We start from the raw sequence: 72,089 nt of genomic DNA on the forward strand, positions 1-72,089 counted from the left end.
AAGTAGTCGCAGAGTCATCTCGTCGTAATATATACGGGAGAACTTTGTTTGTGTAATTAATTTGTTTCCTGTGCGCCTCTCGGCAAGTTGCGTCTCTCGCACGACTCTCATGCCGTAACGCTACAGGAAACTCAATTTGTTTTTCATATTAACATTTTGTTAAAACACTAGTACGAATTCTATTCAGTTCATTTTTATATCATCGTATTGGTGTGTATTTCTTTACATACAGGATCTTTTCTAACAAGTAAGTTTACACAGGCATTAATTTAGTTGTTAGATAGGTATATAAAACATATTTATTTATTTATTTTATTTCACATACAAACAAAACATACTACTTACCTCTAAAACATTAGTAGTCAGGTAATAGTTGCCCGCGTTTAGCTGTAGCGCACGTAGCTCGTAACTACGGGCCAGATTTATTGAAAAGTTGATTCGATTAAAACTTTAATGCATAACGTAGCCCACAATGTTACCCACCAGTGATTCTCTTCAAACTTGGACCTCGGAGTTGTAGCCGCAATATATTTCTCGCTAACAGCCTCTCCAACAAGACTCAAATGAAAACTGTTTTTATTACATCAAACTTAAACAAAATCCGGTTCTGAAACATTTTTGGTTTTATCGTTGAACCACCACGTTAGCGGCAATCTCAACAACTGAGCAATAACATCTAATGTTGAATCAAAAAGTTACGATTAACTTGCGATGTGTTCAATCGGAAATACAGCTAACGAGTAGAGGCGCGTGTGGTAATTTACTTCGCGGAATAACGAACCAAGAGTAATTCCTTAATAATTGTTGGTGTGAAAGACCCGAGAAAGTTGCCGGCAGGACTTGAAAGAAATTAATGAGTGTTAGCAACTCCCGACGTGCCGGCAGGGGCGGCTGATCGGCGGACCAACTTGCCCGACGCTTAAGAAAATTTCCCGCTAATTGCAAATAGCCCAAATTACTATTTCAAATGCCTCATCACCGTGAGCGGCGGTTAACTTATGCAGATTTAGATGAGAACTTTTCCTTTACATTTAGAAATGTTACAGTTGTTACGTTTAGGTATATTAAATACTAATCAATATGACGAATTCTAGCATGAGATAAGTATATTATAGTAATATTGTAAACGTATTGAATAATTAGGCTCACGTTACAACGAAATGAAACACGTACGTCTCATTATTGATTAATCATAAATCATAAATCATTTATTTTTCGTGATAAACTAGTTAAACATGCAAAAGTAACATGATAAAGGTTAGATTGACACTTGACACTATTGTAATTTAATTTAATGGTCGGTAATGCAGGTTTTCATTTGTTTAAACTTTATTGCATAATACAAGAACAAAATATGATAATTGTAAATTTTGGTTCTCCATTTGTAGAACCGAAATTTACAATTGCCTTTAGGCCTTAATCGTAATTAATAGTATAATTTTTTTGAATGTTCATTTTTAATGTCATCCGATAGTTGCAAAATGTGTACATTTTTGGCTATGAAAAGTTCTAGGTCTAATGATATGTCTATAAATGCCTAGATAATTTTTCATATATAAATACCTCGGTACTCCTCCAAAAACAACAACTTTCAAGTGCAACCTACGTGGAGTGGAGAATCACGCCTATCGTAAGTAGTGCCATACGTTAGCTGTACCTACATACTATACCCGCAATCGTATTACCTTAATCACAATATTGCCCCGCAGAGGGCACTTTGTACACTGGCGTAATGGCCACCACTATGAAGCCCCGCCCGGCCATATACCACACCTGGCTAATACTAGAATAGGATAGAAAGTAATAAAAATGCTGCATTAGGATCCGACCGACAAGATAAGTGATCCTAATTAACAGTAATATTAGCGTCAAATGATAGAAATAAAATCAAATAGGGATGTTGACATGAAACGCGAATATATAACATGTTACGTTTTTACCATAGGGGACATTAGAATGATGAAAATCATATTTTGTAACTGTAAATATGCGTAATAAATTAATAAAATAAAAAAACCGGCCAAGTGCGAGTCGGACTCGCGTTCCAAGGGTTCCGTACATTAAGTCCGACTCACGCTTGACTGCACATTTCTAATAGGTTTTCCTGTCATCTGCACCCCAGTATTTTTGGCAGCATCGGTTTAATGAAATAATTGCTCTAAACTCCGTCTAGTCTATGTCCGTTCCTAGTCTATGGACCGCTATTTGTACTCAAAATTTAGTTGTATCAAAATAATTCATCTTAAATTGTAACCGTAAGAGTGTTTTTGTATGAAATCAGTTATTGTGATTAATTTTTGCAATGTGTTTATCATCGCTGAACGTAATTTATGTAGGTAGTGCAGAATTAACAATATCATTCATTCAAGGCAAAATTCGTAACTTTAATCATGTAACATATATTTATTTTATTGTGTTTTTTTTCGCAAATGTATTAAAAACGTCGTTCATGCTACGGCCTCGGCTCATAACACGCCATGAAATGTAGGTACTATTTTAATCAAAAGACGAATAGGTACGAATAACTTCCTACTCTAGTGTCTTGATTGTAGTTCTTTTGCAGATAGGCACTGCAGAAAACTTAAAACTTGTCATTCATTATTTTTGCTTATATAATGTACCTACTTGAAAAAGAGAAAACAATTAAATACTACATTATTGATCTACGCTGACTGTTTGACAGCAATTTGTTTATTTATCACAACGTTATGTCGTGACAGCTTAGAGCGTTTAGGTGTGAAATTTAAACACTAAACTAATTAAACTCGATTTCTTATTTAAAGTTAATGAAAAAATAATTTTAATATATTTTTGGCATGATTACGGATCTATCTATAAAATGAAAACAGTTCTTAAAAATTGTCAACATCCCTATTAGACTTATTAAGTTATCTACACACACAAAACCAGATTCGTACCAATGAGTTTTTTTGGAACTTATTACCTCTCAATTGCCACCAATATTTACCACTAGCTTTTGACGAAGGAAAATATCGTTATGAAACTATATTTATCCGCGAAGAAATTCAATGGTATTGGTGTATGGGGTACCCGCTTTGGGCGGGCGTGAGGAATACCAATTCCACTTGTGTACTTAAGAGATGCCTAATACGTACATATATTGGCCAATGTTAATCATATTATTATTTACTGGTAACATTTTGGACATATGATAAAAGTAATCAAAAGCGGGGAAAAGCCAGTCTAAGTTAGGTAAGTACGACTAAGCAACATTCAAGAAGTGCTCATTATAAATATTGATTCAAGTTCCCACAAACTTCGAGTTGGAAACTTATGAAGAAATCGTATGATGCTAACTCGCTCACGTCCAGTTTATTGATAAATAATTGCAAAGTTTTTTTTTTTTTTTTTTTTTTTTTTTTTTTTTTTTTTTTTTTTTTTTTAAGTTTAAATTAAACTTGCACATTTCCGAGGGTATTTGCGAAAAAGTTTAAATTTAACTTGCACATTTACGAGGGTATTTGCGAAAGATTCTAAGTATTTTCCAGAAAATACCTATCGTAGGTATTATTGATTTATTTGTTATAAAACTTATAAATATTTTAACACTTACCCATTATGAAATAAAGAACAGACCAACGAGGTCCAAGGGTTCCATACAACACACAATTGGCAATGTTTTTTCTTTCTTAAGTTCGACTCACGCTTGACTGTGGCTTTCTAATACGTTTTCCTGTCATCTATAGGTATTTTGTGTATTTGTTTCATTAGACGCAGTAGTTTCGGAGACTTATCTCCCTTAGGCAGAATGTTTCTTTTCCTATTTTCTTAAATAATTTCTAAACTATCTGCCTTAATACGAGTATTATAAAACATATATATTTAAAATAGGCGGTCACAGACGGACAAGCAGACAGACAGACCCACGAGGGATCCTATAAGTGTTCCGTTTTTTTCCTTTTGAATTACGGAACCTTAAAAATAATGCCGCCTATTAAACTAATCGCCAAAAATACTAGTTAATGGAATTTAAGCGATGTAACTATTGTTTCTGGTCGGGATCAATCTAGTCGTAATTACACCAATTTATTAGCGTTAATAATTATTACATTTATCAGTAATCCGTCGCATAAGATTAATTTGACTTATCTCTAAGCTCTATGCTTGACTTATCTCGATAAGATGCTCCTTAAAAGACCATTGACATATTATATCTAATTAGTTTTTACAGTACTTTTATGAAAGTAGCCTAATTCTTTTTACCTAAATTATATATTATTCATATATACTTATAATAAACATGGATATAAAGACTGTAATAAAGTATTTCATGGTGATCACTAGGTAAAAAAAATATTTAGATTTTAAGTCGTGTACCTACAACTAATTTTAATATTCAAATTTGTATATTTATATAATAACGTTAAATTATTTAATAAATACCTATACGTAAGACCACCGGTTGTCAATGTATAATGTCTGTTTAATTTTTTTATACCCCATACAATAAAGGGGGTAATGTTATGGGTATGTTTGTGTATGTAAGACTTTTATAGGCAGTCGTCTCGGATGTGAGAGTAGGTAACATACGGCGTAACACGTACTTACCTAATTTATCAATCAGTTTTTAATGTTTTGGAATGTTAGTTAGGTACTTGTTTATAGAAACTTTGCTTTTGTTTTTCAGTATCACGATGATTCTCCTGGCAACCCTCCTGTGTGTGCTCGTAGGACTGGTATTCTATTACGACTACAAGCGCAAGAACACGCGAGCTAAAAAACTACTCAGCAAGTTCAATGGATCGGACGGGCTGCCTATCATTGGAAACGCTCTGGAACTCGGATTTGACTCTGATGGTTAGTACTTGAACATATTGTTTGAATACCTACCTACATATTCATATTATATCCAGCAATGTATGACTTCATATTAGTAAAAACATTTCAAGCGTTAATTTACCTATTTACGATTTGGTATATTATATCAAGATAAGGGTACCGGTATAATTGCGTCAAATGGGGTAAAGCCGCTTACATTAGAATTGCAGGAGGTGATAAAAGTGTAAAAGCATAAAGTATTAGTAGTATGCGGAGTCGATGGTAAACACAGTTGGATAGAAGTGAAATATTTAATGTATATTATTATAAAATTACATGTGACATAATGTTTACAATGAGAAAATTGTTGCCGAGTGACAAGTAAAACAAACACAGGCCTAGACATATTAAAATTTAAACTAGATTCTAAAAATGGCCAGCGTTATACTTCAACACCCCCCCATAACGTGGGCATCATCATGGCTTCATGCCACACCAAGCTGACGAGTGAACACCTCGTGCTTGACACAGCCCAGGGGCTTAGTGAACACATCTGCTAACATTTCACCCGTAGGGATGTATACAATTTCAACGTTAAACCTATCTATCATATCTCTAACGTAATGAAATCTTATTTCTATATGCTTGCTCCGTCTGTGATGAGTGTGATTGGTAGCAAGCTGTATAGCAGATTGATTATCACAATACATTACTATTTTACAACTAGTCGTCATTAACAATTCCTTAATTAAAGCTTGTAGGAACACCGCTTCTCTACTCGCTTCGCTCAAGCTGCAATACTCCGCCTCGGTCGACGAAAGCGATATGCACGACTGTTTGTAGCTACCCCAAGATACCGAATTACCGGCGTATTTAAACACATACCCCGTGTACGACTTTCGATCAGGATCAGCCGCCCAATCTGCATCAGAATAACCCTCAAGAACGGGATCTACATTCGACTTCTTAAATATCAAAGCCTTTTGCTTAGTGCCTTTAAGATATCGCAGTATACGCTTGGCTTGATTCCAATGGAATTCCGTATAACAACTGTTAAATTTACTTAAAAATGACACGGCAAACGAAATGTCAGGTCGCGTAGTTACGCATAAATACATAAGACTACCAATCAACTCTTGATACGGAAACTTCGTTACAATGTTATTCCTAGCATTATTAGAACTCTCAACGACAGAACTAACATTAGTTATCATGGGAGACTTTACAGGCTTACAGTCTGTCATGCCAAAACGATCTAACATATTGTCAATCCGCTTTTCCTGACTTAGTTTGATGGAAGTTGCATCACGTTCTACCTTTATACCTAACATGTTTCGTACCGGGCCTAAGTCTTTGAGTTTAAAAACCTTTGACAAAGAACTTTTTAACGTCTCAGCCAGACGTTTGTCATTATAAAACACGAAAAAATCGTCAACATACAGAGCGATAAAAACAATCGACTCACCTGATCTCTTAGTGAAGATGCAGTCCTCTTGTTTACACTGTCTGTATCCCAAAGAAAGTAAGACATGTTTTACCTTTTGGTACCAGGATCGCGATGCTTGCTTCAACCCATAAACAGCCTTTCGTAATCTATATACTTTGTTCTCATTGCCAGGACATATGAAACCTTCCGGTTGTTGCATAAAGATCTCCTCCTGCAAATCTCCATTCAGGAATGCTGTCTGCACGTCTAAATGATCAATCTTAAGATTCATTTCCACAGCCAGAGATAACAACAATCTTATAGAACAGTGACGAACGACCGGCGAAAAAGTTTCTTGGAAATCTTCACCATATTTTTGAGTAAAGCCTTTAGCTACCAACCTTGCCTTATAACGTGTAATATTCCCATCTGAGTCTCGTTTAAGGGTAAAAATCCACTTATTTTTAACGACGTTCTTGTCAACCGGTTTATCAGTAAGTTCCCAAGCTCCGTGTAAGACAAAAGAATCGATTTCCTCTTTCATGGCCTTCTGCCATAACTCTTTATCTTCACAACTCAAAGCTTCTTTGACAGTACGCGGCTCTATGGGCTCTGTCACATTACACACGTTAGTTATGTTACAGGTTGTCTTAGGCATACGTGGGCGTAGGTTATATCGTTGACCAGTAGACTCTGGAGCCAATTCAGGCAATCTTACCGAATCTTCACTAGCCTCGCGTTCACACTCCAACTCAACAGGATGATGTGGTGATTCGGCAGGAACTTTATCTGGCTCCGCCTCAAGAGGATGATCTGATGACTCAGCCAACAGGTACTCTGGCTCCGCCTCAAGTGGATGATCTGACGACTCAGGCAACGGGTACTCTGGCTCCGCCTCAACCGACGTAGTCTCCAGCAATTCCCTCTCATTATCACCTCCTGTAAGATAAATAGGTTCAAACACACGTTTTGGCCCTATTTTAGAATGTCTCCCTGGAAACCCAGATTCGTTGAACACCACATCACGTGACACAACGATCTTATTGTCATCAGGATTGAACAAACGATATCCTTTCACGTTATCATAGTAACCTAAAAAGATTAGCCTTCTACTTTTGGGGTCTAACTTTTTACGTTTACAGTCATCTACATGAGCAAATGCCTCGCAACCAAAGACACGCAGATTTTTAAGGCGTACTTTCTTACCACTCCATACCTCTTCAGGTAACCTACCAGAAAGTCTCGAGCTTGGCGATCTGTTGATCAGAAACGCCGCTGTGTTTACAGCCTCTGCCCACATCTTGTCATCGAGATTTGCGTTATACAGTAGACATCTGACCTTGTCAAGTAAAGAACGATTCAGGCGCTCCGCGGATCCATTCTGCTGACTAGAATAGGGTACCGTCAGCTGATGTACAATGCCTTTCTTCTTAAAGAAGTCCGTCAACTCAGCATTTACGTACTCAGAGCCATTATCTGTTCTCAGTACCTTGACTTTAGCACTACACTGATTCTCTACCAGTCTAATAAAATCTTTAGTGTACTTACACACTTCACTCTTCTTTGCAATGGGATAGGCGAACACCTTCCTGGAGTAGTCGTCTAGGAACGTGAGGACGTAGCGCTTGCCTCCGAGAGAAGTAGTCGGCATCGGCCCCATGACGTCACTGTGAATGAGCGCCAGCCGCGTCTCGGCCACCTGTTTGTTATGATCGGTCACAAAGGGAGCGCGGGATTGCTTACCCTTAAGACACACATCACAAACTTTCTTCTGAGTAGTAACCTGAAAGTCAATGTCATTAGCAACCTTCCTAAGTGATGCCAAGCTGTCAAAATTTATATGAGCTAAACGTTGATGCCATAACATCATATCCTTAGACGTAGCTGACGTTGTCAGATTGACTTTACCCACAGAATTAAGCCTGTAAACTCTCCCAATTTTCCTAGCATGTAAAACTACTTTACCAGCTTTAAGTATGTCACATCCATTATTATCAAAAATAAATTTAAATCCCTTTTCAGCAAGAGTAGACACAGATATTAAATTAACAGTAAGGTCAGGTACAAGCATTACATCTTTCAAAGTTGTATCTATCGTTTGTCCACGAGAGTTAACCGTAAAATGTACGTCACCTTTCCCATTCACTTCTAACTTCTTACCGTTAGCAACACACACCTCCTTAGTCGACGACTCATCAAGAGCTTGAAACCATTCTTGGCGTCCTGACATATTATCTGTCGCTCCAGAATCAATAATCCACGAACTGTCCGTGTTAAGTGCAGACAGCACCATAGAAGTCGTCATCGCTCCATTACGGTCCGATTGAGGACAATCCTTCTTGGTATGTCCTTTAGAACGACACTTCCAACACCACAACTTGTTCGTACTTGACGAGGTACTAGCGTGTTTTGATGTACTTGAGGCATTTTTCTTCTGGCCTCGGGAGCTAGCTTTTTCATTACTACGATTCCTTGTAAATAAGCAGCCATCGCTATTGCTACCACCAGCGACGCTCCCTTTCCATCTCTTATCTTGAAGAAGTTTTGTTTTTACCATATCTGTAGTTATATCTATACTAGAATGCTCCAGAGCCATTATCATTGGCTCATAGTCTTGAGGTAACCCTTGAAGCATAATAGCAGCCAGAAATTCATCATCAAGAGGTTTCTTCATGCTACTCAGTTGTTCAGCAAGTGACAAGATCTCGTTGACATAAATCTCCATGTTATCGAACTGTTCCAACTTAATGGAGCATAAAGTTCGCAGACACGACAATCTCCTGTGCAACCCGGTGTCATCGTATGCCTTCTTCAAGGCATTCCACACATCTTTAGCAGTTTTCGCCTGCGTGATGTGAGGATAGCACGATTTTTCCACGCTCAAACAAAGCCTCGCTCGAGCCCTCTCCTCTTTACGAGCTAATTTGGTAGCGTCGTTCTCACCTGCGGTTTCTTGTTTTCCCGTAATGCATTGCCATAGATCCTCGAATACGAGTATATTCTCTATCTGGAATGCCCAATCGCGATAGTTAATGGTACCTTTCAGCTTTTCCAAAGTAACTTTCGAATTAGTATACTCATCCATATTTCGAGTTATATAATAATATTTTCACAAAATATTTTACACTTCAGATGTAGCACATAACCTATTGTTAGTATGCGGAGTCGATGGTAAACACAGTTGGATAGAAGTGAAATATTTAATGTATATTATTATAAAATTACATGTGACATAATGTTTACAATGAGAAAATTGTTGCCGAGTGACAAGTAAAACAAACACAGGCCTAGACATATTAAAATTTAAACTAGATTCTAAAAATGGCCAGCGTTATACTTCAACATAAAGTACCTACTCGTAACATACCTGGGTGCCTAGGCAAGGTGACAATCGCTTGCGCTTTGACAACGAAACGACAGTGACAGTTGCATTTTGTTGGATACGGATCGTAAGCGATTGGCATACACCCCCTGTACCTAAGACGAACTTTAGTTAGTAAGGTGATTTAATTGCATGTTGATGAGGCTGCATCTAACCCTTTCTTTATATTTACAAGTAAATATTGAGGTATTCTTTTGTAATTTTAGGGAAAGCACATTATTTTATTGATTGAAATTACACTACGACCTTATAAATGATAGACAAATCGTCGGGTGACAACCAAAAGTCACTAACTAACACCATTGAAATTATTGGACAATAAACCGTGTTACAAGTGTAATAAAGTGCATTGTTACTTTAATTTTTTGATAGTACTTAGTTACTTTTAGTACCCGACCCGAGTTTTAGTTTACCCGACGAAATACTCGTATTACATAAGTTCTGTCACTTTTACAGGTGTGTCTAAGATCTTATTAGACAAATGGCGAAAATACGGCATGACTAACTATCGCTTGACGGTTGGCTCCGAGGAGTGGGTTATGCTGTGTGAATCTGACGATGTCGGGGTAAGAAAACATATTTTACAAAAGTTTTCTTATTTAATAATGTGTTCTGTCTCACTACGTAAATAAAACAACCATACGGTCTCTAGCACGAGTTGCGTTCTCGCGCGCGACTCCATACTTGAAGTCGCGCAAGATGTATGGTCCCGCGCGCGAGAACGCAACTCATGCTAGACCTGACACTGGAAAATCAGATTGAATTTTGAATTTGCGCAAAATGTTGATTTTTGCTGTAGTTATGCGTGGTGGGGAATTATTTGACATTGTTTAAGTGTAACCGCAAATCATCATTAGATTTATGAGTGATAATTATTTTTTTCTACTTCACGATTTGATAAATTAATTTTTATACCAATTGGTTCCGGAAATTGATGTTTTCTATATACCTATTTAAGTGATTGTATGTAGTATAGCTGTACCTATCGTTGTCTTGTACCCACAACACAAGCCTTAAAAAGTCGGTGGGTCTATGTCCCATACCTAAATGTTTATTTATTTCACGTTAACTATATAAAGAATGCAAGCGTAAATAATTGTTTAAACTAACCTATTTTAAATATAATCATAAGAATCAATTATTCTTGACCGCGGTAAAAGTGGGTTTTTTTGCCGAGATCATGAACTCATTCCAAGTGTGCCGACTGCGTGGCCTTCCCAGTAAACAGGATAATCTAATCAAAAACCAGAGAAAGATAATTGAGGTGTATTGCAACTTTGATTACATATTTAATATGTAATATTGTTGCAAGGTAATTTGTATATGTATTACCGCGCCTTTAGAAAATTAAATTTATCATTATTCATTCATTCCTCATTCTCAGATATATTTTTTTCAGTTACTTAACTATATATTTCAGTAATTGTACAAACAACTTGTATTATGCATTTAAGTAAATAACGTACTAATTTATTTTATTGTTCTAATAATTACGGGTATTTTCAGATAAAATGTACTATACCTATTAACTTTTTTCTTTTCGAGAACATAGAAAGTGAAAAGTTATTTCTACTTAGAATTATTAGTACTATTCATTTAAAAACAGATAAATGGTCACCGAAGTTTTTGATAGTTATACGATTTCATATACGAGTATAAGTAATCTTTTTATGAATTAAATTATCATCGCCCATCTGACATTGAAATATTATATGATGACTAAGGGCCTCTTTTTTTTCGTTTTTGAATCAGTTGTGCTTGTCCTCATAATTGACTAGAAATGAACCAAAATTTTCAGTTTTTCTTAAAACATTACCTACATTCAAATATTCACGAGGATAAAGAATTTTCATAGCTCTTTTGATTGCGGGAAAGTCTAACTTAACTGTCCGTTATCAACTGCCCATTGTCTGGGATCTCTTTGTGCAAAATACCTTGCATTTGCATCAGAATCAGTATGCAGTGTTCCACACCAGACCTGCCATACACTAGGGACACATTAGGATGTATACAAAACTTTGTTGTTATCGTCATCTTCCTAGCGTTGTTTCGGGTTTTTTGCCACACCTTAAGCCCTTGCTACACGGTCGCCGACAAGCCTTCTAACCGTCTGACCTTGGTCTGTCCTTGATCAGTTTTGGTCAAATTTTGTTGGAAACAACTGTCTACACGGTCCGTCCAAACCAAGGCCACGCGGTCTGAGGGGCTTGTCGGCGACCGTGTAGCAAGGGCTTTACTGCTTCCAGCATTTACACAGACTAGATTAGATATATTTATTTCTAATTGGAAATTACATCGAAATTAAACTTTCGTAAGACATGTAATATTATAAACTGTTTAGACGACATGTCGCCAATAGCGACTAACAATTTAAGTCAGTGAAACCGTAACGTTGTCATCTTTTAAACAGTTTGGAAATTACATGGTATTTTCACATAAAAATAGCACAAATTCACAAAAAGATCGTCAATTGTATACCAAAACCATAATAATGATAAGCAACAAATAAAAAAAAGATAATCATAAAACCAGTAATGTCAATAAAAAGAAAAAGAACCAGATAACTTTTATGCAATAGGTGGCTATATGATAACTAATAAATTATTTCTTTTTAGTCGATCCTTGGACATCCGACAGAGTTGGCCAAGCCCACTGAAAGGAACGCTGCTATGATGCCTTTCTTCGGGAATTCTGTCTCAACATCAGAAGGTGATTTATTAACACTTAGAATATGATCTAAAGGCAACTTGTAGATTCAAAGCGTTAAACAGCCATAAATAAAAAACGAAGTTTTTGTTGGTTGATAAGACTTTAATAATAATTTATTATCTATCTTTTTAGGTGAACGATGGAAATCAACTCGTAAACTGATGACTCCTAGTTTCCACTTCAAGACGCTAGAAGCTCGCGTTGACGCGGTCAATTCGCGCACCGACGCCCTCTACCAAGTGCTCGACCAATACGTGGACAAGGCCCCTGTGGATATATACAGATACCTTCGACCTTTCATGTTTGACATCCTGTGCAACACATTGATGGGAGTCGATCACAATATGCTCGCCAATCCTGACCACCCTTATCTAGACGCTAGCGCTAGGTAAGTCAAATTTTTACATTACGGCTTGGTAACCTTATTAATAACCTTACCATGCGCAAGCGGGTGGCGTCGCGTCGCTGGTGCGGCGCGTACGCGGCAGCGCCAGCAGTCTCCACCAGCCACGGTCGCAGACAGGATATAAGGTGCTCTCTGGAAGTACTGGAGTAGCCTACATCTACATGCTTAGAATAGTTATACATAGATTACATAGTACATATATATACATGTACTAGACGGGCCCGCAGCTCCGCTCGCGTAAATGAAGTAAAGAGTTTGTCTTATGTTTAGTTAGATACCGATATTATGATGTATTGAACCCTGCCAGGGTTTATAACTGTGATAGGGACTTCTTATTTATAACCGTTATTTGGATAACTTTATTCGCAAATTGCTCAAAAAATTATGTGATTTGATAAAAGGCAAGATTGTATTTTTTCATCTACGTAGGTATTTATTTAAAACTTGTTTCAACAAAATTATTATTTATTTTTATAAGCCCAATTGCAAAAACCACCGCCCATAAATCGTATTTTCATACAAACGTAAGTAGTCCCCATTTCCTTGTCTGGATATTGACATTACTTACGACGGCTACGGTGACGCAAGACGCAACGACCCAAAGTGAGTCCTGGCCTCCGACACCAGATCACGCCATGTTTCCCGGTCTTGCGATAGCTCTCACCAGTCGCCATGGCCGAGGTTGAGCAGATCTTGAGCAACTACGTCGTTCCAGCGATACCTGTAGGACGTCCAATCGGGCGTCTCCCATTTCGTTGTCCCAAGTACGCTCTCTTCACGGCACGATCCTCTCCCATTCTCTCGTATCCGAGCCACTGAGCGCTTAGCCGCTTTGGTCTCTCCAATGCCCAAATACATCACCAATATAACGGAACACATCCTTATTTCTATGCAACAAAGTTATATTACGATATATTTGGCTACTTTAGCCTTCACTATTTATTTGATGCTGACTGTACATTTGCTTCATGAATTTGTAGTCTCCATTAGATATATACCGGAGCCACCAAGGTCGCTCAAAAATATCTGAACATGCACTTTAACTACATTATAATTTACATTGTTCAGATATTTGTGAATACCTCGGCCGCTCCGATATATCTGATGGTGACTGTTCAGCATGAAGAAAATCCTACCTGGTCTAGTCGTATCGTATTACGCGAGAAAACAGTTCCCGAATTGGTTATATCTGTAAAGTCATTAAAGTATAATTATCATACACACATTATTACGGGCACCATCCCTTGAACTGATGGGCTTCATATTAAATAACTTAATTGCTATCAACTTTGTATTTTTGGCCCATCTCGGCAGCCCGTTCCCCGGACGAATGGCAATGTTTGCCGAAGCCGTGAAAAGTCAATCTGAATAATATAACTCAAAAAGAAATGTATAACAATTAAATACAAATTATTAACACGATAATCATACGATAATACTAATTTGATTGATATTATTGATAAGTCATATATGGCATAAGTCACTCGTATGGGCATAGACCGCATAGACTAAGGTTGAGGTTGACATCACTTTTTATTTTACTTCGTGTAATAAAACGCCGCAATAACTGTATACCAACATGACAAACAAAATCATTTGGTATGTCTGTAGCACCACATCAAATAATGTTGTCTGTAGCACCACCGAAACGAAACCAACCGAGAGTTGCCGAAAATGGCCGATCATCGTAAAATGAAGATTGTTATGAAAATTTCTTTTGCTTATTGTAAATTAAATACGCATCGAAAGCGATAGTTTTTATGCTCTAGTTCTATTCTCATATTTAGATAATAGATTTAAACAGTTTTTTCTTATCATACGTGCGTGGTATTCGAGAAACGTGTCAAAAACTTTTTTAGAAATTTGTAAGGCGCCATCTCGCTTCTTCCCTCGTTTTTTATCCCATTCTGGTTTTTCAATTTTATATATATAGATAGATATTGTCACTAACATAGGTTAAGAGTTATAATAATATAGTTATTATGGAAAATTTTCTGAAATAAATAATTACTTTATTTTATTTAATAAATATTTATCTTTGACATGAAAAATTTTACCCAAATAGGGATGATGACACCTGTTGAATTTTATAACAAAATTTAGTAAAATAGATAGCAAACAAGCAATTTATCACAATAATGTGGATATTAAAATAAAATATTGAAATGTTACAAAAATACAGGACCTGAAAGTTTTAAATTTCAAGTTTTTTTTTAACTTCCAAAAACGATAAAAGTAAGGGTACCATTCGATTCCTTACATTTTATCCAAAAAAATATTGTATAGCAACTATATACATAAACACAATGTTTCACCGACAAAAACGCAATTTTCTTGTTTTGTCCATACGACATGATGGGCTCTCAGAGACCTTGACGTCACGTTCATTTATCGTTTTGTTAAGGGCGTTTCGCGAGTGAAGTGCGACTGTCGGTTTTGACTACAATTATTGACTTTTGTGTTACTTTAATGCAATGGGTCCCATATAGACATTTGATCCTAAAAACAAACCTGATCGATTGATACCATAAATGAAAATTAGTCATGTAGCCTATTGTATTTTTTTTACTAAATATCTGTAAATGAATGAAATCTTGACCAACTACTTTTTAAACACTTCGCATAATTTGATTTTCGTTTTATTTTCAGGGTTATCAAAATCGCCACCGAAAATTATTTCTCGTACTGGAGGAATATTAGCTTCATCTTTAAACGGACACCAATTTACCGGGAAATGATGGATACTATTAAAACAATTAGAGGCTACAGTGACAAGGTACGTTTTAACATTACAATTTTCTGTTACTATACATATATAGGGTCCAGTGGGATAAATATAAAACACGGGTAAAAATACTAAGTTTTTAACACTAAAAACTTATTCTATTTCATTTAAAAAAGCCTTGCTTGAAACCTTGTGTGTAGACTTTCTTAAATGGAATAGGAATGAAATAGAATAAGTTTTTGTTAGTTAAAAACTTAGTCTTATTTTTACCCGTGTTTTATATTTACCCCACTTTACCCTAATTAGTCGATGTAATAAAACATAACAAGAGTGTTCCTTGTATAATGATCGTTCTTTTTAACACAGCTGATTCGTGAGAGAAGAGTGAAGCTAAACGGATTCATCGATGAAATTAAGAGCAACAACAAGAACGCTACCATTGATATCAACGCTCTGGTTCACGAGAAAGTATCAGAAAAGGCTTGCCTTCTCGACTCCCTTCTTCTAAGTACCCTGCCCAATGGCGATCCTGCTCCGGATGAGACCATCAATGAAGAAATCACGCTGCTCTGTTTCACTGTAAGGCTTTCGTAAAGCATAATGTACAAATTATTACATACTGTTAATTGATATTTACGTCAATAGTTGCCAAAAAATGTTTAGGTAATAATTGAAGTATTAAAAATTAGAACTTAACATATAACATTGACTTGCGGTTTTTTCTCTGATACCATAGTATTCTTCTATAAAATATTTTTTTTTTACCACGTTAGAATCAAAATGTTAAAATAAAATGTATTCAGCACTAATGATATTTATTTTGCCACAGGGACACTACACCACAACAATGACGATGGCACACACTCTGTACTGCTTAGCCAAGTATCCAGAAATTCAGAAGCGAGTAGTTGAGGAACAGAATTCCATATTCAACAGTGACAAGCTAAGACAGCCTACCAACCGCGATCTCATTGAAATGAAATACCTCGAGGCTGTCATCAAGGAGAGCATCCGCGTCATCCCCACTGTGACGAAAATTGGAAGGCAGATACAAAATGATTTACCATTAAAAGGTACAATAATCTTATTTTTCATGACGATATTAAGCCGAAACTACAAGGGTTCGAAATACGACGAAATGTGCCGAGACAAGATAATGCACTGCCTTTTTCCCTTTGTCTCGTTTAAATAAAATTTTGAGCCATTTTAGTGTCCTGCTGCTGGGCAAATGCCTATTTTTTTCCATGCGGCCCTATTGTTTGTTATTTCCCTCCATTCAACGTAGAATGTGTCCAAGTCATCCCACCATCTCCTTTTTGGTCCGCTTTAACACCGTCGACCATCTATGGTGTCCGGTGGTGGGTCCCTTTCAGTCTACTGGACTAACAAGGAGGATGTCGTAGATTCAAATAAACACACGTACCTAGTCTTTTTTATATATTTTTTCAAACATATTCGCTACGTACAACACGTCTACTTAGAATAGCTGCTTCTTCTAGAATGTCCGCTTGCAGATGTTTTTCTGTCTGACAGCGTCCGCCAGTTCCAAATTCAAATTACATCCATTGTCAGTCACTGTCCAAAATCAAAGAAGGTTGTAAAGGTGGCAAACCTTTACAGTACCCACTTTGACGCATCTTTCCTGGTGCATGCGACAGACATGCCCAGTCTAGTCCCATTTAGGCTTAGCGGAGACCCACATCTTTAATTCGAAATCTGGAGTGCTGTTCCGCGTGTTTCTGATATTAATAATATCAGCAAGGTATTAACTTAGGTATTACATTTTATCATTTTACATCATATTACATCTTATTCTTCTTCCACAGATGGTAGAATCATCCCTCCCGGAACGCAAGTGGTCGTGTACTACGAGGCCCTGTACGCCGACCCGAAGATGTTCCCGGAGCCCGAAAAGTACAATCCGGAGAGGTTCTTCAACAGCCTGCACCCATACGCCTTCGTGCCATTCAGCGCGGGCCCGAGAAACTGCATAGGTAAACAACCTACAAGTTCAAAAAAGTACGCCCACGACCTCCAACGAAATAATTTACGGCAATGCGTATATTTTTCCTCTCTAAAAGTAGGTTAAACGGTACCCGTCTAATTTGGTCGGAAGTGACGTCTCTGATAATTGCCTTTGAAAGGGAGCTATAATTTAAGTAAAAATGTAGAGAAGGAAGTATTTATATTCTCAATAAATAAAATCTAAACCGTTATTGGGTATACCGATTTTATATTATAAATTCGCTAAATAACGTAATCAAACATTTAAACCTCGTAATTTAAGTTGCCTAATTGCTTTTCGATTTCCAGGTTTCCGTTACGCTTGGGTGGCGATGAAGGCGACACTATCAAACTTCCTTCGACGGTACGAGGTGCTTCCCGGCGCCCCCGAAGACGAGCCCAAGTTCGCTCACAGGATCATAACCGAATCCGTCAACGGCGTCAAACTAAGATTGAAAAAGAGAGAACTTTAGAATCTTTAGATTACTTGTCCAATTGTTGTTGGGGCTAGAAATGGCAAGTCTGGTCAGTCGTTGTTATTGCCAAAGTATTTAATAGTTTTTACTAGGTAGGCATTTTAAATTTTGTAATGATTTACTAAGTACTACTAGTGATATAATTCTCAGAATGTTGTTAAGTATTGCAAATGAAGTGATTGATTGATTGAATGAATGTGATTGTGATTTCCTCTTGTGAGGTGTGCATGTATTTTTCATGTGTCGTAGTAGGTACAAAGTATACTATTTATAATAGGTATTTGCCAGTAGGTAGGATTGATACTTTTTGCTAATGTAATATATTTTATTAAATAAATGATATTAAATAAAAGCAGAATATTATTAACGTTTCATATAAAACACGAAACTATCAAAATATGGAATTCCTGTTAAAGGGAATTATCTACTCTGATTCCTGGACCCCGAAATGCGAGATATCGGGATTCTGGGATTTCGTTATACCGTGAAGAACTTGTAAAAAACTATCAGAATTATCATATTTCAAATTAAAATAATTTACCTAAAAAAAATTGACCAGCTCTTTTTGTCAAATACCCTAATGTGAATCATAAAAAATAGGTAAACATTGTGTTATGAGGACATTTTTTTAGTTTATTGTATTAGTAGAGATATAATTGACCAAATCGAAACGCAACTGTCACTGTCACACTAATATGGTAGAGTGATAGAGAGAAACAAAACGATTTTAGCGATTCGATGTCGAAGCGCCAGCGATTGTCACCTTGGCTAGGGCACAGATTTGTATAATAGTTCTTGCTAGGGTCTCAAGCTCAACGTCTATTATGCGTAGGGCAGTCAATTCAACCGAATTGATTCAGCTAAAAGCGTATTAAATAAGCCGGTGCCGAAAACAAACTGTAAATTTCAAACGGTTGTAATTTTATTTCTAAGCATGATGACGACGGCTTTCTTATCGCATAAGTCCTATTATTAAAACCGGTGGTGGCCGAGTGGATATGACGCCCGACTTTCAATCCGGAGGTCGCGGGTTCAAATCCTGGCTCGTACCAATGATTTTTTCGGAACTTATGTACGAAATATCATTTGATATTTACCACTAGCTTTTCGGTGAAGGAAAACATCGTGAGGAAACCTGCATACATCTGCGAAGAAATTCAAAGGTGTATGTGAAGTCCCCAATCCGCATTGGGCTAGCGTGGGGACTATAGCCCGAGCCCTCTCGCGCATGAGAGGAGGCCTGTGCCCAGCAGTGGGACGTATATAGGCTCAAATTATTATTATTATTATATATTATTATTATTAAATTATATATTTTAGTGCAAATAATTCTGGTTTTACGCCATGCGACGTTACCCCGCTGAATAAAAGAGATCACTGAAATTTGAACTTTTCCAAATGACAAGAAAATTTTCAACATACTCCACTTAAAATAACCTCGTAGATTCGTGCACTTCATAATAACCAACTACTAATTTAGTAATTTGTCTCTTGAACAGAGGTCTCGAAGCTAGGACCTCAGACCTTCAGACCTCTAGGAACAAGTGACCCATCAGAAATATTGTTAATAGAATTTGCGCCCGCCCCCGCATGCCCGTCATATTTATCGTGAAAAATTGGGGTAAATATTCGGCTAAAGTGAAATGAACTATAATCAAAATACATATACAATTTCCTTCGTACAAAAAGTCATATTTTTTAATAGACGATGAGCAAAGTAAGAAGACCACCATACGTCCCGCAGTGCCGTTCTCTAGACTATTAATGGGTTCAAATCAAGAGTGTATTAAAAGAGAAGGATAAAACAGCCAAAAAACCTTGACATATCCAACATGTGTTGGGATGGTGCAGGCAAATATGAAAAACGGGTTCGTAAATAGCTGTCACTGAATGCGCTAGGAAAAAGCTGCCTATCACTCCTACAGAAAATAGAATAATAATAAAAACTGATGATTATTTAAATTAAAAGTCGCTTTATATTCTAGTAATCCTAAAATCCAAAAATCCTTATAAATTGCATCAATTTTTCATTTGAAGATTACAGTTTTTTTTCGTTACACCCCTTACTTACGTGCAGCCCCATTAACAGAACGCGTCTTGTCTGTTAATGAATAAAATATTAATGGCAGCGCATCAGTTTTACAGCATAACCTACTTAACTAAGTACTTGCAGATGGTAGTCAGGTAACGTGGAACAGTTAAAAGTAGAGATCGAGATTAAGTAAAATAAAGGTAACAGATTTTTGTTCAATTGGTATAGATATTTATCGGTTAAAAGAAATAAGAATTACATAAAAAGATATTGATAACAACGTTGAAGCTGTTCCGGATTATTACAATTAAAAGATTTAAATATTGTTTACAGTACATATAGTGCTACTTTCCCGCACTAGGGCGGCAATTAGCACTTTCCGTGTCGACCGTGTCTATGCCGATATTTTAAAGGGCCATATGTACTGTAAAACGTTGTACGACACACTTGCGAATAGGCAATTCGCAACTCGTGTCAATTTCAAACTTTCCCTTCGGTCGTGTTTTAATTTATCGCCACTCGTTACGAATTTCCTCTTTTCCGCACTTTTATCGTAAATAACTATTACCTACCTACCTTAACAATACATAAAACATAATTTAAAGTCTAGCCAATTTCGAAGAACTACCTACCTAACACGAACCCTATTTCAAATTCAGTCTCTATTTCAAATTTTCAACCTCCTTTTCTCGTTCAGAATTTACAGCTTAATATGATTATTTTTCATCAGAAAATAGACAGATTATATATATGTACCTATAATTTTTGCACAAGGCCAGTTACTCGAAAAACATTTTCCTATTAACATAAGAAAAATAAATTATAGGGTCTTAAAGTATTAATTTTCAGAACACTGAAATAATATAAACCTTATGATAAGTAGGGAATACGCATGAACCTAATAACATCTAATAACATCTGTCATAAGTGTAGTGTGTAGTTAACATAATTTCTCAGTTTTGGGGAAACTTTTAATGTGCCGTCAATGAATTTGAATTTTATCTTATCACAATTTATCCGAATCGTGGGATCTTCCGTGTCACGTCCCGATCGCTGACTAGGTGATTTGGATTTGATTGATCATTAAACACCTTCTCGAAGTGGAACTTTGTAATTTAATTATCTATTGTCGTTTTTCCTGTTCAAATAGAGTCCTAATATATTTATACATACATACATACATAATAATCACGCCTATTTCCCGGAGGGGTAGGCAGAGACCACGGATTTCCACTTGCTATACGATCCTGACATACCTCTTTCGCTTCCGTTACTTTCATAATATTCCTCATACACGCTCGCCGGTTTAGGGTGCTCTTGACCTGGCCTTTCTTCAGGATTTCCCCGATCTGATCGAAGAAAGTCCGCCGAGGTCTGCTGAGGTGTCTGGATATTTATAGTATATACTTATAAAAGTAAAATAAATGACAAAAAATAAAAAAAAAAATAAAAAAAATCTTGTCTGATTTTAGTAAGAGTAGGGGCATTAAATTGCTCGTTTTTTATGGAGTTAGAAAAACATATTACTGATCACGACTCAAATGGCACCCTGTATAGTAATGTCTCTATTTTGTATCCCTTTACATCTGTAATGTTTCATAATGTCCATTTGATAGTGTCTTGATAAAATTGTTTCTGTCAATGGTTCCAATTGAAACTAATTGTTCATTCGTAGCTACCCACAGAAAACGTAGCTACCTAAATACGTCAATGTATATATCTTAAGCAATAAATATGCGTTCCATTATGTAACTTCTGGACTAAAACTTTTTTAATTCAAGCGAAGACAATAAAACTACAAAGTTGACCTGGCCGAGACTAGAAGTGCAGTTGCATTCTGCTGGAAATATTACCCACAAAGTCAGAGTACCTACTCCTACTCCAGCTTAAAACAAAAAAGTAACTAACATAAACCGTTTTCAAATATTAGAATTACGTACGTAATCGGAAGTAGATTTTCCGATAATTCGACATGAAAAACAAAAAGATTAGGCTTGCTCTAATTTAGTGCTTAACTTTGATAATAGTTACGAACCAATGGGCAAAGTTTCGGTGCGATTTGATTGTTCGCGCCTGATATTACTTACAAAGGGAAGAAAGTCGCGATCTCTAAAAAAAGATTGAGTTTAGTTCAAGAAAATAAGAAACCCAAAACCTTGCATTATTTTATTTTTAACTAAATGTGTATGTCTATTGTTCTTTACAAAACTAGCGCAATAAAGGTGGTATAAAACAGTTAATTTACGGTTTCCGCCGCAACGGATCTAATAGCTGGTGGAGGCAATGTTTAAATGTTTTCTTTAGGTTCGTTTCTTTTGTGTAATTACCTTCGGCAGACTCATATAAGGGGGCTAACTGGTGGTAGTATCCGAGTATAAGACTACGGGTGCGGAATTTAAGTGATCCTATTTGGTGGCCGGCCGATTGAGGCGCTCCACGTACCCAGTTCGTGTTGCGAATCGACAATGTTTACCTGTTCGACCGTTTTGCCTAATTATTACTTGGAACCCGTATTGGGTATAGTATATAATTCACCTATTATTAGCTTCTGTACAAGAAATTTATGTTTCAGTAAAAAAATGTTCAAGGCGTTTTAAACGTACAAAGTTTTATACTAACAAGGATTTTCTTTTAGAATAATACCTATTACGCATGATTTTAGAACTCTTAGGTACTTACAGGAAACGTTTAATTTTATCCAGGTAAACATGTATGGTGGTGTAATATTCAACTAAGCCTAAGACTTTTCAGTTAACTTCTTTGTAATTAGTATTAGGTAAGTGAACCTAGTGTGAAAGAATGATGGTAAAATAAAGAGATTTATATGAAACAGTACTTTTACTTACCTTATCGGAAAAGGTTGTTCATGTAGATCGGTGATATTCTAACTTATGCGTCTCTCTGGTTTCGGTTATTTAAAATACATTAACAAGATAATTTTCTCTCCTCGGGTCGGAAAGGGGCAACTTTCGGCACCCTGCACTAAACGAAGATATGCTCCTACCACCTACTGATGCTCCTACTCCGTCGATCAGTAAAACAGAATAGAATACACACCTCGGCCAGTAAATAAGAAAGCCTCAGATCAAATGTTAGTCGGAGACATTTCTTACTCTACTACCTACCCTAAGTATGTAATATAGGTACTATTACAAATTTTGTCAATCGGATGAAGTTTGGCATCGTCAATGTTGTTGAAAACAAATGGCGGCCGCTGTTGGCTGTAGACAGCGTTTATAAAATAAAAAAAATAAAAATAAAAAAATAAAAATAAAGTTTTATTTTCAGGCATCACGTACAGTAGATAGTACACCCATATCAAACTAAATATTAAAACTTAAAACTAAAATAAAAGCAAAGTACAACAAGTTAAATAGTTAATTGTTACTATTTTTTGTTTCCGTTTTGATGTACTGAAAGCCAGTGCCTAAACATGTTACAAGTGATGTTGCGGCACACCGACATGAGGATGGTGTTATGCGAGCGGCGCATCCCCTCCCAGAAGGAAGCAATGCGTGCGCGTTTAGCCGCCGCGCCGCGTCAGTGCTTGATTTTATTTTGCCACGGCCACGGGGCAAGTTTGCGAGGAAACGTCGTTATCGAAGGAAGTTTAGCCATCGGACTTTTACATTATTAAAGTTTTATCCGACGGCCTGCGCGAGAAACCGATACTAATGCCAATTTTTTTAACGATTTTTGTTTTATTTGCCCGTCCATTTGCGTATTGATATTAGTGGAAGATGATTATTATTTTCTTAAATTATGAAAATGTACCATTTCTTATGATATAGCTAATTTTCCGAATAAACATTTGATGTTACTTGAAATTGTGCATTTTATTTGTATGAAACCTAACGGCGACCCCTTGTTCCACTCCTAAATATTCATTATATTCACAAAATTGCTTGCCCAATGGAAATCGCACATTTGTCACGTGCTACCCGTAACGCAGTTGAACTGATATTTTGTGCACACCCGGATTTAAACCGCATTTGCAAATCGGGATTTTACTCTGTCATATTGCTATATACAGTCTTGTTCACTGTGCAATGCTATAGATTTTAACTATACATATAATAATGGAAGCATCCAGCAATAAATGCGACGTGTTTGAAAACAAACATTACACTCTGTTTGTTCAATAATGTAGGTAATTTTAGCTCATTTTCATTTTAGGTCAATTTTAGCTAGTGAAATGTATCAATTTTGACCGATATCTTATGTTTTGAGGGTCGCCACCTCAGAATATACCTAAACATTTTTCATAGCAGATTATGTATTCTCTAGCCCCCACCATACAAGAAAAACTGTCAGTCAACTTTGAATTAATGGTATTAGAAAATATAATTAAATTTTAAACTGAAATAGATGTCATATATGTATAGAAAAAGTGACGAAGCCCTCCAGTGGGCTCAACGCCTTGAACCCCTTTATATGTTTTTCTACTCCCGTACTTTTACCTATTTGTCATTTAAAGGGTCGTGCACACACCTTTAAAACCCTACCTTATAGTTGTCAAGACAAGTCTTTAGTCTATTCCCCAAAAAAGAATTTGTGCTTACACGCAGTATCTTTTTGGCGATTTTACGATACTTCGTGTAATGACCACTTAAAAAATATTGAATGAACTACAGTATTGCCAACCTTATTTTAAATGTCATCTCTGACAAATAAGTGAACCATAAACATGTTTTTTTTTTTAAATTTCATTCATTCATTCATTTATTCTTTTCCCGCCCGTACCCTCGATTTTTGCTACTTCTTGAATTAAAAATATTTGTTAAATTTTCAATTTTATTTCAAAGTAAGTGCTTGGTCGTAGAAAAAGTATTGTATGCAACGTTGTTTAACTGAGTCAAGAAATACTCGTGGCGTCTTTATTAACAATTTTCGGCTTCGCCTCAAATTGTTACTCACGCCACTCGCCTTTTTTGACCTCTCTTAAACAACGGTTGCATAAAATACTAATATAGTACCTAGTGTGACTACTTAAAAAACACAATTCAAAATATTTAATATAATAATTTGATTTGTTCCCAAAGTTGAGTATAATTAAATTTGATTCGTTTAAAAATCAAACAAATCAAACAAAAGCAACTCTATTTCATTTAATAAGGTAATGTGTACCTACTAGTATTAGGACATTAAACCCCATGAGGGTATACAAATAATAATAAATACTCTTTATTGTGCACCATACAGTTAAAAGCGGCCAAGTGCGAGTCGGACTCGCCCATGAAGGGTTCCGTATTTAGGGGATTTATGACGTATTAAAAAAAACTACTTACCTACTAGATCTCGTTCAAACCAATTTTCGGTGGAAGTTTGCATAGTAATGTACATCATATATTTTTTTTAGTTTTATCATTCTCTTATTTTAGAAGTTACAGGGGGGGGGGGGACACACATTTTACCACTTTGGAAGTGTCTCTCGCGCAAACTATTCAGTTTAGAAAAAAATGACATTAGAAACCTCAATATCATTTTTGAAGACCTATCCAGAGATACCCCACACGTATGGGTTTGTTGAAAATATTTTTTTTGAGTTTCAGTTCTAAGTATGGGGAACCCCCAAAAAAATTTTTTTTTTCTATTTTTGTGTGAAAATCTTAATGCGGTTCACAGAATACATCTAGTTACCTAGTTTCAACAGTATAGGTCTTATAGTTTCGGAAAAAAGTGGCTGTGACATACGGACGGACGGACAGACAGACAGACAGACAGACAGACAGACAGAGATGATGAATCTATAAGGGTTCCGTTTTTTGCCATTTGGCTACGGAACCCTAAAAAATGGTACACAGAAAATTAAATGCAGATTAAAAGCTAGGTAACAACAGGCGGTCTTATCGCTAAGAAGCGATCTCTTCCAGATAACCTTTCGGTAGCAGGAAACTAAGGACTTACAACATTGAACGGGTATGTGCCAGAGTAAAATAGTTTTATTTTTAAAACTATGTATTAGTACAGATCTGTACAGATCCTTTGGCGCGATACGGTGGTACAGATACTTTTGTCTGTAGGTAATTACAGATACTTTGGCGCGCTGTTATCCGATTATATTGCAACTGGCTGTACATAACGCTGCGGCAGTATATACTGACCCGACGGCATATAGTTAGGGGTTTCTCAGTGCAAATAGGATCACGTTCGCAACGGGCGGCACTGATCTCCCGCTCAAAGGTCTTATTGTCTCTCCACGCTGTTCACGCGCCGCTAATCCCAATTAAATAATGAACCTGTTCCCATTTAATTTATTGTCTGCATTATGTTTTAAAACATCTTTCGTTTGATGAAATTGTGATTAATGGCCAAAGACTAGACTCTTCTTAACTTAACCTAACCTAAATCTACCCCCGATCCCGGTACACAAAGCAATACTACTGCAATCTAATGAATACCTACTGTAATGTAATAGATCATTTAAGGCCTACGGGTGACACGATCTTGGATAGACGCTCAGCGTCCGTAAGTTTCTCGGCGCGTTCATCAGATAAGTAATCACGTGGGCTAACCAATTAAAGTAGTATTATCGGCACTCCAAGTATCGCGCCTAAGTGGGGTGATACGCAAAAGTTTGAGCTCTACATAACGGTATTATCCAACCGAACCCGACTCGTGTCTAAGTGTTTAATTACTCCGACTTTGTTGTTATAAACAGCGCCACAATCCGACGCTGGGGCAGCAGTGACGTTACAATCACTTGCCAAATATTAATATGTTGAAAGATTAGGCACACCAGTATAAGTGCGCTCCCCAATTACACATTTGTTTTTACGAATCTCAAGATCGCGCTACAATGGCTAATCTGAAAACTTAACTCGCCCATCCAGTGGAAGCCATTGGGGCCAAGACCACATCTGTGGCGGCATGCAGGCATAAATTGCTGAATCTGCCCGCCTAAGTAAATTGGCCCTCTAATCTGACACTTTTAATGAATTATTTTAGCTTTAGAACGTACATAAATATGATGTATGCATGGCAATATTGTGGGAACACTTCAGCAACTTTAATTTTCTGCGCTGATTGGATTTACACTGTATTATTTTTTTCTCTTTTTTTTATCTACAGACTTATTTTATTTTTATAACAAAGAAGAAAAGGTAATGAATTCAAGAATATACATGAAGAGATAATAACTTAAATTATTATGAAATATAAAAAAAACAAGCAACAACGGTTGCACTCCGGGAGTGCCGATAGAAGTGAAAACTCACCTCACTATGTTACCGACGCCTGGTAATACGATACATACGTTTAGCGGAGGTATTCTATTTATTTATTATATATTATTATCATTCTCAAATAAGATCACACTTTTTCACTGACATGTTTATTTATAGTTGGCCAAGCAGATCTTGTCAGTAGAAAAAGGCGGCAAATTTGAAAAATGTAGACGCGAAGGGATATCGTCCCATAGAAAATTTGAATTTCGCGCCTTTTTCTACTGACAACATTTGCTTGACCATCTACTTATACATACCTACTGCCATGACAACGTCAAATTATTTGAACATAGGTAAAGAGTCTTGAAAAGGAGTCCGCAACATAAATGTCAAAAAACCTTGAGTTTTTCTTTATTGATTTAAATGCCATCTAAATTATGAGTGGCCATCTAAACATTACGCCCCTTACGGTCACGTGATCGCCTTACGCTGTCTCGAGTTTATTATTTTTTAGCCCACCTCATAAAGTGCCCACAGCGCCGCTAAAGAAGTTTTCACTTTAAAAAAAACTTATCTTATTCTATTTATTAATGTAGAACACGTGATTGAAATTATTACGTGTAATGTAAAACAGAGCTGCCAGCGGTTTTCATAGATTTTTGACAAGTTTAGTGTCGTACCTATTTCCTAAATTTACACTTCAGATAGAATTATAAGACAAACGGCTATCGGTTTTTCGATCTTTTATCTCCATTCTTGTCTACCGGGTTTTGACAGAAATGAAAACTTATTTTTTCAGAAGACGTGTCAGAGATTTTAATTTTAAACTAGGTAGGTAATTAACACACAGTAAGTTACTCGTATAGCCAGAAAACCAGTTTTTGCCAAATATCTCGAAGTTAATGGGATACTATATTGCTTAAAGCCGTTGCTGTTAAAATGATAGGCTACAAAAACATAAGAAAACTAAGGGATTCAGATCAAAGGTCATTGGCGTTAGGGGCTTCTGAAGATACCTACTGAACATTCGAGCTATGAGTACCTATAATGCAACTAATACCTTGTAAACGATCAATAGTGATTGTTTACAACTAGCACAAAAATAAATGAAGGAATAATACTACGATTCGCCACAGCTGAGACCGATGAGCTCATCTGGTTTTGTTCCGTTTGTCACGAAATAAGACTATTCTTATTCGCTGTCCATCCGATACGGTCGGCAAAAAGCTCCCGCAGAAGGGTCTGCCGAGGCTAGAGCCGCGGGCGGCCGGCGGATGATGCCAGTTATCGGGATAATCCCCCGATTAGAGAGCCCGACACACCATTCTCGGTCCCTAACTTTCATAAGTCTTACGATGAACAGCGTAAATATAACGTTGTCATTATGAGGCAAACTAAGTCCGTTGTTTTTTTCTGCTGCTCAATTTAAAACTTACATTAAAATGCATTGCTAAAGCTATCTGCAGTTATTTTAAATTATTATATGTCGCAATGCTTGTGTTGTCGCAAATACGACGATGTACCCTATCACTTTCGTATTCAATTTAACCCTTAAGATGTTTCAAATGAAGTTGGAAACAGTAATTAGGTAACCCTATTCAGCTGAAATAAAGAGGTTGAATATTAGTAAGTAAAATTATCTGTAATTTAAGATAAGAGAACCTAACTAGAGAGAGTTTTATCAGCAATCTTAACTAAAGCCATTAAAAGAGTCGTAAGATAAAATGCTTTGAAGTGATTTGCCTTACATCTCGAGGCGAAATTGATTGAGCGAGCGAGCTCGTAACACGAAGCTGGCTACAGACAGCTCTGAACTGTTATAAAACTTTAAAATAAAAGTTGTGTATTGGATACAGCGAGTATTGAGTCACGACAGAACGACCGTTGTTTCACGTTTTCGCCATCAGTGAACTGAAATTGAAAAAGCCTTGATTGGCGCAGTCAGTACTGCACAATTCGGCTAGCTGCACCATTCGCAACCAATTCAAAGGTACGCCTAAGCCACCACTACAACTGGCATCAAAAGAACTTCACTCATTCGAAAGCGCTTCAATGTTCGAAGCGACAGTTTGGGGAAATTGAATGGGCTACAGGAATAAATCGCCACAGTTTTAATACCTTAACGGAAAACAAAAAAATAGAATGAATATTGAAATGCAAATTTAGATTTGAATGTCAAAATACGCTACACAGAGTCGTTAAAAAAAAGATAAAACTTTGTTATTGAATTAGCTGACTAGCGCAGCTAGTAGGTTTGTCTGTAATCCTATTGCGGCGCTCGCGCGCCTGCCCCTAAAAGTTCAGAGTGCGCATTCCCAACAAAACGCTGCCAACGCCTCGGGACACTCGGGACTTACCGAACAACTGAAGGCTTTGTACTTCTTAGCGCGAGATGAACGTATTTCTTTCTAAACTAATCGGCTTGTTTTTGGACATTAGTAAGTTATTTCTATTCATATAATATCGAGAGGGTGCAACTACATACCTAATCTTGGCTGACTAAATGTTAATAGCCATGGTTAATTAATTATTGTTTGCTGCACATAAGTAGAGATACTAGGACACAAAAATGACCACTTGAAACGCCTATTACACGGCAAGCCGGGCTTTCGACTAGTTTCGACCACTGTGACCTTGGTAGTTTCCGACCTTGTGGTCGGTGGTTGGCTATCAAATTGTATTGCGCTCCAACCAAGGTCAGATTAATCTTGGTCAGATTAATTAATCACCAACGCCAACTGTAAAAATATTAATCTACTTATTCTACTGATAGGTACTGATTCTGTACAAGGTTGCAATATATATCTAAATCCCATATTAGGTATATACTTACTACCGGGTACCTACATGAATCCCAGGGATTTAGTGTGAATGGTAATAAAGTCTGAAGTTCTATACCTATACCCTGTAAGCTTACAAATACCATTACGTAAGTTAATTTCAAACTGAGGTAGGTAACATCCCTAAAGAGTTTACCTAATACTGCTGCGTCACTTCGTCTCGCATTATAAAATATGCAGATAAGTTACGGGAATTGATTCGAGGCACAAAGGAGGCCGGCGAAGCTGTCTATAGCCGAGGCGGCGAGATTTTGGTAGTAATTTCCCGAGAGGCCACACCTTTATCTCATGACACTGAAAATATTTTGAATAACGTAAATAAGCTACATATGCTCCAATTTACTGCACGTTCTCAGCTATCTAATTTATGAGGGCAGGCTGCAGAGCTCGTACAGAGTTTATTTATTTTTACTTTCATAATGCCGCCGTGACACCTTTCATGCATCAACTTCAATAATATTGTTGCTATTAATGTATGAGCTCGACATTAACGTACTGTAGAATTTTCTCAGTTAAAGTTACAGTAAGTTCATTTAACTGTTTCAGTGCAGACCTCAATATATAGGTATAATTTGTAGTTAAAAAAGCGCGATTTAGTACTTGAATAACATTCAAGAATATAAACTTTAACAATATAATAATACAACATACCAATTTTGGAATCCGAGACTACTCGACAACTACTTACTTGGGTACTTTAATATGCTATAGCATATATAGTTATTATCAAATGTTAATTTAGAACTGCTGAATCAATGTACAACAGAGATACCTAAGCATTATTTTCTTCAAACAGTTACACAAGTTGTATAGCGATTAATTGCGATAAACCAGACAGTCAAAGTAAAAGCTACGTAAGACATTCACGAGCGATAATAACGATGAAATGGTACTAATGAATTAAACTTTGTCCTCCCGACCGGCGTACTCTGCCTGCTCTGCCATTATCGCAGGCGCCTCTCGCAAGACAGACGCCTTCAGTCTGTACAGTCAGCATCGGTGTATTCCCATTTCTCCCCGCCCCAAGTGACCACCGCCATACAAATGGGAATGATTCATATGATTCATCTGTGCCCGACGGGGACAAAATGGGAATACACCTCGGCATCAAATTAATTGGGACGGCTAATAAAGTGGCCAAATATGTCGAGAAACATATTTTTATTTCATTATAAAAAACCGGCCAAGTGCGAGTCGACCTCGCGTTCCAAGGGTTCCGTACATTACACAATTTTTAACAATATGTTTTTTTTTAATGAAAAGGGAGTAAAATGTTTTTAAAAAACCCATCAAAAACTGCACATTTCTAATAGATTTCCCTGTCATCTTCAGGTAAACTCAGTAGTTTCAGAGATAAAGGGGGAGAATGGTCATTTTATGCTTATTTTCTTGAATAACTGCTAAACTATTTATCTTAAAATTATAAAAAAAAATATTTGAGATGAATGAAATGAAATGATGAGATGAAATGAGTCCGAGGCTGAAATGATGCCTTTTACCTGAGTTAAACACTCTACTTTTCATTTCGAATACGAGGAAAGTAAAATGCATGTGTTTTTTAAAAACATGAGTAAATATAAATTTTCATAGTATTTCTTGAGGGTACTATCAATTAACAATTTAGCCAAACGGATCGTTATTTATGGGATGCGGAGTTAAATATCAGAATGGAAATTGTATAACAAATCCATTTAAACCCAAATTTCAATTGCCCATTGTAATTTTTTTTTTATTGTACTTGGAACGTAAAATGCTCTAGTGCAGAAACGTATCATTTTCTGCACACCTTAGAACAACAATGACCCTCTTTCAGAGCACGAGAAATGAAAATGTCTTTAAAAAACCCGTAGGGGTCGGATCAAAAACTAAGTACTTAAGTACGACTCACGCTTGACTGCACATTTCTAATAGGTTTTCCTGTCATCTATAGGTAAAGAACTATTTACTGTATTTTTTTCAAAATTTTAGACCCAGTAGTTTTAGAGATAAAGGGGGAATGGTCACTTTTTGCCTATTTTCTTGAATAACTGCTAAACTATTTATCTTAAAATACTAAATAAAATATACTTGACATTCTCAAAATGAGCTCTTTCATTTGATATGTAACACGATATAGTTTGAAAAACTTTATTTTTTAATTTGCTCTTTTACCCCCCAAAAGTGGCCTCCATATTTAAAATTCATTTGTTTACGTTACATGTCCGTCTTTGGGCCACAAACTTACATATGTGTGCCAAATTTCAACTTAATTGGTCCAGTAGTTTCGGAGAAAATAGGCTGTGACAGACGGACGGACAGACAGACGCACGAGTGATCCTATAAGGGTTCCGTTTTTTCCTTTTGAGGTACGGAACCCTAAAAAGTGTTACGATTTATTTGGACAATTTGGCCGTCACTACCATTTATTTGATGCTGACTATACAGCCGTACCATGAGTATACAGCGACGATAGTCGCTAGCGACTGCGTCAACTCGCGATGACTATACAGTGTGATTTTGCTATGTCGGACCATACTCTGATTGATGTAGGTATACTGTATGTAGGTCATACTGAACAACTTTTACTATGGGTCCAACCGCGAAAACGCAGTGTTGGAAACGAGACAGGCGGCCTAGCCAAGATGACGATCGCTATCGCTTCGCCATCGAATCGCTTTGTGTCTCTCTATCACTCTTCCATATTAGTATGAGAGTGACAGTTGCGTTTCGATCGCTACGGAGCGTTAGCGATTGGCACGTTGGCTACGCGGTCTGGAATATAATTACGCGCGTGCGATATAAAATTTGTACCTTAGCGTGTAGTTGCGCTCTCTCGGAAGGGTTTCCAACTTTCCACGGAAGACCAGCGTCGAGATCCTTAGATGGTATCTTGACATTACGCTGAGTGGAGACCTTTTCAGTGACGCTTAATAATAAATTAGTTCTGTTGTCTCATGTAATACCTAAATTTAAGCGTTTTCTGAATAAGTTTCTTCTATTCTATTCTATTCTAAATAGGAACAGATGGGTCAATGTACGATATTCTTCGTTCTTAGCATCATTACTTTAGCAGATAAAGCGCTATAATCTTTTGTCGTCGTCATAGTGTCACTTTTTATTTTTGTCTAAGTACTTCTAAACAGTCCTAAAAACCACATTAAAACTTTACCTTGGTATTTATATACCTAATACGTCTTTTCGTTCCCCACCGGAGCTTTGTTTGAAGCAATGTACCTGATTAAATTACGTAGTTGTTTTAGGTATACATATTCCCAGCCATATAAAAACTTTTTTTAATTTAGCCGCATTGCGTATGTACAGTCCCTCATAACTACTGCTAGTGCATGTGGCTTGCTACACATTCGAGCTTTAGGCTTACACATTCGAGCGAGTGCATTGACGAGTTAAATAACGAGACCAAACGTAATATTTAACACAAAAATAACCAACTTCACAAAACAGCAACGTGCTGCCAACTTTATGGTCTTCATCAGCAATTCCATTTCACCAAATGGTACTTTCCGTGACCGAATGCAAAAGTTACTATGAAAAATGCACAAATACACAAAATTAAGTGAGCCTATATTATCCTACTATCAAGTCCTGGCGTGATGACACTGGTATGAATAATAGTTATTTGTTTTACAAGTAGGTAGTTGTTGTTTGGTTAACGAAAAACCGAAACCACTTCACCAAATGGTTCTTTTTAATGAAAATGCTTGATTTGTTAATGAAAATAAATAGTACAATTGGCGCGGCATATAAATGCCGATAATATTTGAGGAGTTCCCTCTATTCCTACTAGTTCCCTCAATTCCTGATGATGGCATCAGAACTAGATTTGACAAAAATGGATCCAACTTGAATAATACCTACTTTTGAACAAAAAATATATTTTCCAAATCGGTTCCCAATTACGGGGTTCTGCGGTAAAACCTACAAAAATTACGGTCGAATTGAATAGTCTTTTTTTATCGGATAAAAAGCAGTTCGTTATCCTGCCTTTGGTTTATCGCAAACAATTAACTTTTGGTACCTAATCTATGTGTTTAATTCATTAAAAAAACTTCTCAGTTTATTTTATAGATTTTAATTCAGATATTGATCAATTATTTATTAATAAATTACTGTTACATCTTTGAAGTTGAAACCGCTAGGTAAATCGTCTTTCTGTAACAATTGAGCCGTAAAGCGGCTCCTCAAAAGTATATAAACTGCCTAATGCCCGAAAATTCTTTGATTTGTGATGTATCTAATTTAACTTGAAGGTTGTTTTGTTTCGCTTAAATTCTGCCGCTGACATGAAGCGGTAAGTACCGGTGAAATTGTCTTAATAATTTTTTAACTTTGCGTATGGCGTAGCGTAGACATACTTTTTAATTTAATAACAGGGATATTCAAGCAAGGGAATTTCGACATGTCAGGGTGTGTCAACTGTCACTACGAAAAATATTTTGAGAATTATTGCTTTCGATACGTTTTAAATCATTTTTTTACGTTAAATAATACAAATTTATATACCAAAACAAATTATCTGTTAATAAAAAGCCAGAAGCAGTGATATTAACAAAATTACCAGAAACAATGAATAACGTTTCCCCAGGCACCATTGAAAATAGCCAAGATAATACACTGGTGCCCTGCCCTATATGCTGCAAACTATTCAAAAGACGTGGCATAAACATACATATAGGTAAGTCACACCCACAGACCCATGTGGGTGTTATGTTTTTGATGGGATCTCATCTCTTTTTGTAGGCAGTCCTTCTTTTCGGGTACTCATATCCATACTATGTATACACATATCATAACTAAACACATTTTCATTCATACTCACATCGTACATCATAGTGTACCTTTACCTACATTTTGTAGGAACTGCAACAGTAACTTTGTAATAGCATATATTTATATGGGATTACAAACTTACTTACGAACAAGGAACAAGTTACAACATTCACATACCTTGGAAGTGTCATGGACCCCCTGGGAGGTGCAGAAGCGGATGTTGAAGCTCGCATCAATAAAGCCCGCGCCGCATACGCACAGTTGAAACCCGTGTGGACTTCCACAGTAATCACTCGCCGCACCAAGCTAAGGGTTTTCAACTCGAACGTCAAGTCGGTCCTCCTGTATGGATGCGAGACATGGCCCGTCAAGCAAGACATAACCAGTAGACTACAGGTGTTTGTAAACAAGTGTCTGCGGCGAATCGTAGGAGTCTACTGGCCACGGACCATCTCCAATATTAAATTATGGGAGTTGACCGGACAAAACCCTTTAGCTAAGGAGATACTTCTGCGGAAATGGCGCTGGATAGGTCATGTTTTACGAAGGCCAAACAACCACATATCCAAGCAAGGGCTGACTTGGAAAATTCCCGGAAGAAGGGGGCCAGGTCGCCCACGTACCACCTGGAGGCGCACAGTGGAAAAGGAGGCTGCACCAGTCGGCCTCGGCTGGGCGGAGCTGGAGGAGGCCGCGCTGGACCGCGAAAAATGGAAATCCCTTCTGAGAGCCCTATGTCCCTGATGAGGGATAACAGGATACCATCATCATCATCACAAACTTACTTATGCAGTTCTTAGATCATTAAAACTTTGACTGATATGGCAATATTTTTAGGTTTTCTATGGCTTGATAAGCTGAAAACTACTTATGTTTAAAATTTTAAGCTTGTGGGTATGCTAGAAGTACCTTAGAATTATGATGATCGTGAGTGAGTGAATCAGTGTCGAAATTAAGGAACTTTGACATACAATAATTCTTAAACTCCAAGATCAAATTGAATGTTTTTGAGAATATATCTTAAGCATGTTAAGCCCTATATATTACTGAAAATTCAGGGTTCTAGCTTCAGCCAGCACAAAATTACAGGACGTCGAAAATGGCCTGAAACGCTTCGAGTAAAGGATGGTACGGCCGTGCCTCTTTGTTTTGCTCGACTTGGCGGGGGCACTGCCGTGCCCCCAGATGAAATCAAATGAAATCAAATAGATATCAATTTTGGTGTAGGTCAAACTGTAATTATTTAGTTTAGAGCATCAGGTACAAATTCGTTGATGCCTCAAGGAATTCTACAGCTACTTTAGTCGGTAGATAGATGGGTGTCAATCAGGTGGTTGTTTAGACGAGGGACATGCAAAGCGAGCCGCATGTTTAGGGTTACCAGAAAGGAGACAATCGATTTTGTACGGCCTGTAGGTAACGTAAATGAATATACCTAATGCAAATAGCAGTCATACACCTATCTCATTCTATCGCATTAGTGCGTTCGGTACGTTGATTGTTTGCCAACATAATAGCCTGACTGTTTTGATTTTGACATGTAGGTAAATATTTGATAAGAAATCTGGTACCTGATGTATTTCCACGTATAAAATATTATAGTTTATCTTTAATTAATTCTACACTTTAACGGGTTATCTTCCAATGCGTTTTTAGGATATTTTTAGTTTCAACAAAAGTTAGAACATCTTTGTCACTTAGTTTTTACGAAAGCGACTGCTTTCTTAGTTTGCAACCTAGAGAGGAAACTAGGTCTTATTGGGATTATTCCGGTTGTCTCATGATGTTTTCTTTTACTGAAACGGGATTGGTAAATATCAAATTATACATTTCGTACATAAGTTTTGAGAAAATCATTGATACCAGCGGGGGTTTGATCCCATGTACTTCGGTTTAAAAGTCGCACGCTCCTACCGCTAAGCTACTGACGCTTTTTAACACATAAACTATAACAGAAATACGCATGGTAAATATACCATTTGTAATTTTATAGCAAGTTTAATAAAAAATATTTATGTAAAATTGATATATGTAGTTTGATAATTATTGACATTGGTCTTTTTGTATTTTGATTGCCGATTTGTATATGTAGGTAGGTATGTATTTTTACATTTGTATTTTGTCGTGGAGTAATTATTATTTTAATATGTGGTTTACTGTGTATTTGTATATTTTTTTACTCATTTATTGTATAATAAGTGTTATAAAATGAATATAAAACTAAAATTAACTATAATTAAGATAACTAAACTAAAAATTAAATTTACCTATCAAAATTTTGCGTCCTTGTTTTTGTATGGTTTTTGTATTAGTTAATTTTTCATATTATTGTTGACATGTTTGAGTTGAGACATTAAACATTTTAAATTGAATTGAATTATATAACCTAAATAGCTACTTAGCGTTTGGTAACCCTAGCCAAGCAGCTGCTCAGGAACACAAACACGGCGCAGTATAATGAATTAAGTTAGGAACTCTCGCGCCAACCCTCCTTGTGTCACACCTCTTGCGTCCGACCTCTCTGGTGAATTTAGTTCGAAGCGCCTATGACACCAATTCCACACTTGAAGTTGCTTTTGTGTTGCGAGGGAATAGTTTAGTGCGGTAATTAAATGACACAGAATTCTATACTTAAGAGTGGAGGACCGCTTCTCCGTACACACGTAGTCCCCATTTAACTTTCTGGATATTCATTTTACAGAAAATATTTTTATACTGTTTGATGTATATTAGTCGTAATTATAGTAAAGAGGACCTATGTCCTCAATATAAATTAATCATCACTACATAGTATAAAACAAAGTCGCTTCCCGCTGTCTGTCCCTATGTATGCATAGATCTTTAAAACTACGCAACGGATTTTGATGCTGTTTTGTTTTAATAGATAGAGTGATTTAAGGGAGAGGTTTATGTATAATTTGTTATACCGTGCGAAGCCGGGGCGGGTCGCTAGTGTAATGTAAATAGTTTATTTATTTCATTAGATGCAATATAATTTATGCATGTACAAAACTTAAGAAACTAAAACCCGTTCTAAGCCATGCCGGCTCCAAAGGTCCCCATCACGCTAGCAACAAAATAAAAACTGTAACACAACACAGTAATTAATGTAACTGTAATTAATCCTGTAACCATCATGTAATTAATGTAAAAGTGAAGAGTTTTCAAAAATCTACTCGCAATTCGTTTAATTGTGTACTTACACCAAATTGGGTAATAGTTATTTTTTACGATACAAGTGCGGAAAAGAGGAAATTCGAAACGAGTGGCGATAAATTAAAACACGACCGAAGGGAGTTCTTTAAATCGACACGAGTTGCGAATTACCTATTCGCACGTGTATCGTACAACGTTTTACAGTAATACATATGGCCTTTAAACTTTTGACATCGCACGAAAAGTGATAGTTTACGCACTAGTGCGGGAAAATAGGACCATATGTACTGTAAAAATATTTTCCGTCCAAAGATCAAAATGAGGACTACGTTTGTATGAAGAAGCGGTCGTCCACTTTCCTCGTTAGTTTAACCAGTTCTCGGGATCGACTTTGTGTGCTATATCAGCGCATACAACAATACAATTAGGGCTAAAATTGCCATGGAGATAGTTTGAGGCTCGGGGAAGGACAGAATAGTTTTTATCATCATCATCACCATTCTACGCAAACGAAGTCGCGGGCAGAAACTAGTATTGTATGTTTGATTCTAAAATATAGCCATGTATTCGTAGTACCATCAAACTGATCTCTTCGGTAGCTACGTAGTACCTAAGCCCAATTAGTGTGTTTTTATTTTATTTATTTATTTTATTTACTATTGCACAAGGATGGAAGGTAGGTTTTTAATACTTATTCTTAAGAACCTACCTTACAGACTAACTTAATCCAAATATATTTTGAAAAATAACATTAAAGTACTTAATTTTTGACTACTCCAAATAAAATGAAAACGTGTTGAAATGACATACCTACATATTTTACAATTAAAAAAATACTAATCTATTGCAATATTTATTCAACCGTAAATTATGCGCTCTGATATCAGCAGCATATTTATGTGTCTGACAGGTGATCTGAAACACACTTTTAGAGGCTGTACCTATATGAAAGTGTGGAATTTGGCTCTGAAAATCGGACACCACCCAAATAACAAAACAAACTATGAAATGTTAATATTAATAATTAACTTAATAGGTAGCTACTTAATCAACTTACATATTAGGTACAATATTTTTTGTTCTTAAAAATTTACAATGAAATGTTCGCATTTCATAAAAAGGTGATGCTTCCTAATACAATTCCTAGTATCAAAACAATTTAATTTTCTTAAATAATACCTAGTTTATATAGTCCTCTATATTCGATTCGGTATTAATAGAATTGCATCGGCCTGGAATGATTGGGACGATTTAAAATGTCGTCCGAAGCTCATTATCCATTTAAAAGGCACGAGTTATATGTATAGCGAAAATCAACAGTAGCCACTAACGAGAGTTCGTTTCCATTCCGACCCAATTTGTGATTCTGTAGAGCTTTTTGTTAAAGGGCTTTAAATAATGTTTAGTTTCATACAGTACAGTCACGATTAAAAAATTCGATAGGTACGTATAGTATGGCTCTTCTGAGGTGAACTTTTTGCTTCGAACCATAATCTTTCAAACAAAGGCCATTGTCTCTATTATTGCAAACCCGCCAGCTCGAGCGTTAGCACGTGCCAGTACAACATTCATATTGAAAAACAACCGGTATCGTCATAGTATTAAGGTTCAAATTTAATGTCACTGATATTCTAGATATTACCTACGTTTTGGTAGTGTAGGACGATAGACCGCCCCGAAGCGATACGGCACTCATATTATTTTGATACTTAGTGTGGTGTTAAAAATGAAACGTGGTTATCTAATCTAATACCTTTAAACGAGCAATTCTTGTTTATTTATTTATATATATTTATATATATATATATATTTCGGGGATCTCGGAAACGGCTCTAACGATTTCGATGAAATTTGCTATATGGGGGTTTTTGAGGCGAAAAATCGATCTAGCTAGGTCTTGTCTCTGGGAAAACGCGCATTTTCGAGTTTTTATATGTTTTCCGAGCGAAGCTCGGTCACTCGGATATTTTATGATAAAGCGTTGTATATTTGTTATATAACAAAATCTATGGTAACAATGTAAATTTAAGATTAATAAGTTTAACATAGGTATAATCAACATTTTTCCGTGTAGGTATATAAACAGTTACCTACTTACTAAGTACTAGATAAAATCGTGTCATAAAAAATCAGATATAATAAATTTCTTGCAATCAAAATCCAGGGTCACGTAAGCAGATCGTCAAGTTTTTAACAATATCGGGCAGAGTCCTTATATAAATAACACGAAGCACACGGTTTATACAAAGTGCTAAAAACATGTATACACTACCCTAATATATAATAATTATATTATAGGCAATATTATTATTATTATTATTATTGGGGTTTTGTGGGCCTTTGAGTGTCGCTTCGACCAAGCTATGATCTATTGTGACAGCCCTTTAAAGTTCACTACTGATGCCCGTTGAATCCAGGAAGCTCCAGATTCTTTGGGCCGTAATGCTCTGTACCTCATAGGGTTCCAGTATGTGTCGCCCTAGGTAGGTACTTCTTTTGGACATTAGTGGTCCGCAGGAACAGAGAATGTGCATAGCAGTCTCCTCTGACTCCTGACAGAACCTGCATGTCGCATCTTGTTTTTTCCCTATTCGGAACATGTGTTTGTTCAACTTGCAGTGTCCAGTCAAAATTCTAGTCACCGCGCAAGTTTTGTGTCTTTTGAGCCCTAGAAGCTCCTTAGCAGTTTTGCTGTTGAACCCTTTGATTAGAGCTTTCGAGTGTTCTTGTCCTCTGACGAACTTCCACCAATCGATTGCTCTCGCTTTTTCCATGTTGTTGAGCAGAGAATATGCGTCCCGTTTTGTGATTCCACAAAACGGTTCTGGGCCGACCAGGGGTGTGTCTGCGCCCTTCCTAGCAAGTTCATCCGCTTCTTCGTTTCCGTTAATGTCGGAGTGCCCTGGTACCCATCTAAGTATGACTTTGTTGGAGTTAGCCAGTGCATTTAGGTTTGATTTACAGTTCTGGACTAGTTTTGAGTTTGACTCAAGAGATTCTAGTGCCAGCAGAGCAGCCTGGCTGTCTGAGTTGATGTAGATATGCTGGTGTCTCAGGTTTCTATCCAGGTTGATCTCCGCACATTTGTTGATGGCGAAGACTTCTGCCTGGAAGATTGAGGCCTGTGTGCCCATGCTGACGCTAACTCTGAGCTTAGGTCTCTCACCATAGATCCCGCATCCTACATCATTGCCTTTCTTGGAACCATCCGTATACCAATTGAGGCTTCCCTCTTCGACGAACATTTGGTCGTTAGACCATTTGTCTCTAGGAGGTATTTCTACTGTGTACAGTTTAGTGAAGTGACATTGAGTGTGCGTGTCATCTGTGGGCATGCTAAGGGTTCTATTTGCAAAAACCCAGGCCTTTAGTTTGGTTAATGCTTGAGAGCGCCATTTTGGCCTGTTTAGCGTGCAGACTCTGTAGATGCACTGCTTGGCCTCCTTTTGCACCTGCAAGTGGAGTGGTATAATGTCCAGCAGTGCATCTAGGGCCGCCCCCGGCGTCGAGGAGAAGGCGCCTGTTGCTGTTAAACAAGCCGTGCGTTGCAGGCTGTTTAATGTGTCTATTGCTGTCTTTTGGCTGGTTTTGTTACACCAGACTGCGGAAGCGTAGGTGATAATTGGCCTCACTACAGCTGTGTATAACCACATAGCAATTTTGGGTCTTATGCCCCATCTTGCTCCTGCCATGCGACAGCATGACCACATGGCCATTTTCGCTTTTTGTGTGATGTTTCTCAGGTGAGGGTTCCAAGTTAACTTTTGGTCGAAAGTGACCCCTAGGTACTTGACCTCGTCTGAGAATGATATTATTTGTCCATTAAGTCTTGGTTCTGTGAGCTTTTCGAGCTTCCGTTTTCTTGTGAATGGTACTATCACGGTCTTGCTCGGATTAATGGACAAGTCATTTTCTCGACACCATTTGAATATGGTGTTTAGAGCTCCCTGCATTATGTTCGATATAGGCAATAAGGTCGGTCTTATTTTTGGCACTTTGTACGTATCGATTATTTTAGACGTGACTGTAAAAACGTTGTCCCCATTTTCCACTCCGGATATTAACATAATAGAAAATGTTTTTACGAAATTTGATATTAACTTTAAGAATTTATAAAGTAACTTTTATAATTATGAAAAATCTAACAAAGGAGCATATAGGTATGGCTGATATACAATAAATTGTGTAAAAATATTTTGCACTACCTATGTCAATATAGGACTACGTTTGTATGGAGCACCTACCCAGGCAAAGTGCTTTTTTTAGCATTGGCAACACGGCCATCAGCTTAAACATGAATACATTACAAACTAATATAATAATAGAAACTAAACTACTTAAAAATTAAACACACAACTTAAAAAACTATCATAACATTCATAACACAAAACAAAAAGGGTCGTTCACCTACAAAAGGCCGAAAGCAAATTGCTTTTGGTTAAACCACAATAAATTATAACTATATATATATATATATATATATATATATATATATATATATATATACACACACATATATTCTTTCAAGTTGAATATTGTCGCCGCGTTATCTTGGCAACAATATTGGTTTGAAGTCCAACAGGAAAAATATTAAATGTAATTAATTAATTATTTAAATTAATACATACTACTGCGTTGTGTGTGTTGTGACTAATGTGTAAATTACTAATGTATTTTAATATTTTTATGTGATTCCTATATTTTTTCGTTATGACTTTGTTGATTTAAAATGTAAGTAGGTGTAGATTTTGCATGCCAGCTACTGGTGAAATATGTGCTTCGCTTATAACTGTTGACCATCTATTGTACCATGTTTTAAGCAAAATAAATGATTTATTTATTTATTTATTGGTTATAATTGTGATTTTCTGCTCAATAGTTACATATGAGTAATGAGAAGATTAAATACTTATATGTAGGTAAAGCCTGACCAGTAATATATGAACATTGTCAAGAGGACGCTGTTATTCTCATGTATAGGATGACAGTGCAGTATAGTATGAAAAAAATTGTTACTGTGAAATTCCGCAACATGGCGCGTGATCATTGTTAAAAAATAAATACTATAAAATGTCTTTGTACCGTAGAGTCTGTGCGGAAAGAGAAAAGTCGTAGAATGTATTGGCTCTCTTACATTCCACGACTCATCTCTTTCCGCACAGACTACCAGGATGTACAGTCAAAAAATTTAATTTCCGCCAATTTTGTACTTTGTAAAATTTAATTTCGGTATACGGTCGGTTGTGGCACCAACCATGGTTACACAAAAAAAAATTCCAAATTCATAGCAACTGATTGCCCTAAGCAATTTAAATTGATGAGTACCTACCTATACACACATGTCGTACACACATAGATGCAATGGCAAGTCCCCCCTGTGATATTGTCACTGTCGCGTTATTATTTATTTATTTAATTAATAAAGTACAGTGATATTCTTAACTATAATCATAGCCCCGCAACTGTGGGGTTATCTCACCGCGTTGTCGCGTTTGCCGCATAAGTTAAACGAAGTGTATGTCAGTCCTCGTAACCAAAACAAAATGCACATATTATTTGAATAATAAACACGCTGATTGAGTGATTGGTCATGATCGGAGGCTGATTGAGACTCCCCGAAACGTGAAATCGACAAACAATTGTGAATAAACCCAATTATTTTCTCCGGAATCCCAGGCATTTAGATTTAATTTTCACTTGAAATTTATTACTTAAAGTATTTATTTCAATCGTATTAAATACATTCACGTTAATATATGGATTCGAAAATAGGCTTTGTTAAATTAGAACACGTTCTGATGGATGTATCGTAATTATTATATCTTTTATATGTAATTCTAGAGTCAAGGTATAACTTTTATGTTTTTACATACACGATACTTTTATAAGTAGGTACAACTATACAAACGTCATAACGATTTTATATCGTATATCATTCTTGTATTGTAATAAATCATAACTTTAAACACTGTCATCGGAAACTCGGATAACAAGGTCGGTACACGTTCGAAATGAGTGCAGTTGCACGCACGAGAGTAATACAGAGATGTAGCCGAAATGGTAGCCGGGATAGGACAGCTCGCTGATTTCAAAAGGTGAATTGAATAAATACAAACTTTTTTAGTTTTATCTCCAGCCAGCTATTATACAAGATAAATCATCAGACATATAGTCTGTCAAGCAAAGTATGTCAGTAGCAACGTACAGTAAAGTGAAGTAGGGCAACACTCAAAGAGCAGTATTGCGCTAAAAAAAGCAGCAATGTACATCGAACCATAAAGAAATATAGTAAGACAAGAGTGCTCAATCCATACATCAGTTTTGGTACCAAAACTGATGTATGAAGTGATGTGGAAGTGATCAATCTATGTATTTTTTCTCTATGATCGAACCAAAACATGTACCTAATCATCATAACCTCCAATTTTACAAATATTTACGATCAACGAGCATAATTGTACATTGTAAGCACCTTGACTTTGCTTTTATGTTCATATGCACAATCTTATTTTATATATTGGTATTTAATGGCGATAGCAGAAATTTCTCTTGAAATATCAACGATTAGAGTCTAGCTACTGAAATATTACACACATTTTTGACGGGAAATTCAAAAAAATGGCGGTTAGACGATGCTGATGTCAACTTAAGCCAGTCTTCTCCGAGACCACGGGGACAACGCCGTCCTCGAAACGTCGGAGGTAAATCTTAAAACTTAGATACGCGATTAAGTCCCGTTGTATAATTTAATAATATATAAGTACCATTGTAACAAGGCGAAAAATGAAATGTAGTGTAAATAAGACCTAGCTCGATAATACCGTAATATTAATCCATCACCAAAAAATGTACATAAGTACTATGCCAAATATGCTAAATGCTAAGTATCAAAATATTTATAGAGCACCAACCTCCTAATTTGTTTACATTTGGTTACGACTTGTAAACATTGCAGTTTTTCGTTATATAACACTACACGTCGAATTCGTACATTGTCGTAATTATTTACGAGCTTAAGTAATAGTTGGCGGACCTCACTCAGTATAGACATTATTAATATTATTTAAAATAAACCCCTTATAAACCGCAAACAATTTGAATGAATGACATAAATTGACAACTGACTTTTAGCTTTTTTTTTAATCATAGACAATTGGTGATACAACAAAGAAATATCTGTCAACAATATTTGGCTAGCCAGACTCTAGAATGTAAACAAACATGATGGATGTCATTCACGAGCCACATTCCACAGATAAAACACAGATGGCACGCGATTTAGGAACTATTCGAAAACAGTGTTGCTCAGTGTTTTTCAAATTTGCCGCCTTTTACTACTGACAAGATTTGCTTGACCCAGTATATATCAAAGGCTCGCGCTTCACATTAATATTCCCACAGTTTTTTTTTAATACTGGCAGCTTCATAAAGCTAAAGTCTATTTTTTAATTCGGTAGACTAAAATGACATTTCTTAGTATGAAATGACATTTTATGTTCATACTATGAACTGTCATTTCAGTCTACCGAATAAAAAAATAGATTTTACAGTTCGAGTTTTAAGTTAACTGAGCCCTTTCGGCGAATAAATTCACCTCTCCGAACGGGGCGTCAATTAGAAAATATATTAACAACTGTCCATTAACAATCAGTAATTGGAATTCTTTGTGGAAAACTCATCAATATAAATTAACAAGTTAATCAGTTGATACCGTTTTTTCACAACCTGGGCGCGAATAAAATTTATTTCGCGGGTCAGGGGGAGTAGCGGGCCTTTTTGTGAGAAGATAACTCAAAATATAACAGATTTGCGTAAAATATGTGAACCCTTTTGTATGCTAATACGATCCCATTGGTCGGAGATTGAATTTTGGGCTATCATGCTTAAGAATTATTCATGACAGATACGCAACGATTGTTAGGATAATGTTGTATCTGGTAGGAATCAATCGTGTCTCTCATAACTTAACGTGAAGACATAATTTAATAATTGACCACAATAATGTCGCACAATATATTTAAACCGAATAACGAAACGAAATTAAATTATTAATCAGTATATCCTAAGCAAATAATTCGTGCTTACTAATATTTCTCGTAGAAAATCAGTAAAATGGAACGGGTCGAATAAAAAAAACTGGCATTAATAAAAGAGTTGAAAAAACGAGGTTTAGCAAAGCACATGAATATTAAAATATATGACTGCGACTGAAAATAAAAGCCAACAGCATATGCTATTATTAGGTATATACCTAAATATGTACCTACAACGATTAAAGTAATCGGCCCACCCGGGCGGCGCTAAATCATTTTATCTAGACGCCGTAAAACACTGTTGCATTGAATATTAAAAAAGTAGCACATGTGGAATTGTGAGAGAGGGACAGATTAAGGGGCATTCATTTCAGGAAGGCACCGCACGTCTCCCGGGCGGCGGGAAATTGAAACTTTATATTTGAGCGCACTTTATCTGACCGGCGAAGCTGGAACCTCTCTCGCGGAAAATCCTTAGTCGAAATAAAATAGAACGAAAACGAATTTCCTCAATACTTTCTACGACTAGAACAAGGTTTTGCCTCGGTTTGTAAGCTTTGTGTAATGTTTCTAATTCACTTTTATATTTTATTTCTTTGTATTTTACCTAACTAACACCTAGGTAAAATTAAATACCTACCTAGTACCTACTCGTAGTAGTATTAAATAATCACTTTATTGTACAATAATGGGTTCACATGAAATTTACAAAGGTACAAAGGCGAACTTATCCCTATAGTAGTACATTTATTGAGTGAATAAACATTATTTAAACTAAATTTATCACACGAATTACCCAAACTGATTTAAACGAAATAAATAGCTTAATGATTCTTTTTACGAAAGCTATCCGGGAGGAGCAAAATTAATATTTAGCTAGTCCACTTCAGCACCACTCGACTACACAACTATTTTAATTTCAGTTCTAAAGCAATTTAGCTCGAAACATTTCTCGTTCGGCGAATTGAGTGAAAGCAATGGCGTATTTTATTTAGTTATGTAAAAAACAAATGCAAAATACACAACCATGGTAAATATTTTGATAAGTACAAACTAAAGTACCTACAAATAATAATCATCATCACTACCCAGTCTTTAAACGTTCGGTTATTTTATTATTATTTTCTTTATTTATCTTTTTTCTTAAGTTAGGATTTTTACAATAACTGTGTATATGTACAACAAGGTATCTACCATCTACCAGAAAGACAAAGAATATACATACATACAAAATTGATAGGATAAACATATATGGATGTATTACACAAAAAAGGATGGGGAAAATACACTAATTAAAAAAAATTGAATAATATAAAACAACTATACAATGGAGATATAGGCAAATTAATAATCAGTCAGATACTTAACCATAGCTTCTTTAACCTCTCCTTGAGCGATGCAACGGAATGTGCAAATGTATGATGTTGTGTGTGTGTTAATGTTATAGTTTACTATAGTACATATATTATGTCATAAACTAATATTAATTTAACATGTGCTGTATTTCATGATTTGCAAGGCAATTAGAGTGGTGTCCAGTAAGGTTAGGTATGCGCCTTGTCAACAATGTATGTATAATGAGACATAATAAATCTTTCTGGGAGCGTATTCTGATTGTAATAATAAGAGGCTACGATTAGTCTGAATGGATATGATATGTCAGTGTTATTGTGAAGTTTTAAATTTTAACTTCTTACCAACCGCCGCATTTATGTCATAGACCTTTAAAAACTCATGGAAGCTATAAATTGTAACAATTTATCCTTTTATTCTGTGTATGTTGTCTACGTATCTTTGGAAACATGTTTATGTTCGCACATGTAACGTTTGTTGTTTCGTGCCATTTTCGTGCCCTACATACTAATGACATAGTGACTTTCTGTTGGAGAAGGGAATCCGATAGTGTAAGTACTAATAGAACAATTTGCCGTTCGCTTATATAGAAATTACACGGTGGAAAGATGATACATAACAACAGACGTGATAAAAAGCTAGCTTAGATTCCTAATAAATGAGTCATAAGTATGTTTTAGAATCTTAGTGGGGCCTCCATTACCACTTTGGTAAAACACAAGTTATTGACTCAATGTCATCATCATCTTCCTCGCGTTGTCCCGGCATTTTGCCATGGCTCATGGGAGCCTGGGGTCGGCTTGGCAACTAATCCCAGTAATTGGCGTGGGCACTAGTTTTTACGAAAGCGACTGCCATCTGACCTTCCATCCCAGAGGGTAAACTAGGCCCGTATTGGGATTAGTCCGGTTTCCTCACGATGTTTTCCTTCACCGAAAAGCGACTGGTAAAATCAAATGATATTTCGTACATAAGTTCCGAAAAACTCATTGGTACGAGCCGGGGTTCGAACCCGCGACCTCCGGATTGCAAGTCGCACGCTCTTACCGTTTAGGCCACCAGCGCTTATAAGTTATTGACTCTATGTAAAAGTACAAATATTTAATTTTGCTATATATTTTGTTTCTTTATAATGGTTTCAGTAGGTACATGGCTTTACCTTCCCCATTATATTTTACATGAATAATGAATACCTACAAAAATCACAAATTGCTGTTAATTAAATTTACCTAATTTAGGAAGTGACACAAGTTAGGAAAAGTTATTTAATTAAATACTGTCTAGTTTCCAACTACTACATTAATTAAATATATGTTCAGCTCTGAAAAGTTAATTGGTTGTTACTGCTTTCCCAAATTGCATTTATAATCAAGATAATTGGGAAGTAAATCCAAGAAAGTAGATTGTGACTTTATCTGAATTTGACAGCCGGTACGTCCGCGATAGAAAGTTAATAATATCGAGAAAGTTTTGATCCTTTTACCCTAATCCGGGCTCAATGTCGCTCCAGGCCATTCTGATAAGGAAAGTAAATTCCATTCCAACGCGGATATTTTTAGTTCTGTTAAGAACAGCGTTTGCTGCCTAGCGCACGCTGCGACGAGATTGAAAAAGAATTTCTTGAACGCGAGACACTATGTCTTCGGTAAATTTAGGTAGCGCTAACCAAATCCAGATCCAGTTTCCAGGTTTCGAGTTTCGACGGAACAATGCAATTCAAGGAACAAATAATGTCGTCGCAGCCAGAACGCAGCCTGTAGCATTTCTCAGTTTTAATTTCGAATCGGTCGACTTACGAGTACGTGATGGAATGTTATTCTTTCTCGCGCGTGTGTTGATTCTAAAGGACTTTGTAAAACCTTCGATTATATAAAAGCTACTTCGGACTTCTGAAACATGTAATCTGTTCGGCCAAAACCGCCAATTATACTGTCGATGTATAATTAATTTCATAATATCCTGAATGAATATAAAGACTTTCAGTTATTACATGATACTTTTAGAACTGCTGCCACTATTATGGATGATTTGGCGGCCGATTCAAACTTACTATTTAATTACTGTAATTTTGTTATTTTTCTCACGTGAAACTACGTCGCTCCTGGTGATTTAGATTACTTCTTCACCACATTGTCATAACAAACCAATTATCAAGTCTTATATATGTACATAATTATTATAATTACACCAACCAGGTTCATTAGTAAAACTGCTTGAACTTATGTAATTATATCGAGCCGCAGGTGCTCTTAACGCCTTCTAACAATAATTAAAATAATTAATGATTCAAAATAGGTACCTACATATTCTGTCATAGTAGTTTCCTCACTTAGTTTCATTGTATACCTTTTCTCCAATATGCTCGGAAATGTTCGTCTTATTGTAGGAAAAAACTGTACGGGTTGATCTCCATTAACCTTTTCCACGCCGTGTCAAACACAAAAGCTGTCACTCAGAACTGCGTCGTGGATATTCACCGGCCAATTGTCTTCATAAAGCACGTGCTTACCTAAACCTTGACGTTGGCGGAATCATCGACAATATCGATGGAGCCATAACACCCAAAGATTGATTTATTGACGCCACATCATTGAAGTGTCAAAACTGAAGTTGAACTTTATGTACCTATATGCACGTAGGTCGATGTTGCTCTGTGGTCTGTGACCGATTAATCGGTCTTTGGCGTAGAACCTACGGTGCGGATATATCGGTCATTGGCGTCCAAAAGGTTAATGATAAACTCAAATAAAAAATATTGTATTTTATTTATACATATATTGTACGGAAGGGAAGTTCATTACTGTACTGTTTTTTTACATTTTATAAACGTTACGACTAAGAATAAATACAAACTGCCAATTAACGGCCACACGGCCCTGTGCAGCTATAATTTCCAGCTGTAGGATAAACCGAGATAGAGAGACACCTTATATGTCTCGTTCTTGCAGAAGCCCTTGAGGGGATTTTTGTTGTTACTCGAGCGTGTCAGAGCGTGTTATCTAGTGCTATCCGTGGAGTTTACCTTACCTAACCACTTTTAGCTGTGTATGCTAGTCCGTTGGTTGGTGGGGGTTGGGTCACTTTTAACGGTTCCATATAGTCTACTATAGGAACCCTCACTTATAGTTTCGCCATGTCCGAGGCGAGGAGCAATCCTTGATCAGTAGTGCTAGAAAGCTGCAATTATGCATAGATATACATATAAATCAAACATATGCCGATAAAGTGTTAATATAAAAACCGGCCAAGTGCGAGTCGGACTCGCGCACGGAGGGTTCCGCACCATCAACAAAAAATAGAGCAAAACAAGCAAAAAAACGGTCACTCATCCAAGTACTGACCCCGCCCGACGTTGCTTAACTTCGGTCAAAAATCACGTTTGTTGTATGGCAGCCCCACTTAAATCTTTATTTTATTCCGTTTTTAGTATTTGTTGTTATAGCGGCAAAAGAAATACATCATCTGTGAAAATTTCAACTGTCTAGCTATCACGGTTCGTGAGACAGCCTGGTGACAGACGGACGGACGGACGGACGGACGGACGGACGGACGGACGGACAGCGGAGTCTTAGTAATAGGGTCCCGTTTTTACCCTTTGGGTACGGAACCCTAAAAACTAGCTTGTTATGTACATACATGATACTTACTAATAGTCCCGTTCATATAACACTACACATACACAGGGTATACATATATTTAAACCTAAAGAAAATACACTAACTACAAGAAAATAGTGAAATAGGTACATCGAGATTCGAGAGGAAAAGTATTAACCTTATTAACAAAACTCATAAACGGCAGATTTGACAAAATATTTTATCTTAGCCTTATCACTATAATAGGTAATACTTTAACATCAATAGAATTGACAAATATAATTATGAACTTGGAAAATTTCTACTATAAATACTAGGGATTGCAGAACCGGTACTGTTTAAAAGAACCGGGATTTTCGGTACCGGGCAAAAATGGAACCGGGATTTCCCGGTATTTTCGGTACTTTCGGGACTGCCTTCAAAAATCAAATTTTCACATCAATTTTCAGTAAAAAAAAAAGCGTAAAACGACCACGAATCTTTCATAAAACAATAAAAAAGTAGCACAGTGAAGGTACACACTTCTTTTGTACCATGATATGTGTCTTTAAGTCACACAATCATTAATAGGTATAATTTGTTTCTTTTTTCCTAAACTACATGATATTTTTACTATCTTTGTTGATTGGCAAAAACTGAATTGTGGCTCAGTAATATCATCATTTTTTTTAAATATATAAGACGTTTTGTGAAAAAGGATTAAAAAAAATTATAATTTTCGCATTAGTACAAAATGGGCTGTGGAGGCGTGGACCTTCGAACATATAATAACAGAACTATCAATACGACAAATCAAGAAATTGTTCAGCCAGAATTATTAATTCATTTAAAATTTCATTATCATAATTATGTGAGTTTCTTATACCTACCGTGTTTGAATTTGAATTAAAAGTAGTATTTTATTAATTACAAAATTGTCTCTATTTATGCTTCTAGTTAGTATACAAATATGAAATAACTAATTGTTCGTATAAAATTATTTATCGTACAAGCATTTATGCCCTTAATTTAGTCCATGCCTTAATTATTTTATTTTATTTTTTATTTTTTATTAAGGTTCACCAACAGTGGCAACAACAACTTATAGACTAACACACTTGCGTAATATTAAATTATAATTGCGCCACCAATTACAGGTGAACACATTAAAGTATCAAATTACGCAATTTTATATTGTCGGCATTGTCAAACCCATTGACTTTTTTTTAATTTTATTTTAATGTAGTGGTCAGCCGTAAAAGTATTACCATCAGCCTTAGATTGATAAAATATATTTATTTTCTTTATAAAACATGATATTTCATGCTAAGTAACAGAAAGCAGTCAAATATTGTACCCGAAATTTTAGTCACAAAAATCCCGGGAGTACCGGGATTTTAATTTTGAAATCCCGGTTCTTTGCTTGGCTCTAAATCCCGGGAATTCCCGGTACTTTCGGTACCGGTATTTCCCGGGAGCAAACCCTAATAAATACCCTCGTTTTTGTACGGTGGAGGGTAAATTACAAAAAGCAAGAATGCAGGCTTTAGAATAAACTAGCAGATTATCCATTTTAAAATGTACCCATCAAAAACATTACATGTAAAAAGGTGCAAGTCTCGCAACGCTTCTACTACAAAAAAGTTTTGAGATGTAATGTGAAACCAAGTCGGTTATTTTCAGTTATTTTAAATTAAAGATATCTTATTGATACGGTTTTAACAGCCCCTGGCACTGATTATAATAACCGACTTGGTTTCACATTACATCACAAAACTTTTTTGTAGTGTAGTGGCTTAAGTAAAGGAAAGGAAGATGTAATAAAATATTTACAAACTAACAATGAAACGTAACTTTGTTGAAAAGAAAAGGAAAATGGAATAACACTTGGCTGACGAATTCGACGCAGATTTATCGTCTTCGGTAAATTTTAGCGAATCTTAATTTGGTACAAGGTTGAATGTTGCATCTTTGAGTGCAGAAGGATTACTTGAATTCCGATCGCTTCTAGCAGGAAGATTAAAGTTTCGTCAAAAAAGGAACAGGACACTTGTATTATGTATTGGGTGGGTAGTTCGCTGCCATTACGATATCACGTCAAAAATGGTGCTCTGCAATTTATATTCGGTTTCTACATTGTTTCGATTTGTGTTTCAAGTTACAAAATCATAAGACATCATTTAAATCATTGTTTTCTTAAGTAGTTATCAATAAAGTGCAATAAACTGTGCAATAATCTTCAATTAGTCTTAGTTCTTTCCCCATAATTGAGGCAATATGTATCCTTATTGCCTCAAACATACACTACTTTTCTGCACTAGAGCAGAAACGTATCACTTTCTGCGCACTTTATTGACCAACAATGACCCACTTTCAGACCATGAAATATGAAAAAAAATTATGAATTTTTAAATGTATGAATGCAGTTTTTCTTGTTACTAAAATCGATGACATGGTTCCTAAGAAGAGATCGTCGTATGTCTTAGTGTCAGATTTTTCCATACTGACCGATCTAAATGGGCCACCCTGTATTTCAAGGTGTACTCTGCATGGACACGTATTATGATAGTACTTATTAATCTTGTAAAAATAGTATTTATCCGTTGAATTTATTTGCTCAATGCAACATTTCAATCTGAGTGAAATCAACAGAAATTTGCATACAAAAAGCGCTATCTGCTTTGCATAAATCGATTTACCTATCCTCTTTCAAAAGCTGGCTTTTTCCTTCCCAATTTCCACGCCAAGTTTATTTGTAAACAAAGTAGCAATTGCTCTAGGGTATTACCAAATAAAAGTTTGAAACGCGGCCGAATATTATTCTTATTTTTACGTTTTTATTGGTGGCGATAAATACAAACACAAAATGGCAACAGTGATGTTGCTTGTTTGTTTGCCTGAGAAATGAATAGGGAAAAACTCGGAAAGTCGGAAAGTATCACCGACTTGGGCCGGTAACTCCGGTAAGGATTACGATAAAACGTGCTTGAGAATATACCTTGACTCCGTGACTTTTTGTTAAAATATATACTTATTATACCGCCAATTTATACTCCAATGATTATACTAACTTTGGTATAGATCGAGCATTTCATTGAAATATGATGATTATTACATTATGTCCTTTAGAGACTTTGTGGCCTTGGTACATTAAGACTACCTCGACGCTCAAGTTTCCACATCAAATTTAAGCGATAAGGCCCTTCGATCCCAGCCATCTTGTGGGATTTTCGATAAAGTCAAGGTGATGAACTAAAATTAGATATCGTACACTAAAGAAAAATAATCTAATTTTAGATTCCATCAATAGTCCTAGGTTACACCCTGGCGGGTGCTGCCCCTGCGTGCGCCCCATATATGACATGGGCAAGGGCAGCATCCGCTCGGTGTACCCCTAACATGTCATTAAGCTTACAAGCAAAACGTTTGAAAAACTTTAACCCAACTACGGTTTTTTCGTTATAATTTCGCTATTTTATTTATGGTTTAAGATATTTATTATCTCATTAAGAATTTACAATTTTAAAATATTAACTAGTAGAAAGAATAAACAATTTTTTTAAGGGCGTCCACTATAGTTAGCGAGGATGCACTTCGCGATCAGGTATGAGACGTTTCCGTTTCTTTTCATAGACATTCCCGGTCGGGCGTTAAGCCTCGAGTCTTTAAGCCTCGAAATGAGCGTTATTCAAAACACTACCCGACATGCTCATGGCCGGTTTAGTTTCGCTTCATTGACCAATCGCTGCATATCTGGGGGCACGGCAGTGCCCCCGCCAAGTCGAGCGCGAAGCAAACACTGCCGTACCATCCTTTACTGGAACCATTTCGCCGCATTTTCAGGCCCCTATTTGAGAACCTCTGCTTAAGACCAGAACGCAGAAATTTTCGTCATCCAGTAAGCTATAATCACATACTTAAAATCCAAAATTTCAAGTCTGTAGGTCATTTAGTTCCGAAGTTAAGCGAAAGCAAAGTTTCGCATATATGACACTCACTCACTCACTCATGATCATCAGAATAGAACTAGTACTTCCCATAAACTCAGAGAGCTGAAATTTGGTACAGAGTTAGGGTTTAATGGCCACATAAAGGGAAAACCTAAAAATATTGCAATATCAGTCACGTTTTAAAGATCTAAGAACTGCATAAGTAAGTTTATAATCCCATATAAATATATGATATTACAAAGTTACTGTTGCAGTTCCTACAAATAGTAGGTAAAGTAAAGGTACACTACGATGTACGATGTGAGTATGAATGAAGATATGTTTAGTTATGATATGTGTATACATTTTATGGGTATGAGTACCCGAAAAGAAAGACTGCCTACAAAAAGAGATGAGATCCGATCAAAAACATTACATGTAATAATTTTTAAGAAAAAAAAAACCGACTTCTATGCGGCCCGGTGAAAGATTATTGTAGATGGTGCGCTATGTAGAAAAGGAAGCATTTCGTTTCTGTAAGGCTCGCAGTTCTAACCTAACCTAACCCACTTTTGTTCGGTTCTGTGAGGATAGCAGTTCAAACCTAACCTAACCCACTTAACGGCGCATGCGGTGCGGTGTACGGGGGTTTGAGCGGGAGGGGTTTGGCCTCATCATACTTTATACCTACATTTTATGGTAGGTAATCATAGTGGTTTATTTAGTTTAGGTATCATAGTGGTTTTCCGGGTCAAGGTCCGGGTCTGTGTCCGAGTCCGGGTCTAGTCCAGGTCCGAGTCCAGGTCCGGGTCCGGGTCCGAACCGGATCCGGGTACGAGTCCGGATCTGGATCCGAGTCCGGGTCCCAGTCCAAGTCAAAGTCGAAATTCGAAATCACCAAACATGTACTATGCGTCGTTGAAGAGTTCTGTTCTGATCATCATCAGCAGTTCCAGTTCATCAAATGCGACAGTTTTTAATGTTAATGCTTTATTTTATGATGAAAATACAGAAAATTCTATACGTGTGCCTTTAAGATTTGAGGAGTTCCCTCGATTTCTCATGGATCCCATGTTCAGAACTTGAGCTTGACATAAATATGGCTTAAAAACCTAACTTGCTTAACAAACATAACGAAAAGAAAAAATCGCCAAACCCGAGCTATGCGTCGTTAAAGAGTTTCGTTCTGGTCATCATCAGCAGTTACACTTCCTCAAATGTTACTTTTTAAATGTATATGCTTGATTTGTTGATTAAAACACAACAATCACTATTATGTATGCCTTTAAGATTTGAGGAGTTCCCTCGATTCCTTATGGATCTCATCATCAGAACTCGAGCTTGACAGAAATGTGGCTTAAAAACTAAACTTGCTTAACAAACATAACGAAGAGGACAAATCGCCAAACGTGAACTATGGGTCGTTGAAGAATTCTGTTCTGATATCATCAGCAGTTCCACTTCATCAAATGCGACAGTTTTTAATAAAAATGCTTGATTTTCTGATGAAAATACAAAAATCTCTATACGCACACCTTTAAGATTTGAGGTGTTCCCTCGATTCCTCATGGATCCCATCATCAGAACTCGAGCTTGACAAAAATGTGACTTAAAAACTTAACTTGCTTAACAAACATAACGAAGAGGACAAATCGCCAAACGTGAACTATGCGTCGTTGAAGAGTTCTGTTCTGATCATCATCAGCAGTTCCACTTCAACAAATGTCACGTTTCTGAATGTATATGCTTGATTTGTTGATAAAAACAAAAAATCACTATATGTATGCCTTTAAGATTTGAGGAGTTCCCTCGATTCCTCATGGATCCCATCATCAGAACTGGGTTTTGACAAAAACGGGACCAATCTGTATGCATATACATACAATCAAAAAAAGAATTTTCAAAATCGGTCCAGTAATGACGGAGATATGGAGTAACAAGCATAAAAAAAAATTAAAAAAAACATACAACCGAATTGATAACCTCCTTCTTTGAGATTTGGAAGTCGGTTAAAAAGGTGCAAGTCTCGCAACGCTTTTACTACAAAAAAGTTTTGAGATGTAATGTGAAACCAAGTCGGTTATTTTAATCAGTGCCAGGGGGTGTTAAAACCGTATCAATAAGATATCTTTAATTTGTAATACATATAATGACTTGGCAATCGCACATAATGCTTTACTCGTACCGTACTCGTAAATATGTGTAATGCTCAAACTGCAATTAGCGCTAGTGTTATGTTCAGTTAGAATTATTTTTAATAGGTGACGATGATCCTTTTGACATTATGCAGCCGTGCGATGGCCAAGTCATTATACATATTACAAATTAAAGATATCTTATTGATACGGTTTTAACACCCCCTGGCACTGATTAAAATAACCGACTTGGTTTCACATTACATCTCAAAACTTTTTTGTAGTAAAAGCGTTGCGAGACTTGCACCTTTTTACATGTAATGTTTTTGATCGGATGATGCTTTCAGCGTTCCTAACGATGACTGTATTTTTTTTTTCATATAGTCATGTACAGTCGAGTTCTCAAATATCTTTACATCGTTCCATAAATAGGTATACGTATACGACCTTATTGTCATTACCTTAGAGGCGTGTAAATATACTTTCCGAGCGTTGGCTTGTATACATATATGTTAGTTTTGCTTGCTTGCTGTTCGAGACCTAGAGAGAATAAGGAGCTTTATATGTCTTAACTAAATCGATCCGGTGGAAATCAAGATATACAATCAGCATCAGAAGTAGCATATGAAACAACGCACCAAAAGTATCTCAAATACTTTTCCAAATAGAGATATTTTTCGACAGTTTATCTTCAAAAGTTGATTGCTCTACGTATAGAGACATATCGGTTTTTGCATATCTATCAGAGAATTAGCTCTAGATACTTATTCTGGCGTATAGTCTGATACGCTTGATGCTGACTGTACAGACGCTACGCACAGCTGGTACTAAGTATTTATAACTTACCATTTTCATTTCTTTCCAACCGCACAATTCGTAATGGAATTAACAAAAAATGAAATTAAACTAAACAAAACAAAAGTTCACCTCGACGGTGCATTGCTCATGCATAGCGAAATTTAAAATGTATCCTATAGTTTGTTTGATTACCATTTTCTACGCTCTTCGTACTGCCGCTCAACTGTTCCATTATGTCAGTGGGAAAAGCTCGCGACATAATAAAATATAGGTTATAGTGGAACGGTGGCTTGATTCTGTTTTTGTGTTTTCTTGTTATTACCTAATACCTATAAATAAGTACCTACCTAGTATGTATTTTAATAGCCTTCTAAGTATTCCACCTTAATGTGTCTTAGGAGGCGTGGATTTCCTTGCCGAATGTTTTATTTCTTTCATTCTTTATTATGCTGACTGAATATGTGGACTGGTGGCGAATTCATTACATTCTGAAGATTGATGCTGATCGCTTCAGTCATTTGCCGAAATTGTCTAAAATCTCTGTGTGCCTTAACTTAAAAGCGGCCAAGTGCGAGTCGTACTCGCCCATGAAGGGTTCCGTATTCAGGGGATTTATGACGTATTAAAAAAAAACTACTTACTAGATCTCATTCAAACCAATTTTCGGTGGAAGTTTGCATGGTAATGTACATCATATATTTTTTTTAGTTTTATCATTCTCTTATTTTAGAAGTTACAGGGGGGGGGGGGCACACATTTTACCACTTTGGAAGTGTCTCTCGCGCAAACTATTCAGTTTAGAAAAAAATGATATTAGAAACCTCAATATCATTTTTGAAGACCTATTCATAGATACCCCACACGTATGGGTTTGATGAAAAAAAAATTTTTGAGTTTCAGTTCACAGTATGGGGAACCCCCAAAATTTATTGTTTTTTTTCTATTTTTGTGTAAAAATCTTAATGCGGTTCACAGAATACATCTACTTACCAAGTTTCAACAGTATAGTTCTTATAGTTTCGGAAAAAAGTGGCTGTGAGATACGGACGGACAGACAGACGGACAGACGGACGGACAGACAGACAGACAGACATGACGAATCTATAAGGGTTCCGTTTTTTGCCATTTGGCTACGGAACCCTAAAAAGGAATATGTACATATATCTTATTAAAACACAATCGTACAATTTTTTAAGTCAATATTAGTTCTTATAAAGGCAAGGCATTGGTTCAAACTAATTTTAATTTATCTATCAGTACTTAAATTGGTGTTGCTACCGCTTATGGTAAAAAAAGCAATCTTTTAGAATGCGATTGATAAAATGGAAGAACATTTGATCATAAATTACATCAAAATGAGAGACCGTTGAAGGGGTACCTATCGATAACAGGATTGTCGATGTTTTTATTTTGTCAAGCACTAACAACATGACGTTCAAATGACGTTTATGCCAGAAAAATATGTACGTCTACTTGTATAGTTTACCTATAATATCTGGGTGACCGAGCTTCGCTCGGATCACATTAAAAAAACTCGAAAATGCGCGTTTTCGCAGAAATAAGATCGATTTTTCGCCCCCAAAAACTCCCATATACCAAATTCATCGAAATCGTTAGAACCGTTTCCGAGATCCCCGAAATATATATATATATATACAAATAAACAAGAATTGCTCGTTTAAAGGTATTAGATTAGATGTATATTTATTTCGATTAATAATAATAGTATTTAAATTGCATACCGTTTTGTTAAGCAGGCGTCCGGTTTTTTATCCTACTTAGTCCATGGGCTCCATGGCCTAGTCTATTTCAGATTCCATCCTCTCAATGTAAGGACTACATCCTGGTGGATGCTGCCTCTTTCTGAGCATCCTCGTGTGTTCAGTCTCAAAAGTCCAGAACACCATGTGATGGGAAAATCATAGTATTTAAAGTATGTTTTGAAGAGTTTCCTCGCCACTCTGGATATCAATTCCGTTAACATGCTAACCAATAACAAGAGATATTGACATGGATAGGCTTGTACGATACGAGAAGCCGACAAGTCTCGCGAGGGGCTTGTTCCAGTGACTAGGTCGCCTGTGTTACGATCCACAGTAGCGGCCAACTTCAAATTGGAATACGCTACTGGGTCAAATACTCCAACTTCCACGTTCGTAGTTTTCAATGGAATATCAGATAGATACAGCAGTGACATCACACGTATTTCTAACTGTGGCACAAGTAGGTTGGCTAAATAAGTACTTTTTACTAACAGGTTTATACAAGTAAGTACATATTTTTGAATTTTATGCAACATAATTTCTGGTTCATTTGCTAAAGCGTGAAATAGTTATTTGTACAACAAGAGATCAAAGTTTGATATTTCTTCGAGTGCTTATTTTGAGTCCCGTGCAAGCGAAAGATTCTATACTAGATTGACGAGCGTAGCGAATTTAGAATCTTGAGCGTAGTAAGGGACTCAAAAGCGCACGAGATGTAAATAACTTTGATCTCGTGTAGTTCACAAAACTTTTCACCTCAGCAGTGAGAACATATTAGAGAACCCGAAAAATGTATTCCTTCTTCATCAGTCATCACTTACCTCTATTCACTCATGTTTTCTTAAGATATACCAATAATTTTTAAAAAATTTCCGTAAGTATCTGTTTAATTTTCAATGAAAATATCGTTTTATATTATGATAGGTGATTACCTATCGTTCTATATTCTAGTTGAACCAATAGAAATTTCGACTCATCCGCTCTCGTGCATTAAATAACTATACCTACCTACCAAATTATATTCCTGTACTTACTTCCTTATTTCTCAGACCGCATTCAAACATTGCTGTCTAAGAATACGTCTAAGATTTACATAATGTAGGTTTTCTCCCTTACACATTGCATTAAGTCGACACGTGAACACACGCACACAGGTTTCAGCGGTATAATTTTATTCAAAGAGCGTTGTTTCATATATGTATAAGCATTGTTCGAATACGGCCTATAACTGGATCTGGATTGTTGAGAAAATTAATGCGTTTATATTTTGGATACGCTCACACAATATAAACATATTTGTAACTATGAATATACAAGACTAATGGCGATAATCATAAACGACTGTTAAGTCTTACAAGGGTTTGATAATCGTATGTCCTTAAATACGTCATTTCGTCTTATTACTTCACATCACAGAAAATTGCGATTTTTTGGACCCCGCCCTCCCTCTTGTCGCGCTTTTTTCCTATCTCTTTAACACGTGTTGTCACAATTTGCATAAAATAATTTAACAAATAAAATGTTTGCTAAGTTTTATGAATAGGTACGGGGGTAATTAACACGCTGGTCGACCTGTATGTAACTATGTAATGGAATCTTGCTAGTTAAATTCGATCCACTTCCCGGTTTCCGATTGAGCTGAAATTTTGCATACACATGTAAGTCGGGTGACAATGCAATATTATGGTACCATCGAGCTGACCTGATGATGGAGACAGGAGGTGGCCATAGGAACTCTGAGATGAAACAACGCAACCTAACTGTGTTAGGGGTTTTTAGAATTGTCTCGATGAGTATTAGTTGTCTGTCGTAAGAAAAGTACAGTCAGCGATAAAAGCTTGCACCAAAAATTAATTTTTTGCCAAAAACTTATTAAATTACATAGGAAGTAATTATATATAAAATACTTACGATACATGTATCAATCATTCGAAGCCGGCTTTGTAAAAAATCGTTGCTTTATACCTACTCCATTTAAGAACCAACTGTAATAAGTGCGAAACGCCTCAAATATATGGAATGAAGCCTCATGTTGATGACCTGTATAATGTTTAAATTTCATGATATTGGCTTTGCCATTTTGATGTCAAATTCAGCATAATATAATTTTTATAATTTTGCTGTATTTTCGACCTGTGAATATGAATTGTGTCTTATTTTTTAACTACCTTCACTCATATGTAATTCGTTGGTACCTATTTAGTAAGTAGTTAAATGTGGCCTCATTTGTCTTTGATCTCATCCTCTCCCTCGCCCTCAGGTATTGGTTTGGGGGTGTACAAACTACTCGTATTTTGTGCGTGAACAATTCTAAAATAATCAAAGTTATAAAATATTTCTCTTAGAATTGAATAATAAAAAGTCGAACTCCTATTACTAGTATCATTGGCCTTAGCGTCTAATGCAGACGATTTATGGCGTAAAACCGGAGAAATATCCTATTACACCGCCTGGGACGAAATTAAGGAAACGCAGCGATGCCCAGCACCTGCATTACCCTCTCGGCTTCACTGTCTTATCCCACAGGAAAGGCGAGCCAATACGTGTGGAGACAGGTCAGCTGCAGGAATCTGCCGCTTATTTCAGGTTGGACCCTACTCGCGCCTTACGGAAACTCCATTCCGGGTTTTATTTGGAGTATCCTTCTCCTAGATGGATCGCAAACCAATGCTAAGAGGACGACGATCTCCCCTGTAACGAAATACCTTATTGCTTCGTTTGTGGACTTAGTCGCCTCGTACGACACCCTTATGTGAGGGTTGGCGCTATTCTAAAGCCGGCCACCACACGGCTACTACGCACGCACGGTACTAACCGGTAGTAACCGGTTACTAGTATATACTATTAGTATTCCTACAACATTAAACCTAACCTAACCTCTACGTGATAGAATATTAATTCATATTATACAAGAGCAACATGGCCTAAAACTAAACGAACATAAAATACCTGTTCGTGCAACAAAATCAACCGGAGGCGCAGCTAATCTAATAACAAACTGCCACTGAATGAACTGAACAAAATGATAGTTGTTTTTTTTTTTCGTGTTAATTGATCCGTCATCCAGTCAGGCACGTCAATGTCCCGTTGTTTAATTTAGCGTTTATCAGAACTTGATCGTTCATTTAAATAAATAATCTTCTACAAATTTAACCGTTTCTGTGATATGAAGTTTAATAATTGCAATATATTTAAATGTTGTAGCTGTCAATAAACAATAGTAGATTGTTAACCAAGGGGTGAAAGGGGTTCACCCGAGTTAAACACTATACTTTTCATTTCGAATACGAGGACAGTAAAATGCCAGTGTTTTTTTTTAAACTGATTAAGTATAAATTATTATAGTAATTGGGGGTGGTAAGGGTAATTTCAATTAACAATTTAGGCAAAAGTATCCTTATTTATAAAATGGAGAGTCAAATATCAGAATGGAAATTGTATAACAAATCCATTTAAATCCAAATATCAATTGCTTATCTTAAAAAAATTAATAAAATCGTATTCGGAACCTAAAATGCTCTAGTGCAGAAACGTATCATTTTCTACACACCTTTTAGAACAACAATGAATGACCCTCTTTCAGAGCATGAGAAATAAAAAGGTTAGATTTCATTCAGTAGGTAATATTTTGAAATATGTACCTATTAAGTAAAATTATTTATTAGTACATACAAACATAATATACAATACATACCTAGAAACAAAACATAATTAAATAACTAACCTACAAAACTTAAAAACTAAATCTAAAAATAAATAAAACTAATCTTAAAATAAATTATTACAAACTATCCCCTTGCGGAATGGTGCCGTAGATGCTGGCAGCATTTCCTCGTTGTATCGCAATACTTATTCTTTGTGCGAGGAAGCTGCCAGATCTACGGTCACCAGTGGCGTCTGCTATCCTTTTGGATAGATCTTTAAATAGCGTAGACGCGTTCGGACCCCACGGGCCAAGGGTCTCGACACCAAAAGGTACGAAATCGTATTCGGGGCCGAGACCCCTATATTTGGTCTTCAAGTTATAACTTAAGTAATCAGTATTTTCATACAGCGAGGGAATATTGAAAGCATCTTTGGCACGATACCGCGGGGTTTTTAGATGTATTTTAGTTTAGATTGATTTTAGTTTTTATGTATATTTATTTATGTTTACGGCGTTTTTTGTTAAGTTTTTATTTTATGTAAAATGTTTCTATAAGTAATTAATTAATTAAAAAAGTTCTTAATTACTTTTGATGACAGTAAAGCAACTAGGTACAACAAATTTAAAAGTGGCAAAATTACTGTCTTGGGTGATGATGATGATGATTAGTGTGGGTAGCACATCGTAACTGGTGAATTTCCAATATGACTTGGAACTCCGGTAGCCGTTTAAGAAGTGTCTCTCAGAACTCTCTTACGGTAGATGTGGCTCGGGCCCCTTGACCCATATCGTGGAAAGATTTGCTGGCTATGGATGAGGTGACTCAGATAGCAGAGCGCTGGAGTATCGATCCAGAGGCCGTGAGTTCAAGTCTCACCCAAGACAGTAATTTATTCCAAGTTTAATAGCATCGTTCGCAGACGTTTCTGCTTGTTAAAAATTGAAATTGGGTACAACAATTTATTCTGCGGCCAATGCTGCCATGAATGTTCGTGATGGCGTCTCTTTCATTTCCCTTGGATAGTGAGAGATGCCAGCACGAATATTCGCATAATCCCGATATGTGTGGCCGCACACTTATACGTATAGAAAACGTAAGTCCTCATACTAATTTATTTCTAAATTAAAATAATTATTCCTCTATTAACATCCACAATGTTGATAGATGTTTAAGTTTAATCTAAACATGTTTAACACTTTTTCAAACTTAAGAAGTATAAAGACAATCCAGCTTAATTAATAATTTGACCGCGATAAACAAGCAAGGAAATAACCGTCGAAAAGTTAAGTGGAAAAACTCAAACTCCGTTGTCCGCCGACCGCTTAAATGAGAAACTATGCATTTTGCGAGGCAGTTAAGTTTAACTTACTAACTTAAATTTTACAAAGATGTCTGAAGTAGTTTACGCTGCTGGTGCTGAGGTTTTATTCTTGAACGTGAAGTTTGACGCGTCAAAACTATATCAAATATGTGTTGGGTTAGTATATTACTAGCTCAATTTACATTGAATTTGTATTAGAATATATGGTTTCGAGTTATTGTTTTGAATATTGCATACCACGCCATACAAGTCTGGGATTGCACGCTACGTCGGTTTGGTTGAATCCTACTGAACTACAGCCATGAAATATAACGGTATAAACAAAAGCGTTCCTAAGTACAGTTAATCTTTTCTCGAATAATTTGAATATAGCTAGTGATTCTAGCGTACAATTCGGCTTTGTGCGCTAGAATCACTAGCTATATAACTAACGATGTAACTGTCTAATAAACCTAAGATAAGTACCTACAATCTAAGTAAGTATCTCATCAAGTAGGTAATCACAAATTGTTTGATCCGTTTAGTAGTTATGAAGTAACAATAGGACGAACGCATAAATATAAATATACACCATATAAATATAATAAGTCTACTCTCCTTGGCTTTTAAATTATTTCAAATTACTAATGAATAGATTTTTCACGGTAGGTATCTCTTATTTCGGATTTATAAAGACGTTTTCAATATTCACCCACCAAATTTCAAGAAAAATTGATAAAAACATGGAGTGAGCGCTATCATATTCCTTTTTATTTACTCGCTTTTACGATTCGTAAACCGTCAGCTGCAGGTGGACCCGCGGGTCATTAGGAGGCTTGGAGCCCCCCCCCCTCCACGATAACCAATCCTACAATCAGAGGGCTTGATTGTATATTTGAGGCCGATTGGAACTTACAAATGGATGAAAACGTTTTTGTTAAACCATGACGTAGGTAACAAGTATACGGTCCACCTGTAAATTTGCGGTTACCGTAGCCTAAAAACGCGTGCAACACCTCAATAAACTCAGTATGCATGTTGCTGACACTAATAACTTGTATAAGCACTTTTTATGGATCCGTGCCTCAAAAGGATAAAACGGCGGCACTCGTGCGTCTGTCTGTCCGTCTGCCACAGCCTATTTTCTCCGAATATAAGTTTGTGACCAAAAGTCGGACATTTAACGTAAACAATAGTTATTTGTACAACAAGAGATCAAACTTTGATATTTCTTCGAGTGCTTATTTTGAGTCCCGTGCAAGCGAAAGATTCTATACTAGATTGACGAGCGTAGCGAATTTAGAATCTTGAGCGTAGTAAGGGACTCAAAAGCCCACGAGATGTAAATAACTTTGATCTCGTGTAGTTCACAAAACTTTTCACCTCAGCAGTGAGAACATATTAGAGAACCCGAAAAATGTATTCCTTCTTCATCACTTACCTCTATTCACTCATGTTTTCTTAAGATATACCAACAATTAAGTTTTCACCTCAGCAGCTCGAACAAGGGTACTTTGCTACTTAAAAACAGTGAGCAAAATCGCATTTTGCTCATTTTGTCTCACTCAGTGAGCAAAATGCGATTTTGCTCACTGTTTTTAAGTAGCAAAGTACCCTTGTTCGAGCTGCTGAGGTGAAAATAAATTTCCAATAATATATGGAGGCCACTTTTGGCGGGGTAAATGAGCAAATTAAAAAATATCGTGTTACATATCAAATGAAAGAGCTCATTATAAGAATCTCAAATAAATATTTTTTTATCATTTTAAGATAAATAGTTTATAGTGTGTCAAAGGTCTGTTTGATTTCAAACATAGACAGAGAGAATCATATACTATCTTTGTCTAACACTAGACTAGCACCCAAAAGAAAAGGATGAGTATAGTTATTTTTGTTCCTATTTACTGACAAGATTTGGTTGACCCAGTATAACAGTTATTCCAGAAAATAGGCAAAAAATTACCATTAGGTGATCCGACCCCTACGGGTTTTAGTTATTATTAATAGACATTTCACTCACGATTTCACATAAAAAATACATTGTTAAAAATTGTGTAATGTACGGAACCCTTGGAGCGCGAACCCGACTCGCACTTGGCCGGTTTTTAGGGTTCCGTACCCCAAAAGGAAAAAACGGAACCCTAATAGGATCACTCGTCTGTCTGTCCGTCCGTCTATCACAGCCTATTTTCTCCGAAACTACTGGACCAATTAAGTTGAAATTTACGCATATGTAAGTTTGTGACCCAAAGATGGACGTGTAACGTAAATAAATGAATTTTAAATATGGAGGCCATTTTTGGGGGGTAAATGAGAAAATTAAAAAATAAAGTTTTTCAAACTATATCAGGCCTATGGAACTCTCCGCGCGAGCTCGGTTTTATACCTACGAATCTGTTCCCGTTCACGGTAGAAAAGCAAGCCTATTGGTTGCCACGCGCGCTTGCGCACGCACGTCGCGTCGCCGCGCGCTCGAATATGCCAAATTGTATGCGAAAGAAATGTCTTCTTCTCGAACAAATAGCACAGCTTTTAGTGTCGATGTCGATGGATGCAGAAACAACAAAATTAATAAAGAAACCGTTTTTTCTCTTCCGATAGATAGGAAAAGTATAGTATAGATAGACATTCTCAATATAAGTAGCTTATAAAACGGCGTAAACACTGCGGTTACTGCAGGAAGATATGACCTTTTAAAATGTTTCGCAGTCAATTGTCGGAATAAAACGCATAAACGGAATATTATAATAACTAATTGCAACTTATCTTACTCATGTATAGTTATTGTACGCTATGATTTTATATGGCAAGTTCTAATGCAAATTGGACAATTAAAACTAATAATAATTTGTTGTATAATTTTAGACTTTGTATTTTTATGTCTTAAATTTGTAATTGATTTTGGAATATAAATAAATACCCTTTAATAAGTTAAAAAGAAAATTAAAACTTATATTTTAGGTAGGTATCTTCTATAGAATATAAAGTTTAAGTAGGCACCTACTTATTTGTAAAATCATTTCTTAGCATCGGCAACCCTAGCGTTGTGCCAGCGCGCGCGGTGCGGGGAGCGGCGCGCTGAAGGTCACTCCATTGTATTTTTGTGTAGGTATCAAAACGGTAGGTATTTGCGTTTTCTTTGAGAGATAAGTATCTGTTCGTAAGAACTATTAAATAATCTGTGACTATATCATGTTATACCCATATGAAATGAAAGAGCTCATTGTAAGGATCTGAAATATATATATTTTTTTATAATTTTAGGATAAATAGTTTAGCAGTTATTCAAGAAAATAGGCAAAAAATGACCATTCCCCCCTTATCTCCGAAACTACTGGGTCTAAAATTTTGAAAAAAATACACAAAATAGTTCTTTACCTATAGATAACAGGAAAACCTATTAGAAATGTGCAGTCAAGCGTGAGTCGGACTTAATGTACGGAACCCTTGGAACGCGAGTCCGACTCGCACTTGGCCGGTTTTTTTATTGATAAACCAGTTTGAATTTGGAATTTGTTGTGTGAATCACTTTTTTATAACAGCTGCCTGGTGGAGCTTCAACTCTTACTTACCTGGTCTTTTGAGAAAACCTCGGCAGTTCATTCCACGGCTGAAGCGTTGGCGGGAGGAAATTCCTTTGAAACCGCATAAATGCGCAAGCATTTAGGTTCCAGAGTGTGAAGATGAATGCTGTCGACGACGAGTAGAGCTATGGTAGAAAGCAACCACGAGCATCATATTATCAGACAATTCGCATTTTGCTTATTTATGAAACATAATTATCCATAACCGATTTATACAATTCGAATGCCGTTTCTCATCTCGAAGTAGTATTGATTTTTGTTTCAACGTTTGAAGACTACGTTCGTTTCCAACCCATTATAATACACAATACCTACCACTAAAATGTACGTACACAAACATACTGACTACATAAATATCTATATTCCCCAACAAGATCGGCAATTTTATCTAGAATTTTATTCAGGCAAACGTGAGCGATACCTATTTAATTTTTATTCATGCTCAACAAATACATAATTATATTGGTGTACCTACGTGTAAGTCAGTCATTTTCTTAGAAGTAAAACAAAATTATTGTACGGTTAGGTATCGCACAACAATGTGTTAGAAAACAAAAGATCGAAAGACAAAAGTTCTTTCTTCCATTGAAGAGAATTACAATCAGGTTTCACCAACAAACGACTCGGTGCGGCGGACTCATTCTGCGCCCACGGGAATAATCAAATATCTGACGTAAAAAAGCTCGAAGATAAACAAAATGTGTCCATTCTATTTCCGTACACGGTTTTCCTCTCTGTTATTAACTTTACTAACAGATTATAGTATAGAGGTGTATTTCTGTTTTTGTTTATCTCTGAAAATTCAATGGTTTCTGATAGACTAGACCTACATCCAAAGGGTCGGCAACGTGGGACACCTCTGAGAGTTGCAAACCTCTATAAAGTACGGTGACTTGTAACATCGTCAGTCAATGTAGGTACTTAGAGTCTGTGCGGAAAGAGAAGAGTCGTGAAATGTAAACCAATACTTTAAATAACTTTTGAACCATGGGTCCAAAAAATATGAAAAAAATCTTAAAAACAGAGCTTAAAAAAGACATTAAATGAAAACTATAGCCAACATGATCACTTTAGCCGTTTTGAGTTATTACAAAAAGTCTTCTTTTCTAAGTAAAAATTCGTAAAAAGCGCTGCGAAAGTACTTCCTTTTGCTTGTAATGCACATTACACTTACTAATAACCCCCGTTTAGCCTATTCTGACAGAATGGTAACTTCGGAACCCTACACTGAGCATGGCCCGACATGCTCTTGGCCAATATTTAAACTTAACTTATTGTCAATAACGGTGATAGCAAAGTGTCATCTATTGGGCATTGGCACGTCGAGAAGACACCAGGATGTTTACCTTACATGGTTTTATTTCCACTGTATGTTCACGATAAACTCAAAAACTGCTGAACGGATTCTCACGCAATTTTCACCTATCAATAGAGTGATTCTTGAAGAAGGTTTAAATGTATTATTTGCTTTTTGTGTAAATTGATTGAAATAATGACGATACTTGCTAATGATATCGGAAAAAATCACCCCCGTGCCCCGTTCCTACCCTAAGGATGTTTGTTACCGTGCATGGTTTTATTCCCACTGCATCACTTGACATATTAAAAGCTACCTAATTCACTTTAATACTTTAAAAAAACTAAAAATCTATATCTAAAGACGGCCCCTGGGTCATAGTGCCAAAAAGATACTCGCAAGTCGCAGCATTTCCTCGCTGGTTTAACTTACAATTAATTTGTTTGATGTCAATGTGTCATGGGCTACAACTACATACTCGTACTGCGGTTCGGTTAACATTATACCTGCGGTTGCTCGGTGGAATCTAATTACAGTGTACCTATTATGTCACGTTTGGCGTCACTGGTATGGTATCCAAAACACATATCCAAATTAAGCGACATTCGAATCATGCAACACCAGTATGGATGCAACCGGTAAAATTATTAGTGTAAGAAATAGCTGTGACGATTTTACTTTACGATTGTTTACCGGTTTGCATACCCTAGACAGGAGTTAGCGGTTAATTTAAGTTTCCGTAGTTAATAATGAATCCTTATAGTATCGCCATACAAGTAAATTGGACATATATTTTGCAATAAAACCACAGTGTAGTAGAACGTTGGATAGGTTATTCAAATATATTACCGGTTACCTACATACATATAAATAAATAAATAAATAAATATTATAGGACATTTTTACACATATAGTACCTAACTACCCGGTTCATCGAACATTGACCATTTTTAAAAGATTCCTTTGAATGAAATGGAATTTAAATGCAAAATTTTGTTTCATGCAAGCATTTCCCCGTTTTCCTATCAGCCAAATAGGTATTTATATGTACCTATATAAATAGTATTCTTTCTTATGCTTAAATCTATATATGCTTAATCCAAGTCCTTTTTTCTTTAGTCAATAAGTGGATCTTTAAGGATAACCTACTCAACTTTAGTTCAAATTTGTCGTTTCATTGTGTGTCCTTTTTTTCTTAGTTTTGAAGGTTAGTTAAGAAAATATGTACTGGATTTATCGGCGTTGCCTATTTGCTGTAGGAAATGTTTGTAGTGCCTCGAGAAAAGCTCCGTCTGACTCACTTCCGAGTTTACTATCGATATTAACGCATGATTATAAAGCAACTCTAGCCAACAGGATTGCGTTGTAATGAAATTCTAGTGAAATAGCTAACTTGCACTGTAGTCCAACTTATTTTTAGCTATTTCGCTACGAAATTCTAAGTAGCGCGAACCGAAGGAACCATGAATGTCACTTTAGACGTGACTTTGACAGATCATATCCATAACGAATTGATAAGTGGTAACTCTGTGAGCTTGTACAGCAACAATATGTTACACATCGAAGGCCGTAAAAATATCTGCAAAGCTATCTTATTTGTAGAGCGTGTCACATATTTTTGCGGCCTTCGACGAGTACCGTAAAATGGGGTGAGTAGGGTCAAAACTGAAATTCAAACCTCGATAACATTTTATTTTTACATATGAAAACTGAATGGTGTATATATTAAGTGTTCCGGACGTTTGTATTTTAGTTTTTATTTTATTTTGGGTAGTTCCATTTCATAACTTTGACGATAAAGAGGAAAACCCACCTCACCACGTAGTGCCTCGTATTTGGGGTAGGATTTAGATTTAAGGTGCGTTTGAAAAGTTAAAATGGGGTCAATTCGAAAATCACAAATTTATAACACTGATTTAAACTTTCACGATTTTTACACATTATTAGTCTTCTCCGAGACCTCGGGGACAACGCCGTCCTCGAAACGTCAGAGAACGAAAATCTTAAAACTTAGATACGCGATTAAGTCCCGTTGTACAATTTCACAAATTTATACTCAATTAGAAGCAATTCATGCTCTGGCAACAACTGCAGTTCGGTACAGGTCGCTTCTCTAGTCGTGTCGTGTGCTGGGAACAGGTTTCCGAGTTAACTGCATTGCCAGTAAGTCATAAGAAGTCAATTTAATATCATGAAATAACGCTTTTAACTATCATGTTCAATGCGATTATATGTAACATATTCGAAAAATGTAAGTACCACAAAATCCCGATTGAGCCAGGAAGTGCGGTCACGTGAAGCTCGGTTCACGCGTGTCGGGGCGCAACGCGCCTCATTAACGCTGTATCGATCTCGCGAACATTTAATTAACAAGATGCTTCATCCCAAACTCCCGTGCCGCGGCTCTGATTATTTTGCCGAACATGGTTGTGCTGCTAATACGGATAGTGTAGCTGATGATGTCGGAGTAAGCATTTAAGTAGGTACTAAATGTACTAATGATGGAAGATACAGGAATACCATTTAATAAGGTATGTACAGTCACCACACGGGATTGTTACGCAATTTAGGGTCCTAGCTAAATTGGTTGTTCCATACTTACGCTATGGAATGTCCAATTTACCTAGAACCCTAAATGGTAAATTCTAGGTAAATTGGACATTCCATAGCGTAAGTATGGAACAACCAATTTAGCTAGGACCCTAAATGGCGTAACAATCACGGAGCGTGACTATACTTATTGTGGACTTGTTAAAGTAAATATTTATTTGTTATGCCATCTATAATTATGTATTATGTACCTACAA

The 72,089-nt window shown here is 36.4% G+C and overlaps 1 protein-coding gene across 1 annotated transcript; it reads left to right on the plus strand.

Moving 5' to 3' along the window:
• The first annotated feature begins 4,626 nt into the window (after positions 1-4,626).
• Positions 4,627-18,023, plus strand: LOC134662350 (cytochrome P450 4c3-like). The gene is made up of 9 exons (XM_063518544.1): positions 4,627-4,818; positions 10,044-10,153; positions 12,203-12,296; positions 12,429-12,684; positions 15,352-15,478; positions 15,794-16,006; positions 16,257-16,500; positions 17,254-17,421; positions 17,741-18,023. The coding sequence occupies exons 1-9, from the start codon at positions 4,656-4,658 to the stop codon at positions 17,902-17,904; spliced, it is 1,539 nt and encodes a 512-aa protein (XP_063374614.1). The 5' UTR covers positions 4,627-4,655; the 3' UTR covers positions 17,905-18,023.
• The last annotated feature ends 54,066 nt before the right edge of the window (positions 18,024-72,089 follow it).

Source organism: Cydia amplana, chromosome 3 (assembly GCF_948474715.1).
Source record: "Cydia amplana chromosome 3, ilCydAmpl1.1, whole genome shotgun sequence".
In the NCBI taxonomy this organism is placed as follows: domain Eukaryota; kingdom Metazoa; phylum Arthropoda; class Insecta; order Lepidoptera; family Tortricidae; genus Cydia; species Cydia amplana.

What these genes read in the sequence shown, in the direction of transcription:
- LOC134662350 (XM_063518544.1), top strand. Translation starts at nt 4,656, where the DNA reads ATGATTCTCCTGGCAACCCTCCTGTGTGTGCTCGTAGGACTGGTATTC. An exon ending in GTGAATCTGACGATGTCGGG is followed by an intron (nt 10,154 to 12,202) that starts GTAAGAAAACAT and finishes ATTTCTTTTTAG; the next exon opens with TCGATCCTTGGACATCCGAC. An exon ending in TCACGCTGCTCTGTTTCACT is followed by an intron (nt 16,007 to 16,256) that starts GTAAGGCTTTCG and finishes ATTTTGCCACAG; the next exon opens with GGACACTACACCACAACAAT.